The sequence below is a fragment of the Dreissena polymorpha genome, chromosome 7, assembly GCF_020536995.1.
Source record: "Dreissena polymorpha isolate Duluth1 chromosome 7, UMN_Dpol_1.0, whole genome shotgun sequence".
Taxonomy (NCBI): Eukaryota; Metazoa; Mollusca; class Bivalvia; order Myida; family Dreissenidae; genus Dreissena; species Dreissena polymorpha.
Genome location: NC_068361.1, coordinates 33,368,637 through 33,423,636, shown reverse-complemented (window position 1 = coordinate 33,423,636; position 55,000 = coordinate 33,368,637). Strand labels below are relative to the sequence as shown.

At 36.6% G+C, this 55,000-nt stretch overlaps 3 protein-coding genes across 3 annotated transcripts in view; 1 reads left to right on the top strand and 2 right to left on the bottom strand.

The window, feature by feature from the left end:
* Positions 1–5,619, bottom strand: part of LOC127839615 (uncharacterized) — a 17,763-nt gene extending 12,144 nt beyond the window's left edge. The window contains exon 1 of the mRNA XM_052368002.1: positions 5,481–5,619. Coding sequence (XP_052223962.1) covers positions 5,481–5,619 — 139 coding nt within the window. The remainder of the gene's footprint in view (positions 1–5,480) is intronic.
* A 7,585-nt stretch (positions 5,620–13,204) lies between these two features.
* On the bottom strand, positions 13,205–14,298 carry LOC127837049 (uncharacterized). Its single transcript, XM_052363815.1, has 3 exons — positions 14,159–14,298; positions 13,765–13,871; positions 13,205–13,442 (listed from the first exon to the last, which is right to left on the bottom strand). The coding sequence occupies exons 1-3, from the start codon at positions 14,176–14,178 to the stop codon at positions 13,216–13,218; spliced, it is 354 nt and encodes a 117-aa protein (XP_052219775.1). The 5' UTR covers positions 14,179–14,298; the 3' UTR covers positions 13,205–13,215.
* A 2,639-nt stretch (positions 14,299–16,937) lies between these two features.
* On the top strand, positions 16,938–35,506 carry LOC127840106 (lysozyme-like). Its single transcript, XM_052368546.1, has 5 exons — positions 16,938–17,072; positions 17,369–17,517; positions 31,946–32,131; positions 34,605–34,680; positions 35,304–35,506. The coding sequence occupies exons 1-5, from the start codon at positions 17,032–17,034 to the stop codon at positions 35,374–35,376; spliced, it is 525 nt and encodes a 174-aa protein (XP_052224506.1). The 5' UTR covers positions 16,938–17,031; the 3' UTR covers positions 35,377–35,506.
* Positions 35,507–55,000: the final 19,494 nt, after the last annotated feature.

Genomic DNA, 55,000 nt, shown 5'->3' with positions numbered 1-55,000 from the left:
CATAATTTGGTATAAATAATAATAATAATAATGTATAAATACGCACAATATCTATGAGTTAGCGGTCGATAGTCGCATAATTTGGTATAAATAATAATAATAATAATAATGTTCAATAAATACGCACAATATCTATGAGTTAGCGGTCGATTGTCGCATAATTTGGTATAAATAATTATGTTCAATGTCAAATATCTCTAAAAGCAACAGATGTAAGGCGTCTTCTGATTGGCTAACACTCAAAGGTCGGTAAAAACTGTACGTTGAAGTACAAGTGTGTACGTCGACGTACAAAAAATCTACTTCGACGTTCATATTGTACGTCGAAGTACATTTATCTTTATACTCAGTAGGCCTTGTTGACTTTCGACCCAAATGGTACGCCATTAAACTCTTCGTGTAGATTGCGTTCAGCGCACTACAAAACTTAGCCGCTTGGGCTCGGTTGAACCTGCCGGAGACCTACCTGCAGGTAACGGACTTCTGGTTGTTGAGCGCGTTGGCGGCCGGTGGCTGCCCGGTGCACCGCCATGCAGCGACATTTCATCTTGTTTAAAACCAGACTTAACCTTTATAATTATTTTCGCGATAGAACATCCGCCCAATGATATATAAATGTATTTTCTTTATACACATGAAGAGCTGACCTTATAGGTGACATAGTTTGTTTTCATCGAACTTTAATTTAACTTGTTATTGTTATAGAATTTTCTACACAACAAAGGAGTATCCGTAATATTCCCGCACAATGATATACTCATAACATGTCCAAGATATCAATCAACACAGGTTTAATTCAATATCAAAGTCTGTACATTTATACACGCTTTTAAAAGCGACTAGTTGTCCATAGACATCATTGTTGATAACCACCAATGCGTAGCCAAATATATTGAAATAACATGACCTCTTTCTCGACATATTACACACACACATACCAAAAGCAAGACGGTCAAATATCGACGATAAATTAGCTCAAACACGTCACAAATTGTTGTATAAATCACAACAATTGTTTCACTCACAAACATTTAATATTTTGAATAATATAAAAAAAATATGAGCAAGATAATAAATGTTGATAACTTAATTGCCCACACTGGACCTGGAAACTTTGAGGCAAAACCCAACTCGCTACCACTTGGCAATCAGACTTGTGAAGTTATCTGCGTACTTTAAACGTTATATTAGTATTGTGAGTATTTTGCCAATTATCGACTTAAGCCGTTACAAATGGTTTCGATTAATTACTGTCCATTAACGAACATATATTTAATATATATTTCCTTAATCAAGACTGTTTGTTTGCATATTTGATATTATACTTATATTAATTTCCAAATCATTGACATTTTCCCCTCAAATTGTTATATTGAATAGTGGTGAATAGCCTCAAATATAAATAACTTTTAACCTACTGTGCAATGTTATGAGAAAACCGGGCTTAAACATGTGCGTAAAGTGTCTTCCCATGTTTGTCCGCAGTGACTTATCAGGGACGATACAATGGGCTGTATCTGCCTATCCTCCTTGAAACAAATCAAAAATCCGTCCAAACGAAAAGTGTTGTCCCTGATAAGATCAGGGACGACATTTTACACACACGTACATGCATAACGTCCAATTGTTGCAGACCGATGCTCATATAAGCGTAAGCTACTGACTTGTCTGTATAATATTTTATGAACGTTTACATACGTCCATCGTATATCAATATCGGAGCCGCGCTCTGTGATACAGGGGGTTTAACGCATATGCGCCAAGTGTCCCAGATTAGCCTGTGCGAACTGCAGGGACGACGCTTTCCGCCTAAGCTAGATTAGCAAAAGCTAATCTGGGATGTCACTTTACGCACTTGCATTGAACCCCATTTTCACAGAGCGATGCTCATTTGTTTTTTCAACAAATGCTATTTGAACAAATGAGCCCCATCAACTTTCATTTCAATCAATTCATCTTATTAGATATCACCCCACTTAAAACTATATTCGAAAACTAGTATTAGTTCGGTTTCAATAAACTTTACGTTAAACTTTACAGTACTCAGGGATTTCATTTATTTATTGTGAAAATTTTCCTTTATTATTGTTGTATAATTTTTGTTTTAGTATAGATCAGACACGGTTTTAAATGGGCATCGTGTGAAACGGTGAGTAGACCACTTTAATGTGTTTAAAGCTTCATTAAGTATTTGTCCAAGATATGCGAACCACAACAATGATATGTTCACACTTTTCATATGCAGTAGTTTGTTGTCCGGCCAAGAATGCCCCGTAGGCGTTGATATTATTTGTTTCTCTGTCCGTTATATAGACTTAAAGCTTCATTCGCACAACCTTGAATTCTCTAGCCTGCTCATATATTAAAAATTGAACATTTTATTATATAACGTTTACGGTTCGTTTATATATTGTTCTGTTAGTTGGGCATCAAGTGAATATGCGGTGAAATGTGGTTTTTCTGAATTAGAGATGTTTATGTCTTAAATAAGTAACAGCAATGGTGATTACAATCATAGTTTGTTTTCAAGCGGATTGAGAGGGGGCATCCACCATGTCCCTCTAAATTGTCCCAATGTTTTATTAAATAATTCACCTATATTTTTTTTTGGATTTTAGGAACAACTTGTGGAGTCAGTTAATATACTTTTTTTCAAGTTATTAGCATCATGATATGCCTACTTTGCTTCTTTTCTTGGTAAAACATGAAGTGACGTATGATGGGAAAATGCTTTCAGCGCCGAAGCAAACAAATTTGCTAATTTAAAAACTGTCATTGTAAGAAGTTTATTGTGCCTTACACAAAAGAAAACAAAAATCAAATAGAACACAGTGAGCAAAACTACTGCTATTAAATGATTAACTGGAGATTGAATCGATGATGAATCGACAATGATGTTTCGTTGTAGGTATTACGCCTCGCAACGAATTCACTCAAAAAACTACAGAAAATAAATGACGTTTAAATTATGTGAAAGATAAAATATTACTTCTATTTTGAATTTTCATAAAAAGCAGTCTCTTAGTTTGGTATTGTTGTGCGAGTCATGGGGTATTGCTTATATGTATTGCTTAGATCCATGATTTGTTTATATTGCCTATACGTATTGCTTGTATGTATTGCGTTTATGTTTTGTATGTATGAATCGCTTATATGTATCTCTTGGGTAAATGTTTTAATTTGAAAAATAAACGGAAAAAATAATCTCGTAGAAAAGTGCCTGGCTGTTCATGTTTTATATATTTAAGAATGCTATATTAGATTCATATATAAAGTATATTTTTGTATGTTGTAGATATGTCATATTGAGCGAAATAGTACAGTACTGTGTGTGTGTGCTTTATGCTTCCTTTTTCAGAAAGTCATTGTATTACTTCATGTGTCATGCCCCACCAAACAGACTCAGTTGGTCCGATTTCTTCGGTATGACTACATTACACCCATTTCATTGATTGAATACTAATGAAGGGTAGTCAGCTCCCAACACGTGTGCATATAGATTTGTCAAATATACGCTAAAGTGCTGACGGACACACTAGCTCAATGATGTGATGTTATTTAATATCCAAACAATTATCTAAAAGATAACACTGTGGAAGAGTTGATCGACTATTGATCCAAAATCGGCCCGATATAAAGCGAGACAAACGTCAAATAGCAAAAGGCCCGGCATAGGACAACATTACATTTATAAAGTATTGTTGATTGTATCATTCACATGATATTAAAACGATAGGCGGATACCCAAGACTGTCGAGGCAATCACTAATTCCTTACTATGATTTAGGGCATAAGGAGCCAAGTCTTTCGGATTCGTCTTTTTGATAACTTAGAATATGCCTCTTTCGTGTCTTTACATTTGTAACATTTTACATATATATTCTTTAAGTGACAAAGCGTTAATACTTAATTTCAACATACATAAGGCTTTTAAACTATGCGTACACACATATTTCAACACAATGTATTCGCATATTGTCAATCACGTACATATTTTTTTATCCGATCTTAAACCAAAATATTATTGCAACAAATTACACTTTATCAAATATACTTTTTATAAAAATATGTTAATAAATGAAAATGGAGAGAAACTATTGCTTATATAACTTATTTCACTTCTTTATATTATATAAACCAGATCTCAATTTGAAAGCTTTTAAAAACCAAAACGGATAGATTTCGTCAATTTGTTTTCATTGTCAGTCTGTATGAGGTCAATACACTTGATACATGACAGCAAATAAACTAAATGCATGTTTTTGCTTTTGTTAACAATGAAAGAAAACTTTAAAAACAAATAAACGTTCTTAATTTTGCTCTGATCGTCTGTTAAGAAAATTTAAACGTATTAACAGTGATCAAGGCTTAAGTGGAAGCTGATGATGCCTATTTGTATGTCTGTGGATAATTGCGACATAAATCTGATGTCGGGTCGATCTTGAGTAATTTTGTTTTTTTTGTTTTTATTTGTAAAAAACATAGTAAAATCCCAACAATAGCAGGGCTAAAAGGGGTTTACAACTTGCATCGGAAATTCAAAAGCACACCATTTGCCAAGACACGAAATTTCCAAATTGGTCAGTTGTAAGATCATTAATACAATGAATCCATAACTAAAATATGTACTTGCTTTACATTGATGTGCACTGAAATGAATATTTCAACTTCACACTGTGGTCTTGATTTCACATATATTTTTGTCAAATCTTCACTTTATTTACCATCACCACGAGTAAATAATGATATGTGTAGTACTATTCTCCATATTATGTATAACGATCCCTGAGCTCTATAGAATGTATAGTTGCTACTTGTATTTTCTTTGCGTTTACAAAGATTTTTATTTACTATGTATACATGCATACATTGTACACTGCTTATTAACCTGCATCCTGTCTATAAACTTGCAAACCATTTAGCTATTTGCTAACACAACTGTATTCCATTGCCACTAACACATAATGTTTGTAAGGTATGGAGTAGGATGGCCTCAAATTACACATACCTATTGACGAGGTAAATAAAGTTTATAATTAAAATGTTTTTTAGGACATTCACAAAGCTGGGAATAATTTTGCATTATAGCTTCAGTTCCCAGCTATTTCGTTTCCAACCACTGCGATAGCCGGAAAGCTGGTTCAAATGAACAACGATTGTAGTTTTGTGTTAATGCCAGTATGTGCGTATTTTATGATATGCTTAAATGTTATGTGCATTTTGCTGTGTTTTGTGTTAATAAATCCATGCTTTCTTACAATTAGCATTTCAAGTTAAAGTGACATCACATGCAGAATTATTGGTAGCCTAAGGAGTAGAAGTAACGACGGAGTAAAACGAAGGGAAAGAGGAAGAAACGAATGCACAGAAGGAGATGAGCACAACGATAAGGTGACTTTGTTGATGTCAAAGAAAAATGCTTTTATGTAATAAGTTGTTATTTTAAGTTACAAAGCACACTATGATTTCTGATACACTACCGGCTATGGGCAGCTGAACCTCGTGATCCTCGCACGTGTGGCAGCAGTCCCTCAGCACGGAGGAGTTGTAGCACTGACTTCCGGGGAGGTCATCGCAATCACGGTTGTCCTTGCACACTGCCGTGAAGTAAACACTCATATTAACATACTTATGCTGTGACAAAATAGTGTTTTTTATGGGGACATCAGTTTATGCATAAAGTGCTATGCTGTTTTAGGAAGAACTTAAACAGTACTTTATTATTCTCATTGAAATGGACCGTGCTCTGTGAATAGGGGGTTTAATGCATGGGCGTAAAGTGTCGTCCCAGATTAGTCTGTGCAGTAAGAGACTTACTTTAAACGAAAAAATAATAAGGGCGGAAAGTGTCGTCCCAGATTAGTCTGTGCAGTAAGAGACTTACTTTAAACGAAAAAATAATAAGGGCGGAAAGTGTCGTCCCTGATTAGCCTGTGCGGACTGCGCATGCTAATTAGGGACGACACTTTACGCACATGCATTAAACCCCCTTTTCACAGAGCACGGTTCAAATTTATCTTATATAAATAGAACGTGTGAGTACGATGACTCATGTATGAAATACTTATAAATGAGAGCATACACAAACGAACATCAATTTTGGAATACATACACGTGTTAATGTGTAGTCGACTGAATTGATTCGTGATGTCAAGTACTGTCGCGACGAGAATTATTCTTAAGGAAGACAATGTAGTTTTCATCTTTAATTAGACCTTCATGATGTATTTATACATAGTTATGCGATTTTATGATTCAGCCAGTATAAACAATTAAAGTGTACTACGAGGCTAGGTCAGATAACAATTAATGCAATTCTCCTCAATAAAAAGCCAACATTCAATTACTTTCCCTGTACATTCCAGTACTGCATATTGTGCACATATGATATCAATTTCAATATATTACGAACATTGCCTTAAAGTCATGTTACTTCTAAAAACTCATTTCGTGAAAGACAATTCTACAAATGACCTGTACAACATTACACGAAACTCAAAAATCTATCTTCAGATTTAAATGACTACAACAAAAATTTATGCAATTGCTTTCATGTTTGTGAAACAAAAAAGATACATTGTAATGCACTCTTTAGAATAAGGAACAGTTTTCTTAGAGAACGCATGGAGTTACGCAGTTATTTATTGGTACGTAACCTGCCTTGTCGGAAAAAAAGAGATACTGAATGATTTGGTTTTCTTTTACTAATTAAAATGAGTTGCTGTCATTTAACTCATAAAATATGAGTTTAATAAACTCGAAATTCTCAGATAAATTAACTTAAAACGAAGTACAACCGCATCAATAACATGTTTCGGACACCTGTGTGGTTGTAGTTGTCATTAAAACAGCTTTTGTGAATTCTGACAACTGAACACGGACAACTCTTTTCTTGCCTGTTCTATTTTCAGTGACAGCGCAACCTCATTTACATTTGACATCATGACACGCCATACACGTTCAAAGCGCTAGACTGAATTGATGTAGTATTACTTATATAAACGGGATAGCCATATATCGGGGATTTTTTTATGTTGTATTAAAATGATATCCTCTCATTTTTTCTATAAGTATTTTATGTATAAAACAATACTAACATTACCGCTATTACTTCTTCTACTACTACTACAACTACTTATACTATTATACAGAATATGGTTATAATAATACAAACTATATTAATGAAAATAATAATAATAATAATAATAAAATAAAGATAGATATAATAATAATAATACAAAATAATAATAATAATAATAATAATAATAATTATTATTATTATTATGTTTTTTATAATTATGGTTTATTATTATTATTATAATTATTATTATTATTATTATTATTATTATTATTATTATTACTTTTATTATCATTATTATACTATTATTACTATTATTATTATTATACTATTATTATTATTATTATAATAATTATTTTATTTTTTTATAATTATTATTATTTTTTTTTTATTATTATTATTATTATTTTTATTATTATTATGATTATCAACATTATTTGTTAAACAATGTAAAAAACTATAAAGAATATAATATTCGTTCTTACGTAGATACTTTTATTAAAATGACATACCTGAAGTCATTTCCAACTTAAACAGCTTTCCGGCAACAATTAAAAATCAAAAAGTCAAAAGATTCAGCGTCAGCATTTTTGGTTTCGTATCACATCCAATTGACGAACGTAAGCGCAATCACAGAATATTTTTTCTGGCACCTAATTGGTCTTTACATCCAACTTGAAATTCTCCAGAAGCTGTACATGCTATTGGAAACTAGCATTCGATTACCGTGATGACGTTACACACCGGGAAATATAAACAGCTTGTTTCTACTTATTCCTCACTACTCTTCACAATTTCTCTTTTCTAGTATAACAATAGCAAAAAGATCGAATTAAACATTTGTTTTAAAAAGGCGTGTTATCGTTTGACTTGGTAATATATACCGTAAAATTCAATAAATATCAAGTCCTTATTATTGTATTTCTAACATCATTCAAAGGGAAAGCGTCACTAATGCCGAATGATGAAATCTTGTATTCCTGACTAAGAACGCTAAAAACAACCATAGAGACGCGAAAGTAAGTCCATTATTGTTCCCACGCGTTACACGTTAAGGCGTATGTCAAAATCTGAAACATCAACTTAACGTCTTGTTTCGGGCAGGTATTCTTACGGTCGATTAGCGTGCGTGACATGTTCGTTGACATTCTTACTCCTTTTAGGCGCTTTATATTTACTATTAATAATTTATGGCTAAAGGTGAATATATGTATTTAATTATATATATATATATATATATATATATATATATATATATATATATATATATACATATATATATATATACCAATACATAGTGCCAGTTACGCGGTCTCTGTAGTTTTCAGACTGTACTTACGAGGTCAATAAAAAAAACGGGGTCTATATACAACCCCGCAATCTAGGCTCCTTTAATTACTATGAGGGGGGTGTAGGGGAGGTAATGCAATCAAATCTCACAATAAGGTCTTAAATCGAAAACCACAATCACGTCTGAAATTGAAATTGTATATACCTCGCAAATAAGTTCGCTATATATATTCCTTGTATAAGACGTTAAATAAATGGCGTGTTCATAAATAACAATATATAAGGTACCCTTATATACCTTAATTCGTGTTAATATCGGATAAAAAAGGGTATGGAGATACACGTGTTTAAAGTGGGAACCCCATGACCTATGTCTAAATCAGAGACCCCGTAACTGGTCATATGTGTGAATATATATATATATATATATATATATATATATATATATATATATATATGATTTCACTGAGGAAAATGTGTATGTACCGTTTTAATGAAAGTGGAAGGGGATAACTTACAAAACTAATATATGCCATATACTCCGTATGGTTATGCATATCGGTAAACATCATGTCGTCTAAACTGATAACGAATGATTAAAAAAACTCGCCAGAATTTGTTTTATCTGTCTGTGTATATTAAAGCTGTCTGGAGATTGTCGCATTGTTTCTTATTTAAAAAAAAAGATATAAACCGAACTTGGTCTTATTGTGTATAGCCCTTTAATCGTGCACATTTTGTATGAATGACTATAAGCCATAATGATTATGTGTACTTGAGTTATTGCTCCTCTTTCTTGCAAAACAAGCATAAATGGAATACATTTTCATCATTAAGTTGTTCTGATTATTAAAATTATAAACACTTACGGATTTTTTTCCGTGAAAATACGGATTGTTTCAGTGGTAAGCACTGTAAGCTTATGGATTTTTTTCCGTGACATGGTCGGTGTATTGTTTGGTACAACATAGAATAAGTCCGATACTGCGTTCGACCTCTTATATTTCGGTATAGTGTTTGTCCGTATGGGTCATTAATAGACATAACCTAGACTTGAGCCCTGACCGTGTATGTTTGGATATGATGATTTGGAAACTAAAAGCAATTTGTTGATAGCTGTCCGAATATATTCGATGTTTAAATAAAGGAAAACATATTATAGCATTGCAACTAACAAATACCTTCAGTAGCTGCTCATTTTGAGACATTTGATTCTCTGCCGGCTGTAGAACGACAACAACAAATAATCTCGTTTAGAGGCACGGACGTTTGTAAAGTAAACTAGCGTATAACGTCGACAAATTGCAATGAGTAATCATCATACGATGTATCTTGCTTAAACACTCAAAACAGTCAATTCGTCAACTCGTGTGATACACATCCGAAATGTAAGTTATTCGCATAACCACTAAAACAAACAAACTGGTGAAACTCCCTTGCAGGTTTCAAACTACACATGCTAGGACTATATTTATAGTTCAACATAAAAGTTTACATCGACATCTTGTATCAAGATACTGTACAATGTGTTTCCCTCGAAGCCGTCTCAACATTTTTTCCCTGGTTATGGTTAGCAAAAAGCCCAGTAATGACAATTTATTTATTTCTTATTACGCATTTGGTGTTATTTATTTGTTAAGAGTAAGAGGGCGTTTAGCCATTTGAAAAATCATCAGAAAAAAGAGAGGCAATGTTCCTATAATGCCTAAGGATATACCCATCTTTATATTCCTATAAGCTTGTCTTTATGCATAGTGTTATGTCCACATTCGATCGTCTTCGTCGGTTGTGATCAAATGATACCAATTGTTTTTACTTACATAAGAGCAATTAACCCATTTATGCCTAGTGAACTCTCCCATCCTTCTGAATTGGATCAATTAATTTCCAAAATTAGGGGTGTCAAGTATATTTATTTCTATATTTAGAATATTTCGTACAGAATTCCTCTAAGCAAAGAGCGAAGACCCTGACGAGACGCCGCATCATGCTGTTTTCCAAGGCCTTTTTTCTATATGCTAGGCATAAATGGGTTAAGATCACATTTTGAGACATGCGGGGAGGACCAAAAGTCAATAATGCAAGTTATAGGGCACGAACATTGCAAGTTAAAGTTGTCAATGTGACAGTTATAGGATCATTTTGAAAGTAATTATATAATAAAATGCAAAAAAACACCAAAATAAGCAAGTAAGAAATAACCATACATGAAAATGTCATTCAAAGTGACACTCAAAAGAAACTGATTTATTTCAGTTTTACAGGAATTAATCTTTTATTATAACAAGAATAGCCGTTAGAAAAAAATACAACCGTTGAACAGGTGTTTAACTCAATATTAAGATGATGTGCCCTAAATAAAAAAATCAACACAGACACACGAATACCGGAAACCTTAAATCATTTATACACCCTATACTATTATTATATCTCTCTATACATGTCATTCTCAAAGAGCTTGTTCCCACGCTAGAGAAGAATAGTACTCTAAAAACCGCTTGTCGAAATATTAAATCTTAGCAACGTGCTACCAAAAAGGAACATTTAGGCAACGTGTAAAGCCTCTTAACAATAATGCGTGTAATCATTTCACAACCTTACTCATGCAAAAGATTTAATTTTGGCCTTTAGTGTTAACTTTACCATGTGCTATAGTGTGAAGACACATCTTTTCCAAATGTTTAACAAAATGAAAATTAAACGGTGATTGATCAAGCTATGATGAATGATGCATGTTTTGCTTTCTTTTGATGATGATTTGCTCCTGATGACGCTTTGCATCTTTCGAGGACGTCCCGTCCTGAAACGTTTTGCGCCTTCCCATCAAATTTTACGCCGTCGGGTGTTGCTTTTGTTACGATAATCGGATCAAATCACTACGTAAGACTAATTTCATAAAAATATGTCTTGTTCTGTGAAAATTTGCCAAAATGCATGTACGTAAAGTGTCGTCCCAGATTAGACTGTGCAGTGCGCACAGGCTAATCAGGGACGACACTTTAAGCTTTAATGGTATTTTTCGTTTAAAGGAAGTCCCTTTTTACCGAAAATCTAGTTTAAGCGGAAAGTGTCGTCATTCATTAACCTGTGCGGACTGCAAAGGCTAATTTGGGACGAAACTTTACGCACATGCATTATGCCCCGTTTTCTCATAACAAGACACATATGTTTATATGTAGAAACTTGTATACGGTCATAAATGAATTCAAAGGGGAGTAACTGCCAGTTTACTTTGCAGTGGCTTGTTCGATATTATTCTCGATTATTCACGTAAGAAAGATTCATACAAGCAAATCGACGGTATATCCCCGGGACTCGGTGAAAGCGTGTTTTCCGCTGAATCTCAACAAATATAAATAAATATGACCTGGTATTAATTAATTTGTGATAATAAACCATTGAAATCTCCCATAAAAGCGTGCTTTTTAAAACGACCTATATTTCGGTACTTTCCTTATGTGATACTGCAGGGCTAACAAGACTTATGTAAAGCAAAGAAACGCGTTCATTTAACTTATTTCTACAAAGTAATATACGGTATTTCTTCTACGTAAGCATTGTATGCCGCTTTAAAGAATACGCATACAATTAATATCATATTTTAATATTTTTAAATGTTATATGATTGCTGCTGGGTCAGCTGTGAGGTTTGGGCTGCTTTAAACCGGTTGTATCCAACAAACCTTCTGTATTAATCGTGCAAATAAGATGACCAAGTTTGTGCATGCGTGTGCCTTATGTACATGTCTGTCTTGTACACTTGCATTTGTTAAGTGTCCATTGGTTCCTTTCAATAAAATAAAGGACCGCATTACAATAAATAGTGTTTGTACAAAATAATTGGGCGTATCACGGTAATCTCAAGTTGCTTAAATCAGATTGTATTATTTAGGTAGACTTAACTATTCCCGCAGTATTCACGATGAAAATATACAGCATTTAATAGTATGCTTTCGATGGTTTTTATTAATCAAATTTACACAATATTGATGCGATTTAAAACCTATTTCACAACGATTGTTTTCCTTCTTATTGTATATCTTCAAAGAAAGAATGTGTTTCAACTTTTGAGCATGGAAGCGTTGATCTTGCTTCCAATAGACGTTTGCCGAGACAGATAGACTTCCACGAAATGCTTCGAGACGGAATTTTCTTCTTCGAAAGAAACACAAGACCACATCATCGCAGTGCAATCACCATTGCTTAATTACAACTTTAATATGTCATAATGTTAAAAGCAGTGTTTTTTTTATATACCACATTTAAATAGCGCCCTTTTCATACTCGAGATGTGCGTTCAAAGGCGCTTTACAGTTTTCCCCTGATCACTGGGTCATAAATCGTCCGTTAACATCTTGGCGCAGTATGCAGCCACGGCACATTGGCTTATTTCCCTTACAGGTACCCATTTCTTCACCTGGGTGGAGACGAGCAGTTGTGGGATAAAATTTTTGCTCAAGGAAATTCCAGCGGTCAGGGCGGTATTTGAACCCGTGAACTCTCGATCCCTAAGCCAGTGTCCTACCATTAGACCACTGCTCCCACATGTTATGTATTTACGACTTTTAAAGACTCCTCAATTATAATTCTCATTATCTTAGTAATCATACTTCTTGTAATAAGATTAGAGTTACAGTCAATATTTCTAATTTGGCAAACAGTACATTGTATGGAATACGTTAACGAAAACACAATATTAATTGTGGTCTTAATTGTGTAGTTACGAATTCAGACCCGACCTGACCAAAATTCCTGGAGCTTTGTTGTTTTTGTTGTTTTTGCTGTTGTTGTTTCTCCCACGACCCGAGGAAATTGTTTGATATGTTTGAGCACTAATCATTCTTATTTCAATTTACTTCGTAAACTCTACTTGGACGTGATTCAAAACAGTGTACGACCTCACGTTCCTCTCCTTCACACCACGGAATGTCGTTGTCATTTGAGTGACTATGCGACGAAGGTTCTTCGTGAGCTATTTCAAGGACTTCATGTACACACGAACGGTATCGCTCACGTGTGCCTGGGAACCCGGTGCACTGTGTCCATTCAACCCACATGGTACAGTTGCTCGAGCCTAGCAACACATATTTATTTGTATTTATTTTTTGCTACAGTTGTTTCAATCAAATTAAAACTAATCAACAATTACTATACCACACGCCAGTTTCTTATTATAAAAAAACCCCAAAACAGTTTTATTTCACACGATGATCCTTAAAACATTCGTGAAGTTATATTTAAAGTATGCAGCAGTTACAGAGATACGTCTTTGTTGCACGCAAACCTTAGCCTACCTTTCATCTTAAGCACCACCTTTGACCGGACTCATCTACAAAAGGGGCATAAAGTGCTGCACAGTCAAACACTACACCACAAACACACACACAAACGCTTACCTGGCCGGGCCTGAGTCACACACACGTGTCCTAGGAGTAACAGTGACGACACGTACAAGGTTAGCATGACGTCACCTCTAGCGTTTACGTCGTAGGTCTGGCATTTTCTGAAATAGTGTAATTGAAACTTGTTAATACTATTTGTTTATATAAAGTGTTTTTATTCTAGAAAATAAAATTATTTACCCGTAGATTCAAAACGTGTTGGTTTAACGCAGGACGTGTGATTGTTTAACAACGTTTTAAAGGTTTTCAGATGACTTGCTAAAAATAATCCCTTCCCAGACAGAGCAATAAGATAATATTCCAATAAGACACGACTCCTCTAAATTTGTCTCATCATTGAACAAATGTCTAATACTGAACCACCATACAATTCCGCACAAGTTCTCACTGTGTATTATGAAGTTTCATTTCTCTAGCAGGAATACGTGAATTACGTTAGCTAGACGTTTTAATTAGTGTGATGTTGGCTAAATAGAGCCAAAACTATGGTTATGTAAAAATAATCTTATCTAAATATGAATATGCGCCAGTTCACATGCATGTGTATATGTTTATGTGTAATATTAATCTAGCAGCAATATTTTATAGTTATCATTTCACACGTTTATTTGATGTGATTGGATGGCATAAAAGGGGCAATAACTCTGATCATTTCGAGAAAATCAGAACCAAAATATAGAAATGTGAGCAAGTTAACATACTAGTTAATATATTGGTCCAATTACAGCCCTCTAGCAGCAATAACGTTTGTGCTACAATCTCTGGTGCTCATTATGTTTGGAAAACATAACGAAGGGCTTCCGATTGCAGATTTGTTAAGCAGTTGGACGTTTTGCGAACAGTAAAATGTTGTTGTTTTTTTTAATTCGATGTTAGTTTTTTTGTCCATAAACAGTAAAATCCTAAAATAGATCGTCTAATCAGCATTTAACTTAATGTAATGTAATGTAAAAAAACGGATGCATATTATTTACCCAATTTTTAAAGATAGAAAAAATCTGCAATATGACTAAATGACGTTTATACACAGTTTGCGCTACGTGCAGCTCGTTCCTATCCCGTCCTATCCCGTCGCCAGTCCGTCTTTATCCAGTTCAAATCGGGTCAATTTCCCCATTGTCCCCGTTGGTAAACCGTTTCCAGTCAGACCGAGCCCGTCCTCAGCCAGTTCGATTACGTTCGTACGTAGTTCTTCTTTATTCGTTGTGCAGTGGTAACTAGTTCAAAGGCAGTTCTCACTCCGTCATACTACGTTCTTAGTACGTTTATGACGTAGTTGCAGCCATTTTCTGCACGGTGATTATAAAAACTTGCCAGTTCCTGCCAGTTCTCATTGATGTTTCACGCTTTGAGTCGACCAGACGTACATGTGTAATGCCTCCAAGAAATAATTCCGCCAAATTTCTCACCCAACAAGTTCTGTGTCGTCTCCGCCTTCTTTCTCGGCCCAACAAAACAGTATATTGCTGCTCTGCTGCTAGCATAAATTGCACGAAGCCAACATTTACAAAATTAAGAGCTCCAAGATTGTCCATGTTTCAACTTAATATCACAAATGCTGAATTTTGAGACAACGACCTCTATTTATATGCACATTGTCTGAACGTATTGTATTTACGGTTTGAACGTTGTAACAACTGCATTAGACGAGTGTAACTGCGAACTCCTTAAAACGAGTACAACGTACTAGGAACGTACTGAGAACTCGTAGAACGTGTTGCAAACGTTGTAAGAACTTATCTTTTAGTTTCAATTTATTTTCACGAAACGAGATCGAACTTGAGACGTAGTGCGAACGCGGTCGGTCTGTCTGAGAACGGATGAACGGACCAGAAACGGACTCGAGCTGTGTGGCATCGTACAGGTAATTTCGGTCCGATCGCACTACGTTCTGGCACGTTCACAACTCGACCTTAATACGACCTATCTGTTCTTAGTACGTCCATTCCGTATCCAGTACGTTGCTACTACATTTAATTGTAGAACGGGATGATCGGAAGAAAATTCTGAGTAGGCTCAAAGTTCTGAAACCCCTCTCCCGTTCAACCCCGTTCCAGGGCGTCCACAAAGTTCGAAGACAGTTCGTAACACGTCGCTTCTACGATCACTCCGTTCTCACACAGTTCGAGCCCGTTTAGTCACATTTTTCAGAACGTTCTTCGAACGGAGTCGGTGTATTTGGGTATAAACGAAGAATAAGTCACTCGGTGGCTAAAAGGTACACGAGTTTTAAGCACACGGTTCCCTTATTACAATATTGAAAAACACCTCGCACATAGTTTCGTTTTACAGTTTCTGCAAAATATTTTACTTGTAAAATTCTTCATAATGACCTTAATTTATGTTGGGGATTTCATAATAATTTCTTCCGTTTTTAAGTACGTTGAACTGTTTGTACTAATTCATTAACATACACAATAAACATGAATATTTCGCAATATTATTGTGAAATGCTGTATCAACAATCATTGCAAACACATGATGAGTTGCCCTTGACAATCGCAATCTTGATTAAAGCTACGAAATCGTGATGTTAATTAATGCAACTAAACACCAAAGAAGCAACAAACAAGGTACGAGTTATAAGGCCAAGCAAATAAAGGTGTTTAAATCAGAGGTAAATAGTATTCACTTTGTACTGCATAGAAAAAAATGTAACTGGCAATTTCATTAATCTGTCATTTGTTAAATCTACGTTTCACAGGCTAACTGGTTTCATTACTTATCCGTTTCTAACTCTAATTTGTACGTGCAAATGCACACATTGTGATATAACTGCTTAGACCAAAAAAAAGTCCGTTTCGGGTCGCCCGACCGTGTCTCCCGAATCGGCGCCGACCCTCAACTTGTTATTTGGGTCGCCAAAAACAAAACAATTAATTAAAAAAAAAGTTCATTTTCGTTCATATAAGATGTAATATCAAGCAAACAAAGCATGTATATACATATATTTCTTATTGTAAGCTTTATTAACCTTCCATTCTAGTACCCGAAAAAAATCACTACCAACCGACCCTGTTTTTTTGTCCAAGGAGACCACAAACGGACCTTTTTTGGCCTCAAGTCTATGTATTTTGCCTAAGGTCTTGTTTATATGTACAGCTGGTACGTTGTGGAACGGTACGGATTTACGTCATTATTTACAAATTGTTTTGTTGTAAACTTAATTAAAGGATATGTGATTTATTGTTTTTCAAGTAATAAAAAAGTTGTTTACGTTTATGACCGACTCGGCTGGTGTATAAAAGACGGAGCATCATTATGTTTGTAAAGAGTTTAAGTGAGTGTTCTTCAGTAAACGTGTAAGTGTTCTTTTAATTTTGATATTTTTGTTGAAGTGTATTCTAACGATTTTCGTTAATTTCGTTGTTGGTTGCATAAACTGATTTCTGTGGTATTTTGCAAACTCATTGAACAGCATAGTTAATACATTTAAACATTTGAACGCGACAAGTTTATGTTATTTTTTTATGTATTGATAACTAGATTACAATAACAAGAATATCGCTCCTGGAAATGTTTTAACAGTTTTTTATTATATCAATATTAGATAAAATGCGCGTCGACATTATGCACTAATTGTTTTGTGAAATTTCAGCAAAAAAACGCCAGCTGCAAGTATGACTTCTTTTCTGATTCTGGTTGTCATGGCGACCTTGAACTTGGCTCTGGCTGGATACAAGACTCGTTGTGACGTGGTCAGGGCTCTGCGCGCACAGGGGGTGCCCGATGGCGACATGAGAGATTGTAAGTACTTCGCTGCATTTCATAACGCATGCATGTCGGTATTTAAAATAAGAATTGCAGAATCAAACGTTGAACAATATACAGTACATGGTGAACAGAAAGTTATTTTATAATCTTACAAAAATTAACATAAATCTAAATTAGAATGTAATACAATTAACGTACATAAATTATTTGTTTGCGGTAAGCTCTGGCAGGCGTTAGCTCAGTTGGAAGAGCGCAAGAGTACATATAGAATACTAGGTCGGTGCCGAATAAAGCAAAGTTTATTTTGCGAGGCTTAGAAAATCTGAACCACGAGCCTTGGCGAGTGGTTCAGATTTTCGTGCCGAGCAAAATAAACTTTGCTTTATTCGGCACCGACCTAGTACTCGATTTATCCCATCAATTTTCTTAGTCGAAAATTATTCCTTTAAAAATAGAATAGGAAAATCGAACTAGACTACACGGAAAATCCCAAAGTAATTTTAAGCAAACATTGTTTCATTATTTTAATCGTGCCGAGCCTAATACATTACAAAAAGATCAGTAACTAACCTGTTTTTCTGTTTATCATACCTCGACGTCCCCTATTTTTAAGAAACAATGAAAAAAAAAACTAAACAACTGCAGCTTTAGCGTGAAAGAACATGCATTGTGTCGTATGACGTGTTAATAATGACGTAATGAGTTCGCACACTTAATATTTGTAAATAATGTTTTTTTGCTTTTTGAGTTGCATTATGTGTTAAAAATATATTACATTTTGGTATCAAATTGTTTGTCTTGTTGAATCTGATTCGATTTTACAAAAAATGATTACCTTATAGTTGATTCCGAGTAATATGACCATTCTCCGCCGCGCGTGACAGCTATATTTCAGCACTGCCGAAATATAGGAAAATTTATTCCACAGTGGTTTATGCACGTCTGATGATGGGATCAAATCTTGCTATTGCTGGTTCGACTCTCACCCAGCAAGATGTATGGGGTTTGGTCATGAAATTTATACTGCTGTTTTCACCCAATCGCTTGTTCCAGTAAGGCCGAAGTTGATTACGGACATCAAAAATAGAACTTAGTTATGATAAATCAGCTTACGAAATGAAAAAACTGCATGTTATATGACTGAAATACACTTAACTGTGGAGGAGTGTAGTGAAATAAGGTCACTTCCAACAGCCTTGCTGTTGGGCTAGCTCTTTAGCGACGTGGTTAAAGTGTCTGACTAACACTCTGGAGGTCGTGGGTTCAATCCCCGGTCTGAGCTCAGTATTTCACATTAGACATCTTTGTTGAGGATTTAACTAAGGAATCGCAATCATTGGAATTACTTACATAAAGTAAACCTAGTGGTAATATTACAACAACACTATAGAAACTGGCCAGGGATTGGGAAAATACCTACTCCTGGGTCCGGTTTAATGAAAAACTACAATACCCGACTGCAGTCGGTTGACGGTGTGGTCGACCGACGCTCGTCGGCCGCCACCTTACCACTCTACGCGTTCAAGGAGCAAGTTGCCGAGACTGTGGTCGCACGACGGTGTGGTCAGTCGACTGCGGTCGTGGTAGTCGCTATTTTTAGGAAAATTACCACTTCCGCCATCAACATCCGACGGCGAAAATACACACACAAAATGGAAGACGAAGACAGCAAGATTCGAGTGCCATTCGTGGTCCAAACAAGAGATGGATATCCTTTTAGAGCGGGTTATCGAGAACAAGAACCTGCTGCAGGGAAAGAACGGGCCATTGGTGACCGAGGCAAACAAGCGGAAAAAGTGGCAGGAGATTGTGGCAGCCATAAACGCGAGTGGGGTGGCGTTGAAGACAGCAGACACTTGTAAAAAAGCTACGGGACATAAAGAGGAATGCACTAGACTGACCACTCGTCGCGTTTAAGGTACAAGAAGTAGACCCCCAGACAGTCTACGACGGTGCCAAGACCGTCTGGGTACCTGCACTACACTTCCATACAGTCTGCGACGGTGTCAGACAGTCTCTCAGACATGCGGGGCACCTGCAGAGGACTCCCAGACAGTCTTCGACGGTGCCAGGACAGTCTCCCAGACCGGCGAGGCTACTGCAAGAGAGTCTTTAACAGTCTGCGACGGTGCCAAGACCATCTGGGCACCTGCAGGAGACCCCGAGACAGTCTGCGACTGGGCCAGAAAGTCTACCAGACCGGCGATGCACCTACAGGTGACTCCTAGACGATCTGCGACGGTGACAAAACCGTATACGGACCTGCAGGAAACTCCCAGACAGTCTGCAACGATAGCATGACCGTCTGGGCACCTGGAGAAGACTCACAGACAGACTGCAACGGTGCTAGACAGTCTTTTAAACCGGCGGAGCACCTGCATGAGACACCGTGACAGTGTGCGACGGTGCCTAAACCGTCTGAGCACAAGTAGGAGACTCCCAGACAGTCTGTGACGGTGCCAAGGCCGTCTGGGCACCTGCAGGAGACTCCCAGACAGTCTGCGACGCTGCCGGAAAACTTCCCAGACCGGCGAGGCACCCGAAGGAGACTCATAGACAGTCTTCGACGGTGCCAGGACCGTCTTGGCAGCTGCAGGAGACTCCCAGACGGTGCCAAAAGTCTCCAAGACCGTCAGCCACGGTGCGAAGACCGTCTCGGCACCAGCAGGATACTCAAAGACGGTCTGCGACGGCGCCAAAACCGTCTCGGTACCTGCAGGAGACTTTCAGATAGTCTTTGACGGTGCCAGACAGTCTCACAGACCGGCGGGGTACCTGCAGAAGACCCCCAGTCAGTCTGCGACGTTGCTAGACAGTCTCCAAGACCAGAAGGGCACCTGTAGGAGATTCCCAGACAGTCTGCGACGGTGTCAAGACCGTAAGAACACATACAGGAGATTTCCAAACTGTCTACGATGCTGTCAGACAGTTTCCCAGACCGGCGGGGCACATGCAAGGGACTCCCATACATTCTGCGACGTGCCAAGATCGTCTGGGACACTTCAGGAGACTCCCAGACAGTCTGTAACAGTGCCAGACAGTCTCTCACTTCATCGAAGACTGTTTGGAAATCTCCTGCAGGTGCCCAGACGGTCTTGGCACCGTCGAAGAATGTCTTTGGGTCCCTGCAAATGCCCCACCGGTCTGGGAATCTGTCTGGGAGTCTCCGGCTGGTGCCCAGACAGTCTTGGCATCGTCGCAGACTGTCTGAGAGTCTATTGCAGGTGCCCTGGCGGTCAGGGAGAATTTTTTGCACCGTCTGGGAGTCTCCTGCAGGTGCCCTGACGGTCTTGGCACCGTCGCAGATTGTCTGAGAGTCTCCTGCTTGTGCCCCGACGGTCTGGTATATTGTCTGGCACCATGTGCGAGTCTCCTGCCGGCGTCCAGACGGTATTTCCGTCGTCACAGACTGTCAGGGAGTCTCCTGATAGTGCCCCGACGGTCTGGGAGACAGTCTGGCACCGTCTGGGAGTCGCCTTCAGGTTCCAAGACGGTCTTTGCATCGTCGCCGACTGTCTGAGAGTATCTTGCAGGTGCCCTGGAGGTCTGGGAGACGGTCTGCCACAGTCTGGGATTCTCCTGCAGCTGCCCAGAAGGTCTTGGCAAAATCGTAGACTGTCTGGGAGTGTCCTGAAGGTGCGCCGCCGGTCTTGGAGACTGGCACCGTCACACACTGTCTGTGAGTGTCCTGCAGGTGCCTCGCCGGTCCTTAAGACTCTCTGACGACATCGCAGACTGCCTGGATCTCTTCTGCAGGTGCCCAGATGGTCTTGGCACCGTCGCATACTGTCTTGGAGTCTCCTGCAGGTGTCCAGCTGGTGTGGGAGACCTTCTGAAACCGTCACAGACTGTCTGAGAATGTCCTACAGGTGCCCAGACGATTTTGGTACTGTCTGGGAGTCTCCTGGCACGGGTTTTGGGTGCCGACAAAGCGTCAAGCGACGAGCAGTCGTGGTGTGAGGGGTGGACTGCGGTCGCTCGACAGTAAGTCGAACAACGCGCGGTCGACTGACGATCGTCGCTCTCTATTAAACCCGATTATCGTCGCACGACGATTATTCGCTGGTACAACCATAGTCGCCCGACGATGGTCGCTCTCATTAAACCGGACCCTGAGAACACGTCTTGCTCGGTCTACAAGAGAGCGTGAAAAACAGTTTGTGAACCCCACTTCCGCAAGAATGAGGGTAAAACCCGTACTTACTATACCCGCCCGTACCGTACTTAATACGACACAACATACACAAGGACATAGTCGTGTCGACCGCTCGGGCCACCAACAGTTAACCACGCTTGAATCACGAGACACGGGCACGGATAGCATATCAGGTGACAACGTGACTCATGATGATATGGCTGACGTAAACAATATGGCTGATGCTGACATGAGGTCATTGTATGAGTATAACGAGCTGGTGGAAATGTACAGAGGAAATGCAAAAGATAAGTGTGTACAACTCTTTTTGCACAAATACGCATCTGACTAGTATATTTTTAAGATAGACTGAGATGTGAGTATTTAAAACAGTTAAAAGAAGTAAATCACGAGTTTCCCTTTGATCGGAATGTGAATCTTAAACGACGAATGTTCACGAGGTCTGGGGAACCTGTAGCTACGCGCCTGGCACAGGATCTATACAATATCATTGAAGTGAGTAAGGGGGGGAGATTACTCTGTGCTTAAAGATATGATAAGTACCGGCAAATCCCGAAAACCGTCTGTATTAACGCAACAATATCAAATCGTATCCAGTGGAAAACATGTGCCAGTAAAATGTCAGTGTGCTAACGAGGTGGCACTTCTTAAAGACACAGTTAATTCTTTACAAGCGAGTATGCTGCTTTTAAAACAATCTATCCTTGCCAATGAGAATCTTAGAACGCAACAAATAAGCCAACTTATGTCGACAAATCTCGCAATAAAGGCTGATATCTTGTTCGATTAATGTAAACTCTGTGACGTCATCAACTCTCAGGTCTCTATCTAACATCTCGATACAAGCTATGTCTCGAGTAACCGAATGTGAAGACAGAATTCGGCATGTGGAAGTGTACCTAGAAAATAGGAACATTATGAGTCCCCCATCTCCAAATCACGTCCCTGACCCTCCAGGATTCAACGTCCCCTTCATACGGCTAGATACGGCTAGATACGAGCGTTCCACTGATCGCATCACGTATGCCGAGAACTCAAGGGTCCCCCATTGTTAACGCAAATAGCAATACACGGACATATGCCACCACGATAAATGTGAGCCCATCGAATGATATGGACGGAAATGACGGCAATTCTAAAGGCGATAGTACAACTCAACTTCCGGTTGATCATGGAACGGATGTTAAAAGACAATCTATAATCTCTGTAAGGGTCACAACCCGATCACGTGGCACTAGTTACGGTGATTCATGGTGCGAGGACGAGTTTAAGTTAGTAGAAAACCGTCGCGTTGAACGATATTGCTTGATAGGACTGATATCGACTGTGAATACCAGACTCCACAGAGGCGGAGGACCAGGGCTCGAAGATGATGGCTATTCGCGTGTTTCCGATACGGGCGCTAGTCAAATTGACACTGGTTGCAAACGATAACGCCAGCCTCTGGCCCGAGTACGTCAGATGCATTCCATGGAGATCACGCGAGACACGAAGAGAGCATCATGTATCGATGAATGGATCTCGGAATCAGCGGTTTGGAAACGAGCGGCCTAAGAAATGGGCGGGAAACGCATGGAGAACAAACAAGCAACGAAGCGCAGAGATCCTACCACGACTCCGTGGAACGGCCCAGCGACAGACAGACAGACGATGTGAGTACGAAGATAATCGTCTGTATTATGACATTCCGACATACAACCGTTATGTTGAGTTATCTAGTGAAATTGACTGAACGAAAACACTGCTTTATATCAGTGAATATGCGTGAAAACAAATATTTTTCTAACAATGTCTGTTTTTGGTCTCAATATACTGACATGGAACATTACCGGTATTATGTCTAGCGCGGCGTACCTGTCAGAAATACTGCCCGGAGGCAAAATTGATTAATGCGGAGTATCTGGGTCCGGTTTAATAAAAAACTACAAAACACGACTGTAGTCGCGCGACTGTGCGGTCGACCGACTGCTGTCGGCCGCCAACTGACAAATTGTCGCGTTCACGGAGGAATTTGCCGCGACTGTGGTCGCATGACTGTGTGGTCAGTCGACTGCGGTCGTTTTAGTCGCTATTTTTAGAAAATTATCACTTCCGCCATCAACATTTTTTTATTTATTGTGCGAAAACTCATATCACGAAAAGTAAATCTTAAATTTGTTAAAATAATATGATATTATTTGTTTAAACAGAATTCGCTTGCGGATTCTTCGTCAAAGGTGTGTTTGTAATAATATTCATTAAGTGTTCAAAGTTCAAATACAAAATCTGACGCAATTAAATAAAACTACTACTATGGTTCACGTGTCTCTGGACAATGTTCTTTCGCGTGTCAAAATTGCAGAACCTCAAACATACTTGCCAACGCAGTTTCAAGATGTTGGTACTAAAGACCGTACATTTATATGAATATTCACCATATACCAATATGAATTGGTGCGCTCGACAAATCGGACGGAAGGAAGGATTGAATGAATAATGGTCGTAGATCGAGGAAAACGCGTGCAAAAACTGCATTGTGGAGTCTGGATGTCTACGGAAGTCTTTAAAACCAAATAACTGGTTTGCAATCAGCTCTGGAATTCACTAATGATTATGGACATACTGCTGAGACATTTTTGTTAAAATGTTCTTTTATATCTGGCTTCTAAATCTGCCCAATAATGATTGCACTTAAAGGTTTGATTCATTGCATTATCGTCTGCAAAATACATATTAATGAGAATCTATCTAAATAAGGTTGATATTTCACTTTTATAGGATTGATCTTATGACACTTTATATGGGCAATGATCGTTTTGTTACTTATTCATATTCCATTGTAAATTTCACTTCAACTTGATACACATACTCGAATAATATGTATGGGACTCTTCTAAATAAATCTAGGTACATGGTGCCGAGAAAATTGTATTTCGGGGAGTTCGTTCCTGCATATTTTATAATACTGTCAAGATATCTGAGATTTGCTTTATTGATACCATGCTGTTTTGTCTAAAGTAAACGGCATTTTTATACAGGATATATTTCACATCTGATCTGAAAAAATCCCTCATGAATTCGTATTGTCGGTAATAGGAGATTAATCAAATGAATATTTAGAGCATCTGTCAGTATTACAAAAAAGTTTACTTACACTTGTCTTTATTTAAGATATTAGTCTGGTTATTGATGGCTCGAAACTGATCTAGTAATCCGAGTGTTTTTTAGCATTATTTTTGTGATTTAATTTTATTATTGATGTCTTTATCAATATATCATTTTATTTCTCAACCTACGAAAATGACGTAATGATTCATGAGGAAAAATACTTATCCTTAATGTGTTGATATTTGTTTCTGTTTTTCCCTTCCTTCGTTGTAACCACAAATTCTTTCTTCTAAAAGCCATTATTCATTATTAATATTGATGTAGGTTATATGAATCATTCAAAATTGTTATTAAAAAATTTAATTGGTACTGTTTCTTATATATAAACACGAAGTGATGAAGCTATTGGTGGAGTAACATTAAAGTTGTGCACATGTAAATAAGTATCGAAGTACTTTACACTTTACTGCATGTATAAATCATTTGTGCGTATGGTATAAGTATGGCCGTTTTTTATACCATGGTGTATTTTTACAATTTTAAAATAATGCTATCAATATACATGTATGTTGTCATTCCATATAGTTCAGCATATATATGCGTAGTACTCTGTCAAAAGTGGGTTAAATGCATGTGCGTAAAGTGTCGTCCCAGATTAGCAGTCCGCACAGGCTTATTAGGGACGATAGTTTCCGATTTTATGATATTGTTCGTTTAGTGCCTCCTTAACAAAAGTCTATTTTAGGCACACAGTGTCGACCCTGATTAGCCTGTGCGGACTACACAGGCTAATATTGGACGCTACTTTACGCACATGGATTAAACCCCCTTTTTACAGAGCACGGGCCATATGTAGAGTAATGCGTCAACGGGACACGTTGAATGTAAAATCAGTGCCTTCAACTGAATTCATCTCAACATACGTGTACAATTTGCGAATTATAGGCCAAGATAAGTTCCAAAGAAAGTTGCCCTTAATGCGCAGTTTATTGAATGATATTGGTGCACATAAACCCGGGATTATTTGCGCATTGCCTTCCTGTGTGACTAACCTTTAACTTTAAGTGAACAGTTTGCGCTCGTCTCTTGTATTATTACTACTTTTTATAAGCCGGGAGAAAACGCGTCGTTTAGCATCATAAAACATATTTATCACAATTGTTATTAAGGTAAATCAATTAAGTGCATTTCTTCTTAACTACTGTATATGTATTACATTCCCTTTCTCGTGACATCCGTGTATTGGATGGGAAATACGCATATTGATGATACAATATTGTATACATTTCGGAAACGTATTCTAGATCTACAGCAAAGGTGTCTATGAGCTCCAATAGCTCTCTCCTTGGTAAGCGAAATCGACGGAAAAGTTCATCATCATTGTACATGTCTATTGGATTCAACCTATCTCTAAAAACTCGCTCTCTTCGAAAATGTCTTCGCATTCGATGAACAAGTCGCATGGAGGCCGCCATGATTAAACTCGAAACTATCCGCGTTCATTTTGCACGGGTTTTGAATGCCGACAAAGCGTCAAGCGACGAGCAGTCGTGGTGTGAGGAGTAGACTGCGGTCGCTCGACAATATGTCGAACAACGCGCGGTCGATTGACGACCGTCGCTCTCCATTAAACACGGCTATCGTCGCACGACGATTATTTGCTGGTACAACCATAGTCGCCCGACCATGGTCGCTCTCATTAAACCGAACCCTGAACATTGGTTACTGCCTAGTAATGTACATTTCATGGATACTATTCTTAGAGACTAAAGTCACCACACTGTTTGTAGTCATGTTGATTATTCGTCATCCTCACGCGTGATAGGTCGAGGCGGTGTGTCCATCTTGTGGAAAAATAAATATGAAAATATTATTTCACCGTTAACTATTGATGACGATAGAATAGCGGGTATACAAATGCAACTCTCCCCAGGGAAATACATATTTGTTATTCAAGTTTACCCCCGTGTGTGAACCATCCAACTGAGAAATACTATGACAGTATAAATAACATGTATGATGCATTTAAAACATATAGTGACCAAGGTGACACTATATTTCTGGGTGATTTCAATGCTGACATTCAATCTCAAATTCACACTTATAGGCAGAGATAACTGTACAAATTTGTAAATGATTGTATTCTGTGTGCCATGGATATGCATTACTTCTGCATTTGTCCTAATCATTCATATGTATCTAATGATGACAAATTTACGTCGTTGATTGATTATGTATTTTTACCTCGTGAGATATCTGATTGTGTATGTCACTGTGAAGTTGCTAAAGATGCATGTCTAAATGTTTCCAGGCACAGACCTATACTATGTTGTTTTGATTTTATAATTCATACTGATTAACCTGTTGCTAGTAAGAAATATATTAATTGGAAATCTGGTAACAATGATCATGTAATGCAGTATTGTGAAGCTCTGGATGAAGCTTTACAGATTGATACAGTACACAATCTTACGGCCGACCAGTTATACTACAGGCTATGTGAAGTGATGAATACTTGTGCAAGTGACTTTTTCCCAACTAGGCGATTCAGAGGACATTTGAAGCCGTTCTGGACGGATGCCCTCACCACCCTCCACAGTCAAATGACAGAGTCACGTGATGACTGGCAACGAGCTGGACGACCCAGAGAAACTCAGCGTAGCGCGTATCGTCAATACAAGGAAGATAAGGCTTAATTCAGGAGGGTGATGCGACAATGCGCGGATCGCTATATGGCCGAACTTGCCAATAAGCTAGAACACGATTCTGTGCATGAACTGTGAGTTTCTGGAAAACGGTTAATTCCAGGAAAAATGGATCCGGAGCCAATCTTGGCGGCGGTTTTCAATTTAATGGAAAACAGGAAGTTGATGAAACGTTTCGTGGCTTGTCTCCCGATCAAGACGTCACCGTATCTCCCGCATTGGTGGCCGAGTGTATTAAATAATATCACCCACGAACACTTACTTTATGGTAAAGACATAATCGCTTACCCCTTATCTCAGTTATATACTGTTATGTTACGGTCCGGACTAATCCCCGATAGAATGAAAGAAGGTGACATTATTACGTTGCATAAAGGTGGACGAAAAGGGCGAGATGATCCGAGCAACTATCGGACCATAACATTATCCTCGACCTTGCTAAAAGTGTACGAGATGGTCTTGCTTGACCGGTGTAAAGGCAATATAGTGACCTCAATAAGGAGGTTACAAGGAGGGTTCCAAGACGGACTTGGATGCATAATGATAAGTTGTTCTTTACGGGAATGCCTAAACTACTCTAGGGAGCACTCATCACCTGTGTACATGCGTTTTTGGATGCACGCCAAGCGTTTGACAGGGTGTGGCATGATGTATCAGAATGTTACAAGCCGCGAGCGTTACCAGGGACTGCTATCAGGGCCACTTCCGGTACGCCAGGGAACCCGCCAGGGCGGAAAGAGCTCGCCGCTATTCTACCTGGTATATATCAACGGTCTCATTTCAGAGCTGGAAGCATAAACTGTTGCCGATGATATGGTTCAAGTGTCATACTCACGAGCTGGACTTCACAATATGCTCCGAATTTGCACCAGCTACGCCAATAAGTGGCGATTTTTATATAATGCAAACAAATGTTATGTTGTGATATATAACAATAAGAACTTTATCAATCAAAAGGAATTTTGAAACTATTCCTGTAAATGACAGTTACATTCATTTTGCATTGAATGTAACTCATGCTTGTCAACAGGCAACTGCATTCAATAAGCGTGTTTGAAGCTTAGAGGGACGTATATAAGCGTATGCGCGAAAGGCATGGGACCTGAGAGACTAAGCCCTATCACTATGAGTACGATATTCAATTCAGCAGTGTTACCTAAGGCAATCTACGGCAGTAAACTTTGGAATAACAACTAATCAAGTGATCTATTGAAATGGCAAATTAATCAAAACTTCTGTTTAAAACACATGCATGGATACCAGAAATGCATTTCTACGGATTTCTGTTTAATAACAATATATGCTATACCAAAAGTTTACATACTTGAGTGTCAAAAACTCAAATTACTAGGACAAATTTGCAGATTAAATCCACAGTATCTTGCAAAAGATCTATTCAACAACAGACTTATACGATTCCTTGCTTTAGACCGTCAATGTTTCGGCTTTATTCCTGACGTGTACAAATTATTACACAGATACAATCTTACCAACTATCTACATTCATATGTTGAACACGGAATATTCCCTTCCAAAGGACAGTGGAAGCAAATCATCGAACGCAATATCGTGACGCGTATCAACAAAGACGTTTAAAAGATAGAGACCCATGGGGCGTAACGGCGCATGTAATTGAAACTAACGGTTACTCCCCTTTATTGTTAATCGCAAAGGACAATAAGAAACTCTTAGCTTTGTGCAAAATCCCTAATGAATGGCATCGGCTTATTAATATCAAATCAGTTCAAGCAGATCTGCAAACTGTGTAATCTCAGAACAGAAAGCCTGATTATCCACAAGTTGTGTTATTGTACTTCTATTAAAGCCGAACGTGAGAAATTGTGGACACTTATTCTTGAGACTTGTGGGATTGATGACTTTAAACGCTTCATCAAGATCAGTGCCTTTGAGCAATGTGTGAGCATATTAAATTTGGGCTCTCAGGGCAACAGATAAGGTTCTTTTTATCGTTTTTACGATTTGTATTTGACAGGAAACGAATTGAAATTAAAAATCAATCGTACAGAAAACGATTATGAAAATGAAAAACGAATTGATATCGATTCTACGTCGTTTTATTTGTTCCGTTTTCCGCCGTACCGCGTTTAATTACAATTAGTGTATTGTAACCTTTAGTGCGACCGAAATAATTTCAGTTAGTTCATATAAACACCGTTTTTGGCCGGTGTCAATGTAAAAAGTTACTTCCGCAGAAATAAGTTCGGGAAAAGGTTCTCTGTTAAACGCGGTCGGGTTATAAAACTTTTATAAACGGCGTGCGCGCCCAATATTTCACAATTCGTTACGAGACCCAAACCGTCGGGAAAAGACATTGTGAAGAGTATACTATCACATTTAATAGCGCAGGTGACATATTCTGAAATATTCGGCTCAAAACAACGCTGCGATGCCATTTCTCAAAAACTAACAACATCGTGATTTCCACTGGCTTGTCATCGATTGAGAGGGTTTGGCAATGTGAGTATGATCTGAGACTGCAAGGCAGGAGTGTTGAAACTGGTTTTAACAAAATGACTCCATCATCGATTTGTCAATATACAATTAGTACTAATATTTGCAAACAACCATTGTCTGTGTGAATATATAATGACTTAATTTGAATAAGAAATGCTGAGAATTATCAATATCCAAAAATAAAGCGCTAATCTGATCCAGAAATATATATACGTTTTGATCAAATTGTAAAAAACTAATTGACAAATAGATAGTTTTTAGGGGAAAAACTAATTGTTACAAAAAGCTTGCAGTGAAAACTAATTGACCCAAAATATTATCTGTTGCCCTGGGCTCTGAAACATCTCAGAAGCATTTTGTGCACCTTGATATTGCAGTCTCAATTTGAAAATTGCTACATTAATACAATGATGGTGCTGCCAATGATCAGAAACATGCCCAGATGTTTTATGTTTTTCTCTTTTTTAATGTGATCTTTTTACTATATTGCAAATATAGCAAATATCTGTATGCGTATTTGATTGCATATATGTAGTGTATGACACATATGATATTTCCATGAGAAACTACTTTGACTGTAAACGTTTCACAATAACAGTCTTCTATGGAAGGCAACACTTGTGATTTATGTTTAGTTGGTCGTGTGTCAAAATTCCATATATTTGCTAATCACATATGTTCGCGAATAATGTCTTTACTTTCGTTTTCGCGTTAAGACATATTCTAGGCGAATACATAGTATCACAGTGTTTAAACTAAAACTCGGTCTTTATAAACGTACGCATTGGTGTTTAATCATGCGGCATCATTCTAGGTATTCTTATATCATTAGTGTATTTTTAAATTGTTATGTTTATATGTTGTCCTTATCTGTTTTCTCATGTTATGGTTGTATGTATTGTACGGTGCCTGTACGTGTGTGCGGGTGCGTGCGTGCGCGCGTGCGTGCGTGCTCGCGTGCGTGCGTGTGTATTATTGAATTAATGAACTAAAATCATTATCATTGACTTTATTATGTCATTGACCAAATAAGTATATATATACATATATATATATATATATATATATATATATATATATATATATATATATATATATATATATACTTTTATGTTACTTATCTTTGTAAATAATGTATTGAGTTGCTTCACTTTGATCTCTTGTATATGTATATAATCGATTGTATGTAATTATTTATAATCTGTATTATATGTTATGCTCTACATAAATGGAGGAAAATAAAAGTCTATCTATCTATCTATCTATCTATCTATCTATCTATCTATCTATCTATCTATCTATCTATCTATCTATCTATCTATCTATCTATCTATCTATCTATCTATCTATCTATCTATCTATCTATCTATCTATCTATCATCTATCTATCTATCTATCTATCTATCTATCTATCTATCTATCTATCTATCTATCTATCTATCTATCTATCTATCTATCTATCTATCTATCTATCTATCTAACTGTATTGAATAGTTAAACATATCGCAAAGTTGATGATAGCATACGCAATGTAATTGTACAACGTTCAAATAAATGTTCAGTTCATAAAATATGAGCGCGTGGGCTGCTGAAAATTGATGCAATTCATTGAGAGAGAAAAAATGTTTATTCAGCATCTGTCAAAGAAATTTCTATGTGTAATTATGTAGTGCTTTATTTTATCATGGGGATAAAAACGGACAAAAATGTGCGTTGCATGTTACGATTAAACGCTATGATACAGCAATTAAAAATATATTTGCTGTATACCGGTAATGGGTGTTTTATGGCGAATTAGAATGTTGTAAAACTGAGAAAATGTCAACCAGATGAACAACGTGTATAGTTTATGGTGAATTGTATCGATTTCCGTAAATTGCCTTATCGTGTTAACATTTTCAGAAATATGACTATTTCAAAATCCTATGAAAATGTATCCATTAGAGATGCCCAATATTTAACCAGTTTTAAACACATGGATCTAGAGGTAAATACCTAACTTTTAATAGTATAGTCACTGAAATGTTTGCACCTGCAGGGTTGTGCCTTGTTGATAACGAGAGCAAATTCAAGTACGACGCCACCTACATCAATCCAAATAACCGTGGCACCGACAACGGCATCTTTCAAATGAACAGCAGGTACCACTGCGACCGGCCTAGCGGTTACAGCGGCACGAAGTGCTGGAAACTGAATACGGACGGTTGCCAGGATACGTGCTCGTGTATGTACATTGTATATGGGACATGACATTAGATCATAGCTAAATGCACACTACCCCAATAGCAATAACATGTATACTCCGGTAGTGGTACACATATGAACGTAAAGGCATTATTTTGCCCTAATTTGACTCGCGCTATGGGACTACAATCTGTATTTTAATAAATATGCAAACATATACACAAGTAAAATACAATAACTGCAATGACTACGTGCATGTGTGTTGGACCGTAATGGAACTTTTGTTAACCCGTAAATAACACGTCTTTGCAACTCCGTGTAAAAGTGCTACCACCCTTAAATCAATGACTTGCTTCTTAATATTGGTAGATAAAAGGCAAGGCACTAAAATAATTGACTATGCGTCATACACTAAACGGGTGCATTTCAATACGCGAAACATACAAGACGACGTGTTGCGTATTGCAAGCACAAAATTCAGCACACTGAACTATTACCCTTTGAAGACTGTATTATGCATGTTATTTAACCCAAAAAATTATTTCAAATATAATCGGCGTATACCCTGAATTTGAAATAAAGGTAGAAAATTAACGTGTTTTTAATAGCATACCTACCTTATGAAATGTTTGTTATGAAGTGCAGGTATATTAAACTATATAATAGTGTTCGTAGATACAAATTTTACTACGTAAGATCACATCATATGTGTCCTACTGTGACTTATTATGCATGTATTTCTTCTTAATCGAAACATATGGTATTTTGATAATCATTAAGACGCAGTTTTTGTTTCACACATTCAAATAACACTGTTTCAACCTCGTAAGGGAAACATTGGTATAAGCGGCTAGGGTAGCTAAAGCCCAGCGTGTGTACATGCGTAGTGTGCGCTGATGCGCAGACTGGGTTGGAGCTAAGCCGGAGGCGTATTTTATAACGTCGCTGTTCTTCGAAAACCGCGTAAGTCAAATTTGGCGCAAAATGTTATTTGTTTTTATAAGAATGGCGGGTTCACGGGTCATTTTCTGCGAAAATACTGGATTTTAAATCCAATTGGAAGGCATAGTTATGAACACGTGAGAAAATCCTGAACACTCATTGGTGCACTAATTGTTTCTGCAAAAACTGCGTAAGTCAATTTTGCCAACTTTTCAACAAAAAAAATAAATATTTTTTTAAGTTTTAAAATATATTAATTTAGATAGTCTTAATTAAAATGGGCATATTTTTTATTTATGAAAATATAAAAGCCTGTAGTTGTCATTTTAATTCTAAAAATGGACTTACGCAGTTTTCTCTGTAATATTTGGTTCCTTTTTTAGACTATCTAAATTATTTTATTTTAAAAATGTTTTTTTTTTGCCTATTGAAAAGTTTTAAAAATTGACTTACGCGGTTTTGTTTTCGAAGAACAGCGACGATAAGATCTATTTTCTTATGACGCGGGCCTTTAAAAATCCCATTGCGTCGTGTAAATGGAACATCAAACCACGACACTTTCCGATTGAAAATTGAAGTCACATGGTGTTATTTATGGCAAACTGGCAAATGTCGGTAGCCTATTCTGGCATGCAGGAAATATTTTCAGGCAGACTGACCGTGTACGTCACGTATGTGTGGCTAGTTACTTAAACGATTTTCCTTCTATCACTATATATACTTTTTTCGATGGTTTTGTGACACAATACAAGACACAAGACTAATGGCATTTACCGATAGGCTTTTATTTATTTATTTATTTATTTCCATAAAATACTTGTTATTTGATATCTTGAAATCAATACTGTGTTGTCAACATAAGGCGTTTATTGAAAGCAAATTCAGTCTATCTTGTAAATTTAATGACACAGCACTGACCCTGAAAGTTTAGGGGACTTGGGGATGACACTACCGGTAATTCGTTAGTGTTAATGGGCCAAAATGTGTTAATATGTTTCGTATGAAAATGCAGAGCGCGGTCCACATGTCCCTTCACTAAGCAGTGTTGCCACCTGTACTACAAAGACGCGGTAATATTGCTAATTTTCCGGGAAACTACTAGTATGATCAAATCAGCAAATGGAATGAATTAAGTTTATTTATTCGGTTCTGCCGGCGTTTTGTAAAGGTCATCTAAGGTGAAAAGCTGGATTAAACAGCTTCGCCGAAAAATGTTAAAACCAATACAATAACATTAATGGTAGTAATTGTGTACGCGCTTGCCTAACAATAAGAGACAATAAGTGTTCAATTATAGATTACATTAAACCATTTATGCCTAGTTGACTCTCCCATCCTTCTAAATAGGATCAATTTATTTCCAAAAGTAGGGATGTCTAGTATATTTATTTCTATATTTAGAATATTTCTTACAGAAATTATTTTAAGCAATCAGCGCAGACCCTGATGAGACGCCGCATGATGTGGCGTCTCATCTGGTTCTACGCTGTTTGCCAAGGCCTTTGTTCTAGACGCTAGGCACGAATGGGTTAATGTGTGAATAAAGTTGTCAACTATTGTTTTTGTTACAGCGTTTTTGGACAGCGACATATCTAATGATGCCAACTGTGCTGTGAGAGTCAAGACCTGCGGCGGGTTCAATAAATGGTGAGATATTTATACAAATGTTTACGTAAAACGAACAAAAACATCGATCGTTATAATGAGTTTTACAGGGATTTACAGGGATAAGATTTCAATTAATCAACACAATTATGTCATATGTGTCGTATGATTTTGTTTTTCAACACCAGATTTTGACTAGCACTATGGAAACGAAAAACACATACTTTACGTTGTACTCACAATATTAAAAAGCCTTATTCTTCCGCGTTAAAATCCAATATAATTAATATTGAAATAATTATTAAAGTGCTCATGTCTTGAAAATCATGTTACCTACATGTTTTTGACAATTTGTGTTTGATCAATAACGTCAAAACGTTTTATTCCATACAAAATATGAAGACTGCTAAAGCAATCTTTCAGAAACCAGAAGACAAAGCGGTCTATCTTAATTTAAACTGCATGACTTTCTTCTAAGCAAAAAAGCAAAATATTGCAAATAATGATATAGCTATGGATTATATAAGAGCGAATCTTACGGCGTGCATCGGCTCTATTCGTGGTGTCAATTATCTTTCTTTATTGGGATGCTGACTTATATAAATGATATGTAATTTTAATAGTTGTTATTTAAATAATTTGTTTGTTTTGTGTTTGTTTTTCAGGGCAGCCTGGAGAGATAAATGCAAAGGAAAAAATCTTGCCGGAAACTCTGCCTATAACTACAGCGACTGTTAAATGGTGACTGATTGAGGTTGTAACAGGTTCAGTGTAATAAATAAATTGAAGAGCATTTTCCACACAGAAATTCAATGATACCTCTAGTACTTGATACTTAATTCTTAAAATAAAACTTTTCAAATGATAATGGCGTTCTCTTTTTGGTATTTCTTAATGAACCGTTGGTGCATTTATAATTTAACAAGAGAATCATTTTAATTTTGAACCGATGTATACTGCACAAAAATGGTAACGGATCGAAAATATTGCATACATGTACATATAATTGTGTTGGCCAAGAATAAAACACCTCCCAGCTATATATGGCCTCCTGGAGCCGCGCGTGTTCAACGTTTTCACAAAATGGGTGTATCAAATAATTCTACTAAAGTTTGTCTGATATATGGACGTGGATCTTGTCATTTAACCAAACAATAATGCATAAGCATGGGATGCAACCATTTTATTCTTTACATACCTGACGCAACTGACCCCTCTGATAATGTTTCACTGCATGCATACTGACTATCAATCATCTGTCACAGCTATCAAGGCAGCACAGCGTCACAGCATAGTGAAAATCGAATGATTTATTTTTCAAATAAAACGGTTCACGTGTTGTTGTTTTTTAACACCCGTATGTGGTGGTTATAGAAAAACAACACAGTCTTGATTATTCAAATAGTTTTTAAAACTAAATGTTCTTTCATCAACTGCATTATTGTATTAAGTATTTGAGCGGTGCTCTGTGAAAAGGGGGTTTACTGCATGTGCGTAAAGTGTCGTCCCAGATTAGCATGTGCAGTCCGCAGAGGCTAATCAGGGACGACACTTTCAGGTGTTATGATATTTTATGTTTAAAGAAAGCCTCTTCTTAGCAATAATCCGGTTTAGGCGGAAAGTTTCGTCCCTGATTAGCCCGTGTAGACTGCTTATTTCTGACGACACTTTACGCACATGCAGTAAACCCCCTTTTCACAGAGCACGGCACATTTAGTTAACTTTTGGTTTACCAACACATGCATATCTAACTGGGTAACTGTATTCGGAACAATTGACTAGCGGTTCTTCGACACATGTGGACTGATATGTTTATAAAGTAGTTTCCATGTTAGCCGTGGAAAAAAAGCATGTTAAATAAATCACATATTGTATGCACCTGTTATCATATTAGCGTAAATATTTTATTTTAAAACGTGCTTGTACATTTAAGGTTGCTGGATCGTTTATATAATGAAAAAATGTCCTACGTATTAAATTTAAAAATAAATGGACCTTGGTTTGTTGGCTAAGCATTATGATACCGTTACATGTGCTGCAGATACGTTGGGAGAAACAGCGCAAGTAGCTTAATTATTGCCCTATTCCACTACGAAAACTAGCCCACGAATCGCTACGATCTATCACATTTATTGAATCGGGAAGACTCGTGGCAGTCTACGATTCAGTTACGACAATGGTACGACTGAGTTACGACGAATCGTGGGGTTCTGTTGAAGTCTTGCGAATAGGGTCACTACGATGTGTAAGAATCTACTGCGACTGTACTACGAACGATGCAGATAGGTCACAACTAAGCTAGGACCTCACCGAACGCATCCATGAATTAAGCGCCAATATCTATTGATATTGGTCTAAATCGCGATAATCTTAGCGGGCTCGCAACTCACTAGGGATAAACTCGTGAGAGTCTTGACAGAGTCGTAGCTGATTCGTAGACAGATCCTGTGATCACCGATCCCCGATTGAGTCACGAATTACCTACGATTCCAGTACGACGCCCAAGAACGCACTACGACGCTGTTACGAGTCAACTGCGATTAAATTCAGTCTTGGAGGTCCTTGCCAAATTTAAAACACGTTTAAAATCTTACCAAGATTTTTCGGGAGCTCACGAGTTGCAGGAATCACCAACGACCGGCCCACGACTATCTACGAATGAGTTTGGACCTTCGCCGATTGAGCTACGAATATCCACAACATCAAAATATTGGAAATCGGGACACATCGTGGGGAATCGGGTCGTAGTGGAATACCCCTATTACATGTACGTCGTAGAAGAATCGTGTGAGATCTTGTTTAATCAATTCAATCGTGCCAAAAGGACAGACAAACAATGACTCCACTATCTCTTTCCAAACGTTTTATTTTTACTTCTTAAAGGGATAATTCTTTCTCTTAAACTACGGAAAGTGCAAATACTTCCGTTCTTTTTACATAAAAAACTAGAAATGGCGCGGCGGAGGCCGACGCGTATCCCCACGCCGCATGTTTGACCCAGGGGGGCGCCCCAGGGTTGATAATAGGGCCTTGCATAGTTGAGATTGACCGTATTGTCATAAGATATGTTCAGTATCAATTTGAAGTAAATCGGTATAGAAATGAAGAATTTATAGTAAAAGGCAATTTTAGGTGGGCGTGGTCTATGTGAGATAGGGCGCCCTAGGGTTGGTAATGGGGCCATGCATAGTTGAGATTAACCGTATTGTCATAAGAGATGTTAAGTATCAATTTGAAGTAAATCGGTGTAGAAATGAAGACGTTACAGTTCAAAGGCAATTTTGGGTGGGCGTGGTTTATGTGGGCGGGGGCGACCCAGGGTTGGTAATGGGGCCATACATAGTTGAGATTGACCGTATTGTCACAAGAGATGTTCAGTATCAATTTGAAGTAAATCGGTGTAGAACTGAAGAAGTTATAGTAAAAGGCAATTTTGGGTGGGCGTGGTCTATGTGGGCGGGGCGCCCCAGGGTTGGTAATGGGGCCATGCATAGTTGAGATTGACCGTATTATCATAAGAGATGTTCAGTATCAATATGAAGTTAATCGGTGTAGAAATGAAGAAATTAATGTAAAATAACTAAGGGTGCAAGAGGTTAACTGGTTAACCTACCGAACGACCAGTTAACCGGTTACATTTTCGTCAAAAGGTTAACCTGGGAACAAAATTGATTGTGTTTTTTTTTTATCGAATAACTTTTACATTTTTACTTTTTTTCGCGTGACATACTGCCAAATTGCGCTGGCGACTAGTTAAAACAACATGCCGCACAGTCGACGGTTATAAATAACGTGTCAACAAACACAGCAATAAAGCAATAAACCAATACCTTTATGATAACAAATAGGCGTTAGTTTTGATAATTTGCACCATTGTTTTGTTTGACTCGCGAAAATTTAACTAGCGAACTGCGGGGAGTGGGGGCTATTAGCGAAGACGTAATTGACACGTTTATCGAACTCGCGATAAAAAAACAGTTTAGACAATGCACGGCTTTTTGATGTTTTGTTAACCAATATCCAACACTGATTGCTCGCGAAAATACCGTGTTTAATAAGTAACAATTTTATTAGGAATGCATTCGTAGTTAAAATCTTGTCGAGTTAACGTCGTATTTGTTTCTGAGAAAGTATTACCATTATTGTAATTTACGTCACCAACGATGCCACCATTACCGTCCGAGGTATGGAAACACTTCAGAAAATCGGCAGACAAGAGCACTGCATCTTGTCTGTTATGCAGTGCAACAATTCAACTGCATGGCGGCACCTCAAATCTTCGAAATCATATAAAATTTAAGCAACCGTCCGTTGATAACAACAAGGCCAGTCCGGATGTGGCAAAGCAACAGACGTTACACCAGGTTTATGGCCCCCGTCTTGCTTCGAGCGAGGCGATCAATCAGGCCCTTGCAAATTTCGTGGTCCAGGCATACGTGCCCATGAAAATCGTGGAACACGAGAGTTTTCGTCATCTGATGCAACTTCTGAATCCGCAGTACGAGGTGCCTTCTAGAACAACCGTCAGGGCGCGCATTGACCAGCAGTATAATGACGCAAAGAAGTCTCTGCTGTCCAGTCTTCAGGGAAGCACGTCAGTCGCCCTCACAACTGACTCCTGGACATCCAATGCCACAGAAGCATACCTCACAGTAACCGTACACTACATCAAAGATGACTGGTCAATGGAGTCGCGCATACTTATGATCCGCGCCATGCCAGAGCGACACACCGGCGAAAACCTTGCAATTCGCCTTAAGGATTGTGTGGATGAGTTTGGTCTGAAGGGACGTGTTGAAGCATGTGTTCACGACAATGCCAGAAATATTGACTTAGCAATTGTGTGAGCGATATGACGCGAACGTAATATAAGCGGCCCAATCAAAAATAAAATAATGACGCAAGCGATCTCAAATTAGAAATTACTTTCGTTTCTATAGAGCGGTTCGAGCAGTATGACATTTTTATGTACTCTAACATTGAAACTACCTAACGCGTTTCGGTTAACCGGTTAATAACCGGTTACGGCAAAAGGTTAACCGGTTACTGATTTTTGTAACCTCTTGCATCCCTAAAAATAACATAAAAATGAGTGAAAATCTCTGACCTGGCCCAACCCCAACCCCCATAACTTTTGACCCATGGGTCAGATCAAATTTCCAAAAAGTGCAGGGTCGCACATATGGTCATAGCTACCATGTATGTACGTTTCAAGGTTCTAGTGCTTATCGTGTAGGAGGAGATCGTGGCCAGGACAGACGGACGGAGAGACGGACGGACGAAGTGGCGACTATATGCTCCCCCAAAAATAAATTTTATGGGAGCATAAAAAGAAAAATTTCAGAGCCCCAATATCAACACCTTCTGCCTTATAAGATGCAATGTATCTTTTAAATCGTTTATGTATAAAGAGAACAATATCGGTGAGGGGCACTCCCTTGCCTAAGGCCTAAATATCTTTCAAAAGCATCTCCTTAGATATTTTGGACTCTATTGTACACATGCACCTACGTGGATTTTATAACTGAAATAAGTCTACTACGAGTACCAAGTTTATATATTTAAACCAGAGGTTATCTCTAACAATACAACCACAAACCTTTGTAAAATCAACAAATGAGCAATCTAATTGTTTGTTATGGTTTAGGAAATGAGTAATTAGGCCTTGAAAGGCAAAACTATTATCCGTTGTACCCATTTTAGCTCGTATTCCTGCTAGCGCCTCTAGTGAATAAGATAAGAATCGGCCCAGACAGAAAGTTTGGTATTATTTGCACTAGTGAACAGTTGTCCAATTACACTCAACAGATTGATTCTCCTAAATTATTTGGATCATCAAGGCTTCCCTTTTCATGAATAGGTATTATGTGACCTTCCGACCATTTGTCTGGAAAATATCCAAGATAAAGAATTTATTTAACCAGGGTACCAAAAACGGCGCAAACTCGGTTTTGCCGTGTGTAATAAATTTATTTAAAATTGTATCCGGCCCAGCATTTTTCCCAGCCTTAAGATTAAAGATACATTTTAATACTTCTGCCGGTGTAAATGGTATAGCTAACTCTTCAAACATACAATGTTTGAAATATATAATTGTTAAACGACAAACATCCTCATCCGCCTGAACGAACCTGTCATTGATCGACGGAAAATATTTTGAAAATGTATCAAAGCTTACGTTTGCTGATTTCGTTGTTTGGCCTTCTTCTAAAGGTTTCCAATATTTTTTTATTTATATATTTCTATATGTGGCTTTATTCAATGTAGCCGTGTTTTCATTCACCTTGTTATAACGGAATTCTCTAACACTAGCTTTGCATAAACTTCTAAAATGTATCATTTCGCGTTTATTTTCATCTGCATCATTTTTGTATGCAATGATTTAGGCTTTTGTTAAAAAGTGTTCGTTCTATGAAAACTTTGAACATCTATTATTATATTCTCTAAGCAGAGTTGTCATCCCTTGCTCTCACAAACAATCTCTGCTATCACAATAAAATCTTTCCATATTTGGTAGGATTTAATTTTTAGTTTAATAATTATATTATGAAAATTATTATCATTTTCTCTCTTATTTTGAAAATAGTGTATACGTTTAGATTCATGATAAAAAATAATAACTTAAAGTCACTAGCACGCCCACCAATACTACATACGTACTGTATATTGCTATATAAAAAATCAACAACAAACAGTAACATACGATGGTTATTTACAATAGGACGACCCTAAAAACAAGTAACACTGTTGTAAAAGCGTTAAATTACTAACATCTTATTTCGTTTTGTGGATGATATCGAGTCAGGATAGGATTCATTCGGGTTGCGTTCATTTGCATAATTTATACAAGCTATCACAGAAATCTGCTGCCGAAGCTATCCGACGCTGAACGAATCCAATCTCGCGTTCGCCCGTAAATGTTCGGATATTTCGTTTGAAATAAAAATGGAAGTATTTGTGACAAACAAAAATTGAATACAAACGTGCATTATGTATCTCGGCAAATCAATGTGACCAGACAACACCTAACGTTGAAATTGTGCATTTTGCATAAACAATTATTTTTGTATAGGTTAATAGCTTGATTTTACGAAATTTCAATATTTTTTTAGCGTGATCGCTACTTTAAAGTTAAAATATTAAAAAATCAACGGTAAAATAATTGTACCACATGGCTAGGCTATGAAGGCAGGAATTTGATCAAGCGATGCAGGTTCCTGTCATTTTCTGCGCAGAAGTTGTCCATATAAGAATATTTAAACAGCAAATTTAACCCAAAGACTTACTGAAATAGTTTATTGCATGCGGTGTGTTTACAACCCATGTAACAATGAACATATAATAACGTTAATATTGTCATAAGAGTGTGTCCTTATTTATATGCATTGGTAAACACTACAACCTTTCAATTTCCAGCATAAGACCAGACCAGACCATCAGACGCTCGAATGGAAATATTGAGTGCAGCGTAGCCTTTTAATTTTCTATTTTCTAATTGACTATTTGATCTAATTGATCATCATCCGATCTACTTTCACTGTTCCTGATACAAGCAAAGGTTATCGGTTTTATATCGTTCAACTTTATAAATATTTTCTCTCTGTCAGACGGTCGCTTTTTGCATGATTTATTTTAGGCAGTAACATCAACAGCCAAGATATGTAATATGGATCTTTTACACCCAATATTGCTGCATATTCCTGTATGCGAACGATGATGATCTGAAATATTAACTATAAGATGCTATATTCTTTAAACTGTTTGTAAAAATAAGGGCCGAAGTTGACATTTAATCGTAATTTCATTTCATCGTTCCTCACAGGTTGTAACTTTTAGCTCTGGTCAACTTCCTTCCATTGAGTATTTAAGTGGTAATTAAATTGGATGTGTTTTAATTGCCTTTTATATCTGTTTAATTTGAGCAGCACTGCTATGAGTTTAAATTATATTTGCACTTATATGTATCATGATAACTGCTTGACCAAGTATGAGGTTTAGCGGTTTTAAACATGTTAAAACCCCCAAATGCTTTGCATTGACCGTTCCAAGGCGGTGAATTCAACTTTATTTTTCCATGTGTGTATGTTGTTTCGTACTGTGCTGGTTCGTATCGTTTTTGCGATATGCAAAATCCGATGCATTGTTCTTTAAGTTAGAATAAAAAGAGAAAATTGTTATGACACTTATGGTGACATCAAAATTAAGCAAACTCACTAATATGGCTGATGTGGTACAACGGAATCTTTCAAATAGTTAATAGCATTGTAAGGATTCGATTAATTCAGCATGTATGTATTCCTGATTTGTTGAAGGTATGCATTGATTGCATTGATTGCAATATATGTTTTGTTTGTGTGGTTCGTCAATTACTTTGAAAACGTGGTGTTGATCGAAGGTAATAAATAATTAGATACTTTTCGCAATTGAGTCGGTTCTAAACAAACTTTCAAATTCGGCCCAATTATTTTAGCAAATGTTGAAATCAACTATGCATGTATATATAGATATAATGTAGAGATCCATTGTCAATAATGTTTTAACAATCATTTCACGGTGCAGCTTATCATTATTAAACAAACACATTTTTCTGGCATGATGCCTATTAAACATTTGATAATCACCGAGATTTTTTCTTAGTTCATAAAATGTTATTTATAAATACAGCAATATACGGCTGTTTTGTACTTGTATGTGAAGATAAGTATGATATGGCGATTGCGCACAGGTATATTAAAAATTACCAACAATTAATGTACTTTTACAACATTGATTTTTTGTTGAAATCGACTGGCTATTGTAAAGTTAGTTTGACTGTTCAAATACATCGAATAAGTAAACAGAATTTTAAGAGACTACGAAAACTCTATAATAAATAATTACATTGAGCTTAGCGGATCTGAATGCGTCAAACAAATTATACTACGAGAAATAGAGCTATAGTTTAATGAGAAATATACCTATAGTTTATTGATAACTAATGGCGACAGAGGACAAGAGTACATACACACAGGGAAACGTCAGCTGTTCCAGCGGGAGATACACATTATTGAAAATGTAATTGTAGATGAGTTCTCAATTTCTCTCCAGTGACAATGTAGCATGCAAATTAAAATAAAAGTTCGAATGACACTTCACTCTCAACGTCTATAATCGTATATTTACCCATCATTGTGTCATTTAACTGTAGAAGGATTGTATAAAAAAAGACACAATCATCATACAATCCAGGTTGTCTACTTCGTTAGTTAAATTTTGAAAAAATGTCAATACAAATTCTCAACTCAATATAGATATCAATAGAAGAGAACAATCTCATTAGCAGTTTCACGATGATTGGGCATAATGTGGATTCTGAAGTGTTCTCAAGCTTTGTTTTTAAGTTTATTTACTTACCATAAATTGTTATCATATAACGAAAATTCAATTTACTGCTTCAATAAAATGAGACACTTATGAGGCATCTGGAGTGTTCACAGGCGGAATGATAACGACTGACAAGGGTTTCAAATATGATGAGGAAATTTCAGTTTAATAAACTAGCATTTTTTACCAATTGAGTCATACGTGGACTTTGATATTTCGCAGACAAATTTCAGACGTGTATAGTGTCTAATCTAGCGCTACAGGTTCGGGGTATACAACTTAAAATACAATAACCGTATGAAACAAAAATATTCATTTCAAACATTGTCTATGATTGAAACGATATCTCTAAAAGTTGTCCATATTATTCATATTGGTGAAATAATAGTCTTTTATTACACTTTTAGATGGAAACTTTATTCCAACAACCTTAGTTTTATGCTATAAAGTTTCGTCCTCTAACAATGGGCTGCAATGTCCACATGTTTACCTGTTAATATATATGCCTTTAGGTGGGGAGATATACCTTCAGCTTAAAGAATGTCGATGGGATATATTAAACAAGACGTTTTGACTGAGAGTAAAAAAATTAGGGATGCAAGAGCTTAACCGGTTAACCTGACGGAACGACTAGTTAACCGGTTACATTTTAGGACAAATGTTAAACCGAAACAATAATTTTAGTATGTTTTTTCTTTGAATAATTGTTCTCTTTTTCATAATACAATTCGTACAACTTTACGTTTTGCGCGCGATATACTGTCAATTTGCGCTGGAGACTAGTAAGAACACCATGCACAATCATCGTCGCTATTAAATAACGTGTCAACGTGTCAACAAACAAGGTAATAACGCAATAAATCAGTACCTTTTTGGTAACAGGGAGTACGTTTTGTTAATTGGAATTTTCGTTTTGTTGAAACTGCGACAATTTTACTGGCGGGGAGTGGTGGGCTATTAGCGAAGACGCAATTGACATGTTTATCGAACGTGTTAAAAGGAGCTGTTCAATCTAAGTGCATTAAAAAGTTAACCTGGTCGTCATTTAAATTCAGATTATTTAAGAAAGGTATAAATAACTTTTCCCGAATATGAATACGGTAAAATATGCACACTATCATGTTCTGTCGCAATTTTATAAACGAACAGTAACAGTAATTAATCACTAGTTAAGAAGCAACATCAATCAATCAGTGATTAAGTTAAACAATTATTTTTTTTTACTGTCGTTTCGTCTTATCCCCGTTATGTCTAACTTATCGGTAATAACAGATATGAAGTCGTTTCGTCAAACCGATGTGGTCAGTTCGTCTAAGAGTGAATGTGTATTGTTATCTGGTTCCCAATATCGTCTGTTTTGAATCCGTACAGCATTGGTATATAAATTTAAATTAGAAAATAAATAACTTAAGACTATGTGGTTGAATTAATGTTCTATCTTTACACATAAAATATACAATAGCATTTATCATATAAATAATTTCAACATATGACAAACCAGACATGATACTGCAAGCACACAAGTACTAGTACATCAATATATCGTCATAACATAAAAACATGATACTGCAAGCACACAAGTACTTTGTCATTATTATATCGTCATAACATAAAAACGATCAATGGTTGTATATGATATTAACATAAAAGTCTGTATATACATTATTTGCATTGTCCAATTAAATTAACGGCTCTCCCGATTATACATCTTTGTTGTGAATAGCGTCGTGGGTCTTGTCCGTTCCCAGTCCTTGGATGTGGCTTCAAGTTCTCAACAGATGAGCTGTAGTTATGTCCCCTAATTTGTACGCGTCCCAAACATCGAACAGTCGTCCATGTACGTCCTTGTAGCGTTTTCGTCGTGTCGCAATCAATAAATGTTCGGATACGAGACAGATCTGCAGGCTCACTGTCTGTGTCTCAGCGCGCAGGAAGGGCACAAGAACATACAGCCCAGGTCCGACCAACTATGGATTTCATTTTACGATACCACCCTTCAAAATCATTGTTTATGCGTACTGTCTCTCGGAGAACACTCAAGTGCTCTGGGGTCCACACTGTTCCATTCACCCATGTGCGTCCAACGTATTCCATCACTCTGTTGACTGGTCCGCCGACGTCCGCTGCTAGTGATGCAAGTGTATTGAAGGTGGATGTGATGTGTTCATGTGAGAGATATGGAAGAGACAACACTTTCCTTAGAAACAGATATAAATTCCCTTCTCTGTGTATGCCGTCTGCAATCCCTCGGCACGAACTTCCTGTAAACGAGCTGTCACCAGTGGACTGAGTATCCATGAAAACCACAGCAACGGACTCCAACACCTCACTGTCAGTCGAAGTATGCAGTGAGTACCCGAGATCGAAAGTCAAGTTCGGAATGACCGAAGACACTCTCAGTTCCGACTGAGTGTCCATGGAATCCGCCGTCGACGGTGATGCGAAAATGGGCGTCGTCGAAGATGTGCATTCCGTACATGTGAAACGAATATACATCTGCTCCCGAACAGCCACCATATACTCTACCGCAGTTATCCCGTAAATATTTCCTTTTCATATTGACTGTATATAGTGCATTTTAGAGGCTTACGATTATTTGCAATGTGATAAAAATTATAGATAAGATTAAGGCTAACATATCCGTCCCATTCCACTTGTCAATTAAATAAGGTGCATTACTTTACACAAGCAATATCAATTTAGCCTGCATTTAGCAAATTACTTAACGAACACTTAAGATGTCAACTGCAACGCAGGCAATTTAATAATGCCGGCGGCTGATGCAACGGGAACACGATCTTCACACGTTAATTCAGATAAATATTTAGAAATTAATTTTCAAAACAGTTGCATGTTATATATTCAAATTATCACAGTATGGACAATGTTTTAAGGGCTTGATATAACATAAAACGTGAGATACATTTTTAAACATATATTTCAATAGTACATGCATATTCATACACATTCTTAAAGTTGACAACATAAAACCGAATATGATTGGCTTAAAAAAATGCTAATCGCTATCTCGCTTTCTTGTCTTTAAGATGCGAGGCAAAATAATTCAATGCATTATTGTTATAGCGGACGAAGCACGTAGAGGCTGGGGCAAATGGTAGGCACGTGCCACTCATAAATCCATAAATTCCATAAACCTGCAAATTATTTCCCGGAATAGACAGCCGCTTTAGCCAATTCCCTTTTCCTGTTATATGGGTATCTGTTATTATGTTGCTTAATGTTTAGCGTATATAGGAGAAAAATAGAAACAGATATTCAATAGTAAATGTATTCGTAAAAGTTAGTTTTCTGTATCTTCATTACAGTATATAGAATGTCATTGTATTTAACTAATATTAAAATTAATAGCAATTTATTCGTGGAAAATTCTTCGCTAATTAAAATAGCAAAAACTGTAAATTTAAACGACATTAAACAAATTAATTATTCATGATAACAAACCTCACACACTAGTTCCTATTCTGTCATTGTTTTATTCATAGATTTATCATCCTAAATCGATAGTGATAATTATAACACAAAACAACGGGATACATATTGGAGACATAAAGTTAAATGGTTTCTTGCAATGCTTACATTCATCTAGTTGAACAATTCAAATGTTAGACTATAGAACCACCATGCATGACAAATTGAGAAGTTATTTATCGCCGGCGGGCTTTGAAGTAGTCAATGTGGGAAATTCATGAAGAATGGATTTACGTTTGTTATATTAAAGAAATCAAGAAAATCAAACATTCATCTACGATACAATTAAACAGTGCTTACTAGTATTACATAAAAAAAAACTCCGCTAGACTCATGAGTTATTGTAGGTTTAAAACACATTTGAGGAAAAACAATTTCGAGTATCGATCGTCATGTAAACTAGAAATCGAAGAAGGTAGTTATAATAACATCCTACACGAAAATAGAAAATGTCAGTTTTGCATCGGACACGCTTTATATATATGATAATGAAATACGTTATAATATAGACAATTGGTTATAATTGTTAACCCTTGTCTGCAAGCAATTATTCGACACGTACTTTCAATGCTGGTATTCGGAAATAAATATCTATGTGACATGTTTTATGCAATAAACTTTGAATTGTATTGGTTAAGATACTGTCCACTCAGCTATCTTATCAGTTTGCCACCGATGCTCTACTAAGGGACACGCGCAGATAACACTAAACGGTACAAGGTGCAAATTATATTGTTACTTGTATTTGATAAATGGCATTTAATACACGGGTATCTAATACATATGGGAAAACACAATACCTGTCCATTTACGCTAATATCTTGGCCCGTATTCACCAACCCATTCTTAGACTTAAGAATAAAGAAAGAACTTGGAACCAAGAAAAGTTAATTCAGTGTTTGAATATATAGATGCCTCCACTGGTACTTATGTCATTACCACACTGTTCCACATAAAGAATGCCATAGATAGAGGTGTTTAATAACAAGTTATAATAAAAATTAAATCACTTATTGAATATATCAAGTTTAAGAAAATTCTTTATTCTTAGACTCAAGTCTAAGAATTATTTGGTGAATACGGGCCCGGGTCATACTTTATTGCTTAAATATAAAATTATGAAACTGAGACGATTCATTTTTAAGGCAAGTGACCAATAGCCTAACAGTAATATGCAACATGAAAAAAAATCTAACAAAACCTGGGAACACCGTCTAATGCAACGTATTCAAAATCTTGAAACCCTGTCTATTGCAACGTATTCAAAGCCTGGAAACACCGTCTATTGCAACGTATTCAAAACCTAGAAACACCGTCTATTGCAACGTATTTTGCAACAACATTTCAAATGTACCTATAACATACAATGGTCAAAATGAGCGTATGCAATATATTCTAGTAATGAATAAAGTGTCCTAACAAATGATACATTTTATTTATAAAGTCTTGCAATTGTCTCATCTTATTTGCGAATTATTTGTATTTTTGTATTTCTTTTGTATTTCTAAATAATTTTTACTTGTTTTATTTTAAATTAATTAGCGAAATTAATTAAGTATCTGTGTTGTCAGAAACATGCATCGAAATTAATGTGCTGAATCAAAGAAACAAAAAAAAGAAACATTTCGAGTCTTTGAAACTAAGTCATTGCAATTATTAAATTCGATAATTACAGAATATCTTGAAAGTTGCAAAAAAATGTAATTAAAGTTTCGTATTATTAATAACTAATAACAAATAATCATTATTAATTACGTTTGTCTTTTCATGTCGAGGGTTATTTGCATTTCTTTTTTTGTATCACGTATTATTTATAGTAAATATATCGGATACTGACCAGTACATTAACTTTAAAGTGAAGAGCAAAAAAGAACACATCGTTCATTTCACCAAAAGACATAAACCACGCAATAAATGCAAATTATTAAACAGAAAATTTAATGAATTTTCAAGTAAACAACAGAAGAGAACACGTCGTTTATTTCTTCAAAATATATTTACAATACAATAATGGCAAATAAATAGATCAAATAGACATAATTAAACAACTCGTTGTTATATGAACATAAGCATTAATCATCGCTTGGTGTCCGAGATGTCTTCACTTGGTGTCCGAAATTTCTGGGGTTCGAGAGGTCTGGGAAAATGGCCGGGAACCGAAATTTCCGTGGTCCGAGATGTCCAGATACCTTTAATAATTAATGTAATTATTATTTGCAAACGAAGACTATAGTGTACACCAGATAGCCTACCAATACAAATTCACACTTAGACGAACTGACCACATCGGTATGACGAAACGACTTCACATCTGTTATTACCGATAAGTTAGACGAAATGAGGATTATACGAAACTATCAGAACCCGTTAAGAATATCATGAGATGGTATATATTGAAAAACCAGGCATTTACACCCATTATACTTGTAACATGTATTTGCGCATGCGTAAAATGACAAACAAATTGGTCATGTCTATTGGTCATGACTATCGGTTACGTCTATTGGTCATGTCTGTTTTTCATGTCTATTTTTCATATCTATTGGTGATATGTAATTCCCACAACGAATTTTAGACACACAATTTCAGCTCAGTCCATTTGCAGGATAATTAATTTGAGTGGAAGTTTGATTTGCTTAGGACAAATGCTGTATTCATATAAATATAGAACGTTCGCTATTTTCAACAGAAGAATTTTCGAGAGGTTTTCGATGAGGAAATTGCTGAGGGCTTGCGTGGGTCTTTTTTGTTTGACTTTTCAGTTCATGTTGTGGTGATGTTGTGTTTTTAATATTTTATATTATATAAATATTGCGTATATAATTTGCATTAATATATTTATTCAATTTACTTGACGATAACAACAATGAAACAACTATAATCAATAACTACTTCACTATATTTGCACTACCAAAATTATTTTCGAATGATTGAGTTGTTATCGATATATTATCGAAATTAGTTTGCATTGATTTTTATTGCTACAATTTTCACATCATGGTGTTTCGTATTGATCTATACCTTTAAAGATTGTGTTACAACTTGTCCATAGAAGTTTAATGAAGTATGTATATGCTTGTTTACTAAATAAATACTTATATAAATAAATATACCACCAACTTGCATTATTTTCTTGTAATCATCTGTTGATCCTTCTTCATTTGTATTTTATTTTGAACTGCATACAAGCTGTAAATATTTTTGCTGCTGTATTTATTCTCAGAAAAATAAATTATTATGTTCGCAAAACTAAATATTTTCATGACAACAAGGCATTAAAGACAAGGATTAACTGTATTGTTAAGAAATGAATGAAGAAAGAGCCGGCGTTGACACAGAGATTAATTACAAAACTGAACTACCATGTTTGTATAAATGATTACTGAAAACTTAGAAAATAAAAAAGGACTAATAAAACATGCCAGTCATACGACATTTTTTTTAAATCATTTTTTAGTGTAGAGTTTGGTTCCATGAAATAAGAGGCATATCACTAACTTTATATCATGTACTGATCTATATATCGTTTCGTATTGTGTTTTTTATTTCTAACTAAGAAAAAACGCCATGAAGAAAACATTATACTTTTCTGTATTTTGTTTTTGGTTTTGGTTAATTTGAAAATCCGATACAAGCTAAGATGTATTGATCTTTTTGTTTCGTATTTATCATGATGAACAAAAAACGAAAAGATGGTATTTAAACTGACCGTATGGTCAATACATATTAGTTAGTATTCCCGTTTTTAATTTCTTCCAGCACAAAATACGGAAAACATTCAAATAGATTTATAGCGTCTTCCTTTGTACATAATTTAACAAACACCAAGAATCCTATTTCAATATTGATATTTCAGTATTTATATTGCGAACATAAATGTTTTAACATTGGAATGCTGTTTGTTCCATTCTACCGTGTATGCATTGATATAACGGTGAACGGAAAACGAGTGTCGCTCTACAGTCTTCGGAGATAACTTATTAATGGCATATCTCTACCTTAGATACGAACATGTCACTGAATATATGTAGGCATGACATCATTAAAATAACGTAATTTATTAGCTAAATCATTGTGTGAAAAATTATCTTCGGAGTTGATAGGGGAGGCACATCAGTGTTTTTATTGCAATTATTATCTACTTAATTGAAAAGATCTAAAAAGGCATTACGCATTAATTGCCAGCTATGTTTAAACACAGTCGCTTACGAACTTTTTTTACACAGTTAGACTATATTAATTATTCAATCCCGAATGTATAATGTACTGCAATAAAGCAATAAAAGTTCGCGATTTGCAACACGAAATCGTTTGAGTGATTTCGATTTAGTGAATGTGCACTTTAAAAAAATGCACGTTCAAAGCACGATAATTGCGGGTACTCTTTTTTCCACTGATAAACGTTTTTTTCTGTTTTGCTGACTGCCTCATGAATACCTTTTATAAAAGCGAATGGCCATAAATAATAAAGAAAAAAAAAGAATGTTTTTTGTCCCCCAGTCTATACTGGGGGACATATTGTTTTTTGTCCTGTCTGTTTGTTGGCTTGTTGGGTTATTTGTTGGTTGGTTTGTTGGTTGGTTGGTTTGTTGGTTTGTTTGCGTCATACATGAAAATTGGCCATACCTTTTGCAATATTGAAGAAAGCAACTTGATATTTTGCATGCACGTGTATCTATCTCATGGAGCTGCACATTTTAAGTGGTGAAAGGTCAAGGTCATCCTTCAAGGTCAAAGATATGGGGGAACATAGTGTTTCACAAACACATCTTGTTTTTATTGAAACTAAATTAGCGATATACGTATTAGATGTTTAACGTAACAAACAATTTAAACGTTGACAAATAACAATCTAAAATACTAACTCACAAGACTTGTTATTAAACATCGACACAATTATGGATTTACATAATTGCATAAACTGTTTGTAAAATGTCCAATGCCCATTACTTTCACACAATTCAATGAACTTGAACGATTTCCACACTTCACATACATGTAGGGCATGTGTGTGAACTCGAATACCAAAAATCAGCTAAATATCTAAAAGCGTTGCATAAAAACATTCGGAAAACGGCTATTATAGAGAAAAATTATTTATCCACTTTTGTCTCAAATCTCTTTAACGTTTACTTTCTATGTATAGACGTTTCTTCTACCATGGATTATATACCTTTAAAAATATAAATTCCCTTGTCAAAAGAGACATTGTACCTGCCTTTTTTACGTGACCTTTTCACGATGCCACGCGGAAATGGTAAATTTGTAGCGCAAAAACGTTTAAAACGAGGAGTTTTGTCATACGATCTTCTGAAGACCTGGCTGACAGATTTTAGACCAACAACGGACGAAGTCCAACAGAATCACACAGTTTTGGATGCGATTGTTTCGGATACAATAAGTAATATCAAGGAAGACATTAAACTAATGTCAGAGACAGTTATAATTGAGTCTTCGGCTGAAACATCCGTACCATCGGAAAGAAGAATCGTAGAGCTTGCTTATATTGTTGTGCAGTTAAATAAATGTTGCAAGTGTTACTCAAGATCAAACTTGACGAATACATACTGAATATTACGCTAGTCAATTGTTCCAAGAGTTTGTATCACTCGAGTGGCTTGTGTGATGACGTGAGAGGCGGAGCCTCGAGTGTGATGCGAAATAGCACAAGCCACGAGAGTGATACAAACTCTTGGAACAATTGGGTAGCGTAATATTCCTTTTATTATATACAGCAACTAACGAAAACAGTTAATAATTGTATTGAATTTGTTTACTTTAACAAAACTGACAAAACAATGACTAAAACGGTACGCCATAGTTTTTAAGACGCGTATTAATCAGTTTATGTAAATTTACGTGCAAACATTTGAACCGGGAAAACACAGGTTTCCGACACGCTTACCATAATGCCATCGTTAATCGAATGTTTATACCAATTAAGTTTACAACTTAAATCCGATGTTTATAACAAAACCGTTGAAACGATATGCACTTCCACTTCTATTCGTCCATATCTTTATCGAAACTTAGTTTAAACAACACTATGTTATTGTATTATTATCGAAATAAACATTTAAGCATAATAAACACACACTCCAAAATACGTTTTGAATTCGTTCGATATTTTTAACAAATAGTTTACTGTTAAAAAACACCACGTCCGACATGTCCTTAAATTCCAGAGAGTTTAGATAAAACTATTGTGTTTCGTCACAGAAATGACGTCACACGATGTACTACGTAATATATTTCGTAATATAAAATATTAATATTTTCGGTGCGCGGAATGTGACGTCATTAAATGGGTCGAAGTAGTCCGGCTAGTATGATAATACGGAATTGGAAACAGCGAGTAGCGTAATACGGGATTTTTTTTTCAACGATTGAAACAACCTGTTTTTTGTTAAATGCATTAAACAGGTATATATTCAAATACGTTAGGATCGATATGGGTTTGGGTCAGCTCTATCTGCCATGTGCCGGACCTGTTCGACAATTATTAAAATATACACTAGCAAACGGCATCGACATGATGGCTGCACTCTATCTTTATTTAAGGCAACACACAAAGGTTAAGAAAAATATTCCCAATTGTATCTTGTGAGTTATCTTCTCAAAGAACAGCATTCTGCTCACAATGCTTTGGGTGACGTGCAAAGCTTGCAGATGTTATGTACAACTGTTGGTGTTACAGACCATCACTTTTCAGAGCACAGCTCTACTGTTCAATCAGCAAATGATTAGTACATATATAAATGTAAAAGTGTAAAAAATATTGAAACACTCAATGACCTCAAAAGAAATAACATTGTTTCTAAAGAATTGCGGACAAAATTGCCAACAGTGGTTTGTGTTTCGCACACCGTTATTAAGCAGCTGAACAATGGGGACAAAGGGGACTTAAACTTATCCTTCTTGAAATAACTCTTTGGGGATAACCAAGAGTATCAACAAATACCAAAATAATTTAAAAACTGTTTGACTGCCTGAGGGAAACAAGAAACCGTCGGAGACGGGTGATGCTCCCCAAAGTTTGTTTTGTCACAATATTGCACTATATATTCAGATAAAAGGAAACGTCTTGAGGGCACAGAAGTTGGGGGGGGGGCAATAATTTTGTATAGAAAATTTCAAAGGGCCATAACTCTGTGAAAAATCATCCGACCAGAATCCTCTTGGTAGTGAAGATTCACATAAAGTTTCATTGAATTCCGGTTGCTGAGAAATAGCCCGGACAAAAATTGTGCACGAACACAAAAATACATTTTGTTTTTAAATAACTAAACAATCATTTGACGTAATGATACTTAATTTACATCTCAAATAAAGTTCGTATTTGTTTTGTACGCTTTTACAAATACAATCAAAATACCATTTATTATTTAGGTATTTTAAAAGGCTAATTTTTGTGGAATTTCTTAACAGTATTGATCTTTTTCAATTTTGACTCAACCACTAATGTTGTAACCAAATATTGCATTCTTGAGTCGCTTGCTACTGCATGGTC

What these genes read in the sequence shown, in the direction of transcription:
- LOC127837049 (XM_052363815.1), bottom strand. Translation starts at nt 14,178, where the DNA reads ATGAAACTTCATAATACACA. An exon ending in ATGAAACTTCATAATACACA is followed by an intron (nt 13,872 to 14,158) that starts GTGAGAACTTGT and finishes ACACTATTTCAG; the next exon opens with AAAATGCCAGACCTACGACG. An exon ending in TGTGACTCAGGCCCGGCCAG is followed by an intron (nt 13,443 to 13,764) that starts GTAAGCGTTTGT and finishes ATGTGTTGCTAG; the next exon opens with GCTCGAGCAACTGTACCATG.
- LOC127840106 (XM_052368546.1), top strand. Translation starts at nt 17,032, where the DNA reads ATGTTTGTAAAGAGTTTAAGTGAGTGTTCTTCAGTAAACGT. An exon ending in CGATGGCGACATGAGAGATT is followed by an intron (nt 17,518 to 31,945) that starts GTAAGTACTTCG and finishes TTGCACCTGCAG; the next exon opens with GGTTGTGCCTTGTTGATAAC. An exon ending in TTGCCAGGATACGTGCTCGT is followed by an intron (nt 32,132 to 34,604) that starts GTATGTACATTG and finishes TTTTTGTTACAG; the next exon opens with CGTTTTTGGACAGCGACATA.